This window comes from Copadichromis virginalis, linkage group LG13 (assembly GCF_057382275.1).
Source record: "Copadichromis virginalis isolate Kocher_CV1m ecotype Utaka linkage group LG13, C_Virginalis_male_GT1.1, whole genome shotgun sequence".
NCBI classification, from domain to species: Eukaryota; Metazoa; Chordata; class Actinopteri; order Cichliformes; family Cichlidae; genus Copadichromis; species Copadichromis virginalis.
Window position 1 is genome coordinate 4,010,977 of NC_140630.1, and position 72,089 is coordinate 4,083,065.

The 72,089-nt window shown below is 40.4% G+C and overlaps 2 protein-coding genes, 1 long non-coding RNA gene and 1 pseudogene across 4 annotated transcripts; 1 reads left to right on the plus strand and 3 right to left on the minus strand.

The window, feature by feature from the left end:
• Window positions 1–18,393: 18,393 nt before the first annotated feature.
• LOC146695063 (uncharacterized) lies at window positions 18,394–33,662 on the minus strand. Of its 2 annotated transcripts, XR_014923507.1 has the most exons (3): window positions 33,489–33,662; window positions 18,523–18,786; window positions 18,394–18,437 (listed from the first exon to the last, which is right to left on the minus strand). It is a non-coding gene; the product is annotated as an uncharacterized LOC146695063 (long non-coding RNA). The 2 variants fall into 2 exon arrangements; XR_014923506.1 differs by lacking the exon at window positions 33,489–33,662 and having other exon boundaries at window positions 18,523–19,080.
• LOC146695064 (uncharacterized) lies at window positions 27,746–30,667 on the minus strand (annotated as a pseudogene).
• A 21,871-nt stretch (window positions 33,663–55,533) lies between the features above and the next one.
• LOC146695065 (uncharacterized) lies at window positions 55,534–56,305 on the plus strand. The gene is made up of 2 exons (XM_085478512.1): window positions 55,534–55,616; window positions 55,708–56,305. The coding sequence occupies exons 1-2, from the start codon at window positions 55,534–55,536 to the stop codon at window positions 56,303–56,305; spliced, it is 681 nt and encodes a 226-aa protein (XP_085334638.1).
• Window positions 56,306–63,960: 7,655 nt separating this feature from the next.
• Window positions 63,961–65,393, minus strand: LOC146695066 (uncharacterized). Its single transcript, XM_085478513.1, has 2 exons — window positions 65,185–65,393; window positions 63,961–65,066 (listed from the first exon to the last, which is right to left on the minus strand). Exons 1-2 carry the CDS (start codon window positions 65,391–65,393, stop codon window positions 64,589–64,591), a joined length of 687 nt encoding a protein of 228 aa, XP_085334639.1. The 3' UTR covers window positions 63,961–64,588.
• Between the last annotated feature and the right edge of the window lie 6,696 nt (window positions 65,394–72,089).

Below are 72,089 nucleotides of genomic sequence, written 5' to 3' on the forward strand. Positions count from 1 at the left end.
ATCCATAGTAAAAAAGAAATTTAACCTCAGTCAAGTTGAATTACAAACACCACTAAGTGCGGCACATTTTCTTACTCTTAAATCCCCCAAATTATTATCTAAAATATACAGAACATTTTCTAAATTAGATGAATCAATATCCCTTCCTACTGCAAAGTGGGAAGCAGATTTATCAGTCAACCTAGACCAAAACTTCTGGTCTCAGATTTGCTTAAAAACTTTTAAATTAATTAAAAATCCCAGTCTGCAATTAATACAATACAAAATTCTTCATAGAGTGCACTATACAGGTCATCGGATGTTCAAGATGGGCTTTACATCTTCCAACAACTGCTCACACTGTCAAGGCAATACACCAGACAATTACATCCACGCTCTTTGGTTCTGTCCACCAGTGCAAAAGTTTTGGCGCGAGATATGTGAAGACTTATCAAAATGTCTGAAATGTAACATTCCAACCTCCCCCTTAGTGTGTTTGTTGGGCAGCTTAGATAATGTCACTTCAGAAAAGAATATAGCCCATATGATCTTCACTGCCCTATGCATAGCCAAGAAAACAGTCCTCATGAACTGGAAAAATAAAAATAATCTTAATTCTAACCAATATAGAAATTATCTATTAGATTACATTAGTCTTGACACAGCCTCTGCCACCACATTAGATCAATTGCTCTGGGCCCCTTTTATCAGCTCCATCACCTAGTGGGGGTGGGGGGTCATAGTTTGGTCCCGCCTTCACTGTTGTGATTGGTGAGGGGGTAGGGACAGGCTTAGGGCGTCGGGGGGTTCCCCGGAGGCATCTTCCTTGGGGGGCTCAACCCGGGGTAGCGGTCACGTCCGGTTGAGGGCTCTGTTGGCTCTCAGGTGACTGTTTCCTCGCGGCTGCGTGCAGCGGGGCTAGGGGAGGGTCTGTGCTGACGGACGTGGGTTACTGACCTGGCAACCTGGCTGCCCCTGGGTGGGTCCGGGATGGACGTGAGGTTCTGGGGGCGCTCCGTCTCTGGGCTGGGGCCCGGGCCGGGCCTCGGGGGCTCGGGTCCTGGTTGGTGTGTTGCCGGGGTTGTGGGCGGGTGGGTGCATGGGGGCCCGGCCCTGGAGCAGGGTGCCGCCGGTGCATCGAGCCGCCTGGGGGGCTCTTCAACTGGTGGGGGGGATGGTCACATCTTGCAGGAGCTTTCTTCTCTCAGGAACTCTCTGCAGGAGGGGGAGATACAGGAGAGGTGGAGGAAGATCTCAGCCTGGGCGTTTACCGTCTTATGTAGTCTGGAAGATGTGTGGTTGGTGGGGTGGGTGCAGTTTTCTCTGTGGTGGGGTTGGGTGGACTGTCCAGGGCTCTGTGGAGCCGGGGGGCGCTACTGCACTGGGCCCCGGTCTGATGGGCCTGGGCCCCCCTTCCCTGGCGGGTCGCGGAGGGTGGGAGTGCCTACTGGGGTCAGCGGGGGAGCTGGCCCCAGGGAGGGGTTACCTGCCCCTCCCTTCCGTCCCTCCCCATCTCCAGCTGCCTCCCTCTTCCCGCTCCTCCACAACCACCCACACATGCAGGGCCTTGGAGTGGGGGTATGTCACCAGGGTGCATCTGTCCCCTTCTGGCTGCCTCTGCCTCAATTTTATCCCACAACTTAGACATTCACATTATTCACACTCTCATTACACATACATATAGGATCTTGGGGGTGGGCACAATCACGGAGTCCAAATCACCATCAGGGTGTATACCTCACCCCTGACGTCGTTGCCCACCTCTCAATTTTAAATACACTTAGTCATTGAGGGTTAGCAGGAGGGACTATGCGCTTACCTGCTGCTCCTTGGCAGGTAGCTCCATGCCCTCCTGGGTTTTAATTGCACCTTAGAACACATATGCATCAACACTACAATGAGCGGGTGGAGGGAGGTTTGGAGTCTTCTCCCACCCCCATTCTCTGCGGCCTGCTGGAGCGGGAGGGCTAGTAGGAGGAGTTGGCCGTCCGACTGCGGTCTGGGGTGTGGGGCCTCCCTGCTGCTGCGGAGTCGGGGCGGTCTGCCTCTCCCCACCGCAGGGAAAAGGGTAACACCACCTGGGTCTGGGTGCAATTCCCCCCTCCAGGGGCAAGGGTACCTAGACCCGGTTTGTAGAGTACGCTTGGGGAGTGTGATTGTGTGTACAGCGTCTCTTTATGTCTGTCTCCACGTTGGTTGAGTGTGGAGTGAGTGCATATGAGAGCATGAGGGTGGGAATGGATGTTTGTGTCTGTGTGTGCCTGTATGTCTGTGTCTATATGTCAGGTTGGGTATCAGACGCCACCTCTCTGGGGACACCTCAGGCCCTCCAAGGTTTGGAGGCCTATCTCCACCCACCACCACTTCCCCTGCCGGTGGCGGACTCCCTCAGGTGTCGGTGTGTTGGTGGTTCTTTGTGTCTGGGGGTGGGCGTCCGGGTACACACCGGCTCACTCCTTGGCGGCCGCTTGTCGGGGCCTGGGGCTCGCTCGGGCCCCTTTGGAGGTGGGGTGCCCCCGGCCTCTCGGCCTAGGGCTCGGTCACTCAGGCGCAGCTGGGGGCCGGCGGAGCTCACGGGCGCGTCACTGCAACTCCCCCTGACTTCTGCTCCGCGGCTGCTGGGCGAGCCCTCATCTGGGACTCTCCTCAGCTCTTACTGGGACAGTGGCGCGGCTGCCCCTCTGTTGGTCTTCCATGGTCTCTTGTGTTCTGGGGGCCTCTGGATGTCTGGAGTTTTGATCTCCTCCATACCCGCTTCACACCCTGGAGGACGGGGCTGTGGCCCCCCCACACTCCCTAGCAGATCATTACATGGAGAAACCTTTGGAATGCAAGCATGCTGATCCACACAGGTATGCACACATGGGTATTCACAGACGCGGACTAAAGCTTTCTTGGCTGCTGCCTCAAAGCACACTGTGCGCTGTCTATCTTGCGTGCTGCACAATATCATTTATTACTTAGTAAATATCTATGACTAGCTAGTTTATTGTGATGGTGCTTTGTTTTCTCTATTATTATGTTGCTCTTTGTTGTTTGCTGTCTCCTCTGTTTGTTTTTGTTTGTTTGTTTGTTTGTTTTTTTTCTCCATACAGGTGACCCAGGAGTTTTTTTTTTTTCTCTCTCTTCCCCCCCCTTCTCACCGTCTCTTCTCCCCTTTGGTTTTCTTTCTTTCTCTCCCCCTCTCTCTCTCATTCATTCCCCCTGTCCTATTTATTAAAAAAAAAAAAAAAAAAAAAAAAAAATGACAAAGGATGAACTGAAGCTCTGCCATCACGTAATGTCGCATACTGCTGTTTCTGATGTCATTTAGAAAAAAAAAAAAAAAAAAAAACAAGCTAACCTTTACATGCTGTGCTTTAGAAAATAGGATACTCTGTACAAAACCATACTCCGCAGATATTGGTAGATAGACGAACGCTGCAAATATAATGTTGGAAACGAGAACGGCATTTAGTGAAGGGGTAAAATACACCATGAATAAAGCTATAGAATGAATGGCTGCCATGGTTGCAGAACGGCCTGATTTAATGACAAGACTGGGGAAGAGTGAGGTGAAGTGAACCAAAGCCACACAACACGGTCAGTAGTGATGGGATGTCCGGCTCTTTCGGTTCGGCTCACTAAAAAGAGCCGGCTCTTTCGGCTCCCAACCGGCTCTTCAGGTTGTTTTGTTGCTTTAATTAATTTATTATTAACAATAATATAAAATTATGCACAAAAGGAATTACTAACGTAAAAAAAAGTGGTTTTATTTATATATGTTTATATATAGATATATGCGGTGGCCCCTAGAGACAAAACACGTACAAACTCCAAAACACATTTCTAGCATGAACTGAACTTCCAAAGCAGAGCTACTAGATCACTTAAATTACACAATTGAAAGCATGTGTGTATTGTTTGTGTATTTATACACAGGCACTCATATATATTCAAGTAATTTAAAAAAAAAAGTTCATTTACCTGTTATTACCACACACCAAATCCAGTCGTTGGTACTTGCTGGCTTGTGTAGCCACAAGATAACAAAGGCTCAACACTGTGCCCAGCATCCTGGAGCACTTCTGTTGTCTTTTGTACGTGTTTTGAGTTTTTATGTGCTTCTGAGTTTTTATATGCTTCTGAGTTTTTACGTGCTTCGGAGTTTGTACGTGTTTTTACGTGCTTTGGAGTTTTTACGTGTTTTGGAGTTTTTACGTGCTTCGGAGTTTGTACGTGTTTTTACGTGTTTTGGAGTTTGTACACGCTTCACAGTTCGTACGTGATTTGAAGTTTGTATGTGCTTTGTCTCTAGGGGCCACCGTAAATATACTTTTATTTATTCACTCCACATAAAATGTAATAAATAAATCACATAATACAAAAATCAGCTATTCACATTTCAAGTTTTAACTATTTAAATTTTCAGCTTTTTCCTTTTACAAATTTAAAGTGAAAAGAACACAAAACACTGCAAACCACAACACAATTAAATATAAATTATAATATGAAAACAAACAGAAGATGCACATTCTCTGTCATATGGACCTGCATGAATAAACTTTCTGAATCCTTTATCATCTGCAACCGAAAATAGTTGTGGATGATTACTATATCTTTCTAATGTTGTTGTCCTTGCCTCTCTTTCTCTCTCTCTGGCTCTGTTCCTGTGCTACTGAGTGTAACTACCGCCCCTCCCCCCCTCTGCCCAGCATAAAGCACAAGGCTGGCGTGCAGAGTGAAGCGGAAAAAAAAAAAACCCACGTGACGGCTCGCGATAAGGAGCCGGCTCGCGTCGTTCACGTCAAAGAGCCGGCTCTAAGAGCCATTTCGTTCGCGAACGACCCATCACTAACGGTCAGACAAGGCGGGAATAGGGCAGTGATCTGTTCGTCAGTATGAAGTTGGTGTGTGTTTTGGTGAACAAAAACTCGAGACCGCTAGCAGGAAGATGGGAGACTCGTGTTTCACTGGAATAGTGGTGAATTAAAACATCCTTTGTTGGGGAAATTTAGGTGTAAATGCATCCACACAGGCAAGATTATATCCACACTTTCAGAAAAGGATATGGTCTATATCTTTACAAATACTATCTAAACTTAAACAGATAGCATAAGTTAAACGGGATATTCCCTCTGCTTCTTCTGCTTCTCGTATACACCCTCAAGTTATGTTGAGCAAGACATTATTTGGTTTCACAATGTGCAGCAGTATTTTTGGGGTATATTTTATGAATGTTCTGTTACAGGTCCTTCTTCAGCAGATTATGTGGCCTGAAGATGAAGATGATGACTGTCCTCTTCAAACTAAATGCAGAATCACAGGCTACATGAGGCATTTTATTCTAAATGGTAGGTTTGCTATTTTGCAGGAGGGGAATGCCAATATGAGCTGATCAGAGCCAATATTATTGCAATGTTAAAAATATATTTTGTTTGGATTTCTTCAAGGTTGTTAAACCTCATATTTATTTCAAAGCTCAATGCTTAACTATACACTTTCTTTTTCTTCACAGCAACACCAAGTGAGCTGACAAATCTCCTAAAATTCTGGACTGGATGGGAGATTGTGCCAAAAAAAGTCTCACAGTGGAGTTAGTAGATGGCAGACTCTGGAATGGCAGATTAATCATCAGTATGCCCGTCCAGGAGCAAAGTGGCAGAAAGACTTGGAACCTCTTCAGTCCAGTCTGGTAAGCCACATTTCTGTGCAGTCATGTTAAATCTTTGTAAGTCAAAGTCGTTGATGGTTTTAGAATTGCTGAAGCATGAGAGTAATTCCAGCCTTATTTGGTATTTTTCCCTTTCATTCGTTTTCTTTATTATTTTCTATAATATTTTGAAGCAAATTCACATGATGTGCTCTTTTCATTTAGCTCGAATATGTTTTGGACCAAAACCTACCTCCAGGAGAACTCCTAGGGAAGGATGACAATATCTGCCTGACTCGGGAAGACTTCTGGAGCCTGGGTTTGGAACACTCCATGGAATCTACTGTAAGTATATCTTGTTACTTTAGCTAATGTACCGCAAAGAAAATATCATGTAATGCAAGATTATTGGGTTTCAGAAGTCACGTGAACCTCTGATCTTGTCCAAAATCACGGACTTTGACAACATCATTCGTTGTTCTCTCCATGTGGCATGCAGTCTGACCCCAGAAGACCCAAACATGCAATTGCTTTGGTCCAGAGCGGGGTTACAGCACTTGGTTGTTTACCGCCATGTCCATGCATGAGTGTGCAAACATGCAGACGGAGTTGGACCAACACCAGTTGTACGTCGATCCACTTTTGACCCAAATTGCCACACCGCCCTTTGTCACCTTTTGGCAGTTCTACGTGGACAGTCCCCACACCCACTACAAGTCCACGTTTCGCCACCCTATCAGTGGGTTGATAGTCAATGGTGGGCTCAGCCACCCCAACTATGTGAAAGCTCTTGATACCCGTGCGGAGGACTACTATGTACACATGCAGGACCTTGCCCAGAAGTGCATATGCCCATTTTCCTTGCGCATGGAGATGGTCCAGGCGCTGGATCAACTTGAATTGGGAGTACTCCAGGAACCTATCCAGGGTCACTCTTTCTTCCACATTCTTCACATCCAGAAGCTATTGGATGAACTCCCCTTGGTGGTACCTTTCAAGTGGGAGGAAGAAGAGTCCAGTCTGCAGTTCATCCTGTCAAAATGTCTCACCCACATGGTCGAGGAGTTCTGGGATCTTATTTAAACAGTACAGGGGCAAGGGCGGTTTCCTTCCAGTCTGGAGAGCCTTTCAGCTGGAGATAGCGCTTGAAGAGGCATTTCATGGAAACCCCTTAGACAATATCAAGGTTGGACATTGTCTATTCTTCAGCCCTGGGCACAAGTTTTCGCCACGAATTCAGTGCCACGCATATCCGGGGCTTCATGGCGCTTGGTCCTGCCACAGGGGCAGCAATTGACAACACACCTCCACCTTTATCACACTGGACCAAGGACAACCTACAGGTTCTGCAAGTCCAACGGCTCTTCTCCCTCACATGCAACATGGAATGTGAGCCGCCAGTACTTGGCCCTTCACTCGTTCTCCTCTTGCTGCAAAATATTTTCCGTAGGAATGAAAAGATCCCTCTTGCTGAGCTCCAAGCAACTAAATGCCCTGAGACTTTGAAGGGACACATCAACCTATCATCATTAGTTGAGAACCTCGCTACAAGGGAGTCCTTTACAAATCCATTCACCTTTTCCAGGGCCAGGAAGCTCATCGAAGAATCCGGCAAAGATGTTTCAGAGTGCCTGAAGGCTGGCTTCCTGGAAATGAAGCTGAGGTGGTTTCCTGAACTTAAATTTCGGGATCTCAGAGGAACGCGCCAGGCAACTTGGAACTTTGTAGAAGTCCACAATGACGACAAAGAGCCTTCAATTGAGGCACGTTCGTCAGCCTTGGTAGGAGACATAGCCATGGAAATGGAGCGCCGCTCGATTTGTTATGCTCGCAATCTGGAAAAGTACCGCGAACATGGCATGCCATGGTTGATCGACGTCCTGAAACGGGTTCCAGGAACAATTGATGCCTCTACTCATAAGAAGATCCTTGTCCTCGTCAGTTCAGTAGGTCTCCTCATGAACCGTGATTTTGTATGCTACGACAAGATCAAGGATCTGCTAATGGAGCTCAAGGTCAGCCAAGCTGACCTTCAGAAGTGGAAGATCATGTTGACATCTGTTTGTGACAGGACCTTTGGATTCACTTTGTACAAGCTGCACTATGACATTCCATACCGGATGGTGCACCATCCAGTAACTTCAAAGAAGAAGCCTCCAACACCCCTACCGGAACAGGATCCCGTGGAAGTTCCCGTCGAGCTAGAGGATGAAGAACCTGACACTGTGATTACAAGAGCTGTGTTCATGCCAGCCAATGTCAGTAGGCAGTGGTCAGAAGAGGAGCTGTCGTTTGTGAAGACGGACCCTTCAGTCAGGGTCAAAGATATATACCGTCAGTATGTGCAAGGCTGCAGGCATGGGCGCCCGGTCATACCAGGCATTTGTCCATAAAAGAAGGGAGTTGGTGTCCAAAAAGAAGAAGTAAATGAACGGTGTTACTTAATCCACCAATCAAGTGCATGTTGAAGTCATGTTCTGATGAAAATGTGTAAAAGATGTGTGATTTGTAGTATGTTCTTTTTTTTCATTTTACACAAAAGTGATGTTTTGTTACTGTTGTAAACATGTTTGAAAATTGTTATTTTACATCATGTTCTGTGAAGAATCCATTATTAGGGTTAGGGGTTATGGGGCAAAAGCCAGGAGAGGATGGGAAAAAAAGTGGAATAACTGGAAAACTAATTGGTGTAGAGGGCTGGTGTTGGTGTCTAGGCGGGGGTTTTGGTGGCTGGCGGACGCTGTGGTGAAGTGCGCGCGGCGATGGCCTTTTCGGTTCTGGAGATATGGCGAATCGGACCAAAAAGGATGGGACAGATAAGGGAAAAACAACAGAAATGAGGAGAGATTTCAGTGTCGGGAGAGAGCCTGTGATGCTGGGAGATTTTGTGACAGTGCATGGTTTACCTGCGTGTACTGAGTGCTCCCTAAAGGTCCCAGGAGGAGGAGGAGATGAGGAGGCAGCGGTTGGCTGGCTTTGGGCTGGGTTTTTGTGTGTGTGTTTCCTTTAGGGAAAAGATGTTTACATTGCTGATCTCTACATCATGGCCACCGGGAAAGATCCACAAGTCAACCTGCTTCGTTGCTTGCCAGTACGTTTTTTGTTGATTTTTCTCCTCTGTGTGTATTTTTACTCATTTGTACCAATACCTGTAGGAAAACTTTAGGTCATCCTGCTTTTTCCAGCTTGAAGCAGGCAGGCAGGTGAAGCTGACCATTATCTGCTCTGTGTGAGTGCCCTTTGTCTTTCTTGCTCTGTGTTTTTTCCTCTCATAGAAAATAATGGAGGTTGTCATGTCGTCTTTTCATGGATGATGATAATATGTCCATTTCAGGCTATATTGGCAACAGAGAGACAGATAGTGTTTCTGGACTTACTTTGCCCTGACGGTTATGGAGATGATCTCTACCAAGGCATATTTAGGTTGACACTAAAGAAATGACAAGTTTTTCTGGCCTTGTTCAATGGCCAAGTGCGTTCTTTGGCAAGATCATCTAAAAGCAGCCTCGTTCTTAGGCTACTTCATGATAGGGATGCACCGATACTGGTTCCAGGCCCATACGGTTCAAATGGAATCTTATCCATAGCTTTAGTTATGGATATAGGCTCAGCTTGGACTCTATTCAGTCTGAAACAAAGACTCTAAACAAACGGCTGAAAAACTCAGAGAGGAGCGTTTCCTCCTCATCTGACGACATGAAGGAGCAGTACCTGTCCACCATACAGGTGAGTCACTCAGGATGAGGCTGTCACCTTTACGGGCAGATAAATCCAGTCTGTACACTCACTGACACCGTTTTAGTGGGACAGACCTGCTGTTCCAGGTGAACTTACCTGTTGTTCTTATGTGGTGTTACCAGGAGAGCCTGCAGGCTGTTGAGCAGCTGCAACTCCTGCTGTCATCTGTGGAGGAGCAGAGGAAGCACCTGTCCGCCTACCTCTGTGAGGACAGCAGCAGCTTCTCCCTCGAAGAGCTCTTCAGCACCATCAAGGCATTCAGAGACCTCTTCCTTCGAACCCTCAAGGTCAGCGCCAATCGCAGTGCGGCTCAGTCTGCAGGACTCATACCCTGCCGCACGTTTGCATGTGTCATTTAAACTATGTCTCAGCCAGCCAATCGGCTCTGACTTGAACCGTGACAAAGTGTGGTAGCTGCCACACATTAGTCCTGTTTCCCTGTAAATGTTAAGCTCCGCCCTCTCTGGGGGGCCGGTTAGCCTGCTGAAGTTTGAACTGTGTGTTCCTTTTATTCTTCGATCAGGAGAACGAAGGTCACAGGGAGCAGGAGAAGAGGAGGAAGAGGTTGGAGGAAGGGAGGAAACTGAGAGAAGAAGCCCCCACCAGAAAGATCAGCAAGTCAGACACCATTATTTCACCTTAAATCCTCCCTCCTTAAATGGAGAGACAGGTGTCCCTCACCTGTCTCTCCAGGTGTGGCAGGTGAAGGACAGGTCAAGTGCAAGTGGAGAACAGGTGAGACATGTGAAGGGCCGGTGACGGACAGGTCGAGAATCAATAGCTGACATCAGCAACATTTTTCTGCAACAGTTTATCAGCAGCTGAATATTTAAAGGAAATGATGTGACAGCATCAGGACGAGAAGAAAGTTTGTAAAGATTAAATGCTGCTGTACCTGTGAGGCTGTCAGGTGATGCAGTGACAGCTTTCACCTGTTGTTTGTGACACGTGCGCTAAGCTCACAGGGGAACGTGTGTCTGTGCTGCAGTTAGGACAGACATGGCCAATTGGGACGAAGGATGCACCGTCGACAACCTGCTGGCCGAGATCAGGAAGGGCTGCAGGCTGAGGAAGACAAGCCCACGGGCAGAGCCGGACGGTGGGGTCGAAGGTGAGAGCCCGGCAGGACTTCTGCAGACTTTCTTGTCACTACTGCTCGTTTGACAAAGCCTGTACATTGACAGTGAGCTGTGGAGTCCCTTTGATAAGGAACTAGAGGAGGCAATAGTCAAAGTTAATGTTAAAATAAAGGGGAAGCAAATTGTGCAGATTCAAAAAAGTCAGTGTGAATAATTTGAATAAAATGTACAGTTCCTTTGTTCAAAAATGTGACCGATTGTATTTTATAAATGTCACGGTTTGCCGGGGCAAGCCGTGTGGAATTATTTAGGACAAGGACGCGGCAGCTCTGGTGCAGGTGAGTATTTATTAACGAAGGAAATACAAACAACAAAGGCACTGGGAACATGAAACTGGAACCTAAACTGGGTAAAACTAACAAAACAAACCAGAAACGAAGATGCAGGGAGGTCCGGGGAAATACACATGAAGAGATGCAGGGAGACCGAGGGGAAACAACACAGACGAACCAGCAACTACTATGACAGAAGACGCAACTTAAATACACTCAGAGAACACAGGGAGATTACACACAGGTGAGGAACACAGCTGGGAGTGATTAACGTGACGAGACTAGGGAGTCAAACTGAAAACACTCACATAAGACGCAGACCTTCACAATAAAACATGAACTTACACATGAAAGGACACAAACTAAGAAACGCAGACTAGATACAGGGCACACGGGCAGAACAGAGTAAACACCAAACAGAGGAAGAACAGAACCAAAATCGCAATAAGAGAAAACACAAAACGCTGGGTTAAAAGGACCCAGAATCATGACAATAAATTAAAAAGAATGACTTTTTTTGTTATCAGTATTTATAATTTTTAATGACATTTTGTTAAGTTCTGTACCATAGTTAACAGTTATAGTATTTTCCAATGTTAAGCATTTATATTTTAAAAATTCTAATAATCTTATATTTGCGTTTGTTTTTAATTTTTTTAGAACACTGGAAGGCTAGAAATGTTTTTCTTTTGAAAAGAAGAATAACAGAACAGATCAAGGCTTAATGTTTTATTTTGTAGCTAATAAAGGGGGCAGGTCTATCAACAATATTTTATTTGTACCTTTTGAAAAAGCCAACAAATTCCTTTTATTATTAATTTTAACACTCCTGCTCTTTTAATTTTTAATTCAAATGATTGTGGAAGGGCAAAAAACAGTGCAGGATACTGAAAAATGTTTAAATAGTTAGGAATATTTAGAATAATTAGCAAAATGCAGACTTTGTATCGTACCTGTGCATTAAAAAGTAGACATGTAGTAGACTGTTTCTTCTAACTTTTTGCCTGTTTTCTTTCTTTTTTATTTTCATATGTTGTCTTTTCATTGTGTGATGGGATTTCCGGCTCTTTTTAGAAAACCGGCTCTTTCGGTTCGGCTCACTAAAAAGAGCCGGCTCTTTCGGCTCCGAACCAGCTTTAACGGTTGTTTTGTTGCTTTAATTGATTTATTATTAACAATAATATAAAATTATGCACAAAAGGAATTACTAATGTACAAAAAAAAGTGGTTTTATTTATATATGTTTATATATAAATATATGCGGTGGCCCCTAGAGACAAAACGCGTACAAACTCCAAGAAGCACATACAAACTCCAAAACACATTTCTAGCATGAACTGAACTTCCAAAACAGAGCTACCTAGATCACGTAAATTACACAATTGAAAGCATGAAAGCATATGTGTATTGTTTAAGTATTTATACACAAGCACTATATTCATATATAGTCAAATAATTAAAAATTTAAAAAAAAAAAAGAAAGAAAGTTCATTTACCTGTTATTACCACACACCAAATCCGGCCGTTGGTACTTGCTAGCTTGTGTAGCCACTAGGTAACAAAAGCTCAACACTGCCACTAGCATCCTGGAGCACTTCTGTTGTCTTTTGTACGTGTTTTGAGTTTTTATGTGCTTCGGAGTTTTTACGTGTTTTGGAGTTTGTACGTGCTTCAGAGTTCGTACGTGATTTGAAGCTTGTACATGCTTTGTCTCTAGGGGCCACCGTAAATATACTTTTATTTATTCACTCCACATAAAATGTAATAAATAAATCATATAATACAAAAATCAACTATTCACATTTCAACTTTTAACTATTTAAATTTTCAGCTTTTTCCTTTTACAAATTTAAAGTGAAACAACACAAAACACTGCAAACCACAACACAATTAAATATAAATTATAATATGAAAACAAAAAGAACATGCATATTCTCTGTCATATGGACCTGCATGAATAAACTTTCTGAATCCTTTATCATCTGCAACTGAAAATAGTTGTGGATGATTATATACCTTTCTAATGTGACGTTGTTGTCCCTGGCTCTTTCTCTGTCTCTCCCTCCTGCTCTGTTCCTGTGCTACTGCGAGTGTAACTACCGCCCCTCCCCCCTCTTCCCAGTGTAAAGCACAAGGCTTGCATGCTGAGTGAAGCGGGAAAAAAGTGCGAGAGAGAGCGGATGAGAGAAAGAATGTTTATATGTTCTCTCTCTTGCTCTCTCTCTATATATATATGTGTGTGTGTGTGTGTGTGTGTATATCATATATATTGTATATCTTTTGTATATAAACTATAAACTTTCATCTTCAGACAAAAATTATATGACTTAAATTACTTAAAAATTCTGCCTGGTCTTGTGTCTCTTTGTTTCTGTAACATAAATAACAAGCCAACATTTTCCTCACGACACCACTGATCAGCTCTATGGACCCTCAGTTTACCTGTACACATCCATCTCACCTGTCAGCTGTTTAACACCTGCTGATGAGTCAGGAAGCACGTCCACGTGTCCTGGTGTTAGTCTCCTGTTTATTGCAGCTGCTGTTCAATATAATGTAATGTCGACACAAAATTGTGCACAAAATAAGTAAATGCAGTTTGTTTCCTGAGTGCAGACCTGCTGTTTCCCTCAGAGTGACTGTTCTGGGTTAAAAATGACAGACTTTAAAAGGAGGCGAGATGGACACAGAAAATTACACAGCACTTTATCAGTGGCTGATATCCAGTCACCAGCTTTAGCAAACACCAGACTGTCAGGTGACGTTTACATCACTGTTTTATTTGTTTCTTGGAAAATCATTTTGGCTCAGATATAAGTCAAGTTTTATAACTGTACAGTTTTACTTAAGCTCAATGTCATACTGCAGAATACGTGTTAGACTGAACCATTCGCTTTTCTTTATTATCTGCTGTTCGTATGTACAGGATTTTTTTTAACCATGAATTTTGAAATAAAACTAACATGAAAAATCGTTTTTATTCAAGGAGAAGAGAGAAAGCGCTATCCACCAGGAGAAGCGTCTGAACCAGCATGCTGTTTGTGAATACTGAAAGACTCCAGCCTGTCTAGAAATACTTACATTATCTGTTTTTTAATATTTATTCAACTAAGCACAATTATCTGTTAGAAGTTTTGGGGTTTACTAAATTAAGAAAAAAAATCAGATTACTGTATTTTCCGCACTACAAAGAGCACTTAAAATCCTTTAATTTTCTCAAACAAAAATGCATGAATTCTGGTTGAATTCTCACTGACTACAAACCTATTTTATGTGATTTTATGTTTCAAAAAAAACTGCCCAAAACTGTTTTAGTACGACTTTGGTAAGCTACAAAGCTGAGCATTACCGCTACCGTAGTCACGAGCTTCCCAGAGTAATCTGGGTCCAAAACGCCGTCCTTTAAGGTCCCAAAGTCATACAAACGCTGCGGCATCACTGAGAGTTAAAAACTGTCTAATTTATTTCATCTGTAATGATCAGCATTGCTGCTTTACGGTGTAACAATTAAGTTTAACATCCAGGCATCCATAAAAACATTCATACATTCTTATATAGTTATATAGTTCTATACTGTGTATTGTGTATTTTGTTGTACAGTTATTTTATTTTCAACTTTAATTTATATATTTTATCTTATTCTTTCCCAGTTAAATTTACCCTTTATTCTAATTTGTGTTGTACAGTTATTTCATTTTTAACCTTAATTATTTTATATTTTATTCCTTCCTAGTTAAATTTACCCTTTTTCATTTTTTCATATTTATTTCCTATCTTATTCATAGCCTTGTCCTTTTTTTTTCTTTAGGTCACAAGCAGTTGTCTAAGCATTTCACTGCATATCGTACTGTGTATGACTGTGTACGTGACAAATAAAATTTGAAAACAGAATTTATTCAATTTAATTGAGTTAGAAGTTAGCAGGAAGTTAGCTCGCTAGTTTCCACCTAAACATGATACAGCATGTTCTGAATGAGAGATTTCTAATAAGAAAAATAAAATAATACATCTCTTTTATCACTTCCAAAATGATTGAAGACAGAAAACTAATCAGCAGTGACATTTGTAGGGTTACAGAAGTTGGACTAGCTGGTATATAATGATTTGCTACGTGATCACTAGCGGCACAGCTATGTTAGCATAATATAAACACAGTGATGCTGGAGGATGAATGCTAACTTTTGTTCAGAAGAATTACGGAGATAATCCATCCACAATACATCCATATACTCCAACCACACCGGAATAGAGCAGTAGTGAGAGAATTCTAGTGATGTGTTGGTCACAAACGAAATGGCTCCTAGAGCCGGATCTTTGACGTGAACGACATGAGCCAAGGAGCCGTGGTTTTTCTCTCACCCTCTCTCTCTCGCACTTTTTTCCCGCTTCACTCAGCACGCGAGCCTTGTGCTTTGTGCTGGGAAGAGGGGGGAGGGGTGGTAGTTACACTCGCAGTAGCACAGGAACAGAGCAGGAGGGAGAGACAGAGAAAGAGGCAGGGACAACAACATCACAATAGAAAGGTATAGTAATCATCCACAACTATTTTCAGTTGCAGATGATAAAAGATTCAGAAAGTTTATTGTTTATTCATGCAGGCCCATATGACAGAGAATATCGTTAGCTTCATAGCATAAGTGCCTAAGTCATTGACTTAGTCAAATGACTTAGGCAATTATGCTATGAAGCTAACGATATGCATCCTGTAAACGACCACGGCAGACCCAGTGGCATTTTGATGCTTTTATTAATCCCTACACGGTTGCTGTACATTCGCACTCAGAGCTGCAGCTCTCTCGCTTCCAGCTCAACATAACACCAACAACCCAACCACAGGACCCAGTACAATATTTAATTCGGTGGGGCGTGATTGCGGATGCCGTGCAGGTGCGTCCGCCTCCTCTGCACGGCACCGCAGGCCACGCCCCACCACACATCTTTTTTTTTGTTTTCTTATTTTAATTTATATTTAATTGGGTTGTGGTTTGCAGTGTTTTGTGTTGTTTCACTTTAAATTTGTAAAAGGAAAAAGCTGAAAATTTAAGTAGTTAAAAGTTGAAATGTGAATAGTTGGTTTTTGTATTATATGATTTATTTATTACATTTTAGGTGGAGTGAATAAATAAAAGTATATTTACGGTGGCCCCTAGAGACAAAGCACGTCCAAACTTCAAAACATGTATTAACTCTGAAGCATGTACAAACCCTGAAGCACGTATAAACTCCAAAACACGTAAAAACTCCATAGGACGTACAAACTCCGAAGCACGTACAAACTCCAAAACACTAAAAACTCAGAAGCACATAAAAACTCAAAACACGTACAAAAGACAACAGAAGTGCTCCAGAATGCTACGCGCAGTGTTGAGCTTTTGTTACCTAGTGGCTACACAAGCCAGCAAGTACCAACGACCGGATTTGGTGTGTGGTAGTAACAAGTAAATGAACATTTTTTTTTAATTATTTGAATATATATGAGCGCTTGTGTGTAAATACACAAACAATACACATATGCTTTCAATTGTGTAATTTAAGTGATCTTAGGTAGCTCTGTTTTGGAAGTTCAGTTCATGCTAGAAATGTGTTTTGGAGTTTGTACTCGTTTTGTCTCTAAGGGCCACCGCATATATTTATATATAAACATATAGAAATAAAAACACTTTTTTTGTACATTAGTAATTCCTTTTGTGCATAATTTTATATTATTGTTAATAATAAATTAATTAAAGCAACAAAACAACCTGAAGAGCCGGTTGGGAGCCGAAAGAGCCGGCTCTTTTTAGTGATCCGAGCCGAAAGAGCCAGTTCTCTAAAATGAGTCGGAAATCCCATCAGTACTCCATACTTTGCTCGGACATAAGCGCTCTTTCAGACTCATTGAGTCTACCTGCGAGAACAAAAAGAGAACAAAAATCACTCAAGAAATCTCATCCTTGTCACCAAGATTATTGTGGAAAAATACACTGAGCATCGACCCAAACTGACTTTCTCAGGTTTATCGAAAGAAGCTTCAAACCTTTGCAAAGGGATCAACACAGCACGGACGGGGTTCATACCAGCACTGACAAACAGGCAAAATAATAACAGCTCCTCTATAGCCATACAGATACAGTGAAAATGAAAGTGTTTTTGAATTTTATTTTCTGTAAATCATTTGATTTATTTAATAGATTAAATATTATATTTTAGAGGCCGTTCTAATCTGATATTCCATTCTAGGCAAATTGACAGCAAATAAAACTAAGTACACTTTTAAAACTTTTTTTTAAATTAATTTTTATTTGAATTCAATTCCATTTTATTTATATAGTGCCTAATCACAACAACAGTTGCCTCAAGGCGCGTTCTATTGTAAGGTAGACCCTACAATAATACAGAACCCAACAATCATATGACCCCCTATGAGCAAGCACTTTGGCGACAGTGGGAAGGAAAAACTCCCTTTTAACAGGAAGAAACCTCCGGCAGAACCAGGCTCAGGGAGGGGCGGCCATCTGCTGCGACTGGTTGGGGTGGGAGAAGGAAGACGGGATAAAGGACAGAAAAACGTTATAATGTAATGTGGTGAAATTATTATCAACCAGGTGGTTCATGAGACAATTACTTTAAAGTAGTTTGGTTTTAACATTTACAATGAAGAATTGTAATAAAAAATGTAATGCATTTAGGCTACGTCCACATGTATACCCAGGTGTTTTTGAAAACGCTGCTTTTTTGATGCAGGTGTCAGGTAAACTTTAACGTGCTCGTAAGAAAACCCTAGAGAAGAAATTAGGTCTCTTCAGTGGGGCATTTCTTTTGAAACTTTTGACAATCACATTGTCAATATTGTCTTGGCCATTAAACATTAACTCCAGCACAGTGTTTGGATTTTTCCACTTTTCCCGGAGTTCATTGAATACTTTCACACTGACTTCTTCAGTGTTCTCGAAGGACATTTTAAGGTTTTGGGACAAAATTTTAGCCCAAATCCTGTTGGTAAACCTGTTCATAATGGCTTTATCAACCCTTGGAGGCAATTCCCTTGTCTCATTTGCATTGCTTATAGCGTGCAGAACCAAATCTTTAGTGAAGCTTTCAACAACTTTTATGTACTCTTCTCGGTTTTCAGATATAGTGAGTACTCTTTTTGGTAAAGCCAACAGGGGTTCTGTAAACGTTGGGACAGTAATATCATCAAGCCGTTCGCTCAGATATAAAATCAAATATTTCTCCTTGCAGTTATGTGCTTTACAAAGATTGGTGAAAATGTCCCTGTTGATATTGGTCAGCCTTTTTGGAGATAGATCCAAATTTTTCTCGTCAATTTGAGGCCAGAGTTTTTCACGCAGGCGATCGCTGATAGAGTCGGGATTGTGCCGCTGTGTGAAGTCCTTGTATTTAGACGAGGCTTTGGCCTCTGAAACTACCAACTGAATAACTTTGTAAACACACATCTTTTCTTCAGACAGATAATCAGATGCCAGAGTGATGTCATAAGAACCAAAATCTGAATCAGACTTACGGACTGACCTATGTAGTTTTTTCTTCACAGGCTTTTCCAGGGGGCAAGCTTCTATGTTGTCCAAGTCTTTTGTATCAGCTGAGTAGTTTTTCTTCGGTTCTACTGTGGCTGTGGTTTGGGTTTGAGGAGGAAACATCTGGGATGACACAGACGCTTCTTCCTCAGATGAATCACTAAAACCAATAAAAACATTTAGATATATGTTGGGTGGTGTAGGTGCACGATGCAGTGTTACAATTTCGCTATTTTCACTGTCACCTGTGCATGTTTTATCAAGACTGCTCTCCTCTGCAGTCAAATGCAGCTTGAGGTTTTTTGAGTCGGAAGAATCCTCCAGTCCTGGAGTTTCTGTTTCTTCTTTATCACCGTGGTCATCTACAGAACTTTCTTTCAGGATGCTGTCCTTTGCTCGGGTTTCTTCTGTTTTCTCAGGGGACTCTGTGTCCACTGAGTGAAGACAGGCCTCATCAGTCTGCGTGGACACTGGATCTCCCTTCTCCACAGTTGTGTCCATTGCGTCCACTAACATGGAACAAAGTTTCAACATGTCTTTCATCAAAGTGGAAGGCATCTCAGTGTTGCAGTACTCTGGGTTGAACTGCAGAGATTTCCACTGTGGTACAATTGTACCAAAAAAGTGGTCACTTAAGGACTTCCATGTTTCCACTGAGGTGTAACTGTGTGCAGTTGTCATGTTTAAGTTTGTATTAATATTTCTTTGAGTCTGAAATGTAGAAGTGGAAATAAATTGTTGGGTGGTTGGAGTTGTGGTTGGCATGTGTGCTCTTTGTAAACTAAATGCTTGGGATTCTGGACGGTCCCTGTATAAGGGTTTAAGCCCCGCCCACGTTTGGCTGCAGCCACTGTGATGTCATCCACTTTTCTCTGAAGTTGAACCTTCAATGGCTTGGGGGCGAGGTTTAAGATAATCTCTGACACAGCTGCATGACATTTAAATGGCATAAACTATTAATTTAAATTACGCACTGTAAATTTTGTTCTTAAACCAGACTAGTTAATAATAATTTCACCACATAATATTGTCAAATTATTTTTTGTTTTCTTAAATAAATACATAATTCAAAGACAAGTTAGGTGATTTTTCATTGTATATCTGTTAGAATGCCTGGGTTGTTGACCCAGGGTTTTGAGTTTATATATTATTTATCATTTCTATTCTTTGGTTTCTTTGTTAGAGTTCTGTTTTATGGTTTATGTCTCTGTGCATCCTTAGTTGCTGTCTCCCCTGTCTGCGATATCCAGTCCAGTCCAGTCAGTGTCTGTGTCTGTCCTGGTCCCACGTCTCTGTTCTCTCTGTTGCAGTGCCTGCGTGTGAGTCTGTGTCTTTAGTTCAGTATGTGTTATGTTTCCTGTTTTATTTTGAAGGTCCATGTCTGATGTTAATGTATCTGGTTTCGCTTCCCCTTGTCTCGTTAGGCCTGATTTGCCCCAGCTGTGTTTCCCTCCTGTTACCCATTCCCTGATTGCTCCCTCTGTGTATTTAAGCCCTGTGTTTCTCTGTGTCTGTGTTGTGAGCTACCCTCATTTATGCTGTGTGGTCTGGCCACCTGCTTATGTAAGTTTATTTGGATTTTTGCTACGTTTTGCAATCCAGCAATAAAACTGAGTTTTGAAGTACACTTTTGCCTCTGAGCGTCTGCACTTTGGGTCCTCCTTACCACCACTCCTGCCTGCACACAACCTGCACCTGACAATATCAAGTTACAGTTGGACATTTTAGGTGTTCCCTACATTTTAATGTAGGCATCAGGAAATAGATATCTTTTATTTTTCTTCTTTTTATTCAGATTCAAGCTGAGTATGATTAAAAGTTGTTGTTGTTTTTTTCTTTTTAACTTAGACTGAAGTTTGTATTCCTATCTACTGATATTAATTCATTGTTATCTTAATATAGCTCAAGGTGGGGTGCATGCATACCCATATGGAAACGATATATATATATAAATCTTATAACGTTTGTATCTGTCTTGTGTGAAACTTGTATGAAAAGCATACAAGAGTGAAAGCAGATATAAGATCCCTTGAAAAATGATATACATGAAACTTGTATATTTTGGATACTTACTAAAACACTATATGAAAGTAATGAGAAAGTGGCCACCTTCATGAGTGAATCATATAAGCCTTATACGATGCGTCGGTCGGCTCAGATATTTGAAGTTTACACAGCTACATTCTCACCTGAAAATATGTATAAAGTTTTTTTGCGACCCAAAAAGAGAAATAAGAGTAATATTAAAACTAAGTTGCTGCCGACATTGTTGGAAACTGGAATTGGCTGGACCAGTCTGGGATATGGTTTTTCAATTTTGTTGTCCGGGTGGAAAATCGGGAGAAATTTGGGAGAATGGTGGCTCCGGGAGATTTTCTGGAGGGGCACTGAAATTTGGGATTCTCCCGGAAAAATCTAGAGGGTTGGCATGTATGGTTGTGGCAACATCACTAACCTTGTCAAACACCTCAGAGCAAATCATATCACAGAATATGACGAGTGTATGTTGAGGTGAACTGAAGAGGAGGACAGGGACAGGTGCTGCTAAGGCGAGACACGGAGTCCTTTAGTGCTGCAGGCAGGCAACGTGTTCACATAGCGCACAACTTCATTTTTTTTATTTCTATGTGATGAACTCTGCATTATTAAGTGATAAGAACAAGTAATCTGATGTCCTGTAATCATTATGACGCTATAATTTGAGATACAATAAATAAAATAAGTATTGGTATTGGATCAGTATCGTCGATACCACCCTGAATATTAATTGGTATCGGATCGGAAAGAAAATCAGTGGTATCGCACATCACTATCTAAAACTAAATTCAAACTTCTGCACCCAATTCTTCCCTTTTAAAGGCATTAAAATGTATACTGTAAAGTTAGAGAAATCATTAAAAGCCCCAAATTACAATATAATATTCATATTCATTATAAGAGCCTCTAAACTTCTCACCACATCTGTATGAAACTCCTGGCACCATTTTTGGTGATCCCAGCATCTGTTGACAAATTTGGGGCGGACGTCATAGTAATTTAACCTTAGTTATGGTTCATACTAGGTTTTGCAATATTATTTGACTATTTTACACATTTGACTTTCTTATATATTTCATTATTTTACTATCACTTACCACAATTTATAATTTTATCAAAACATTTCTTTCTTATAGCATTTTGTGAGGTGATTTTGGTCCAACTGTAATTATTACAAAAGGACATCTTAACTGTATAAACAACACACTGAACAACCGACAATGAAAAGAATAAAACTTCTGAACCTCTCAAGGCGCACCCTTGAAGGTTGATCAGGGTCTCGTCAGTTTACAGAACTTTTCTCTGAATGGCTGACACCCTTACCAAACACAGAGTAAGTTTACATTTCTTAAATCATACTTGCCCCTTTAAAAACCCTCTCATCCGCTCTCCACTCTGGATTCTTTAATAATTGAGATTTCAGTGGTGACTCTGTCTGATCTCAGTTGCCACGCACTCGCCTTCTCCATACTAGTGATGTGTTGATCGTGAACGAAACGGCTCTGGGTCTGCAGCCTTAAAGGCCGCATTTTAAGGCCGATTACATCACAGCGATGCGACGAAGGCTGTCCCAATTCAAAGGCTGCTCGAAATGCGGCCCTCAAATGCGTCCTTCATTTCCCTGAATTTTAAAGATGTGGTGGTGTAGACTTCATGGCCCAACATATCTCAGACTTCATAGCGCGGCGGTGGGTGTGGATAATTTTGCCGAAAAAAACGGTGAAAGCGGAGCGGCCAAAGAGTAAACTTTTAAAAGTAAGTACTGAATATTATGTCACTTATTTATGTGCAAATGTTTAATAATGAAGAACATTAAAACATTACTGTTGGCCACATGTCCGTAAAGTCATGTGACATTAGCGGTGTTTGCACTTTCAGCGTTAACTTGGTTTTAAAGACTTTACTTTAAAATATAAGACGTTCAATAGTTGACCTTAATCTTACAGAGAATGTGATGATTTAATGGATAATTAAAGTCAGTCACATATCCACAAACGCAACAAGCTCAGTGAATGCTGCTCTGTTTGCAGTCCTGAATATCACGTGATTTATCAAAACGTGATTTTACTTCAGCAGCACAGAAAGCGTCTGAAGGTGAGCTTAAAAAATGACTGCAGGCTTAGGCTACATTGTGGAACAGATGCTACCGCTGCGTACTGTAGAGTGTCTGTCTTTTAAAAAATGTATCTATTATTTAAAGCAGCGGTCCCCAACCTTTTTCGCGCCACGGACCGGTTCATGCCCGACAATATTTTCACAGACCGGCCTTTAAGGTGTTGCGGATAAATACAACAAAATAAAACTAGTACCGGTACCGTAAAAAAGAAGATTTATTCATAACACACATGAAAAGACCCAGGAAAACCGAGTTAACGATAAAAACGATAACAAAATCACGCTCAGAACCGATAAAAACCCTGAAAACTATACATTTCATACCTGAGCCTCAACTCTCACGGCCCGGTACCAAACGACTACATAAGTAAATACTTATGTAGTAATTAAGTTACTTTTTTGACACAGTAATTAGTATTTTAAATACAATATTGACTAAGTAATTAGTAATTAATTACTTTTTTAAAGCAACTTACCCAACACTGGTTATGTGTTTGTATACTTTGTGCCCAATTTGACCCAAATAGTAGAAGTCAGCCTGTTTAAGGCTCTGATATCTATTCTGTATGACTTAACTTGGAGCGCCTTAGAAAACGACTCCCTTTCGACGCCCTAGAGCCAAATATCGACCACGCCATAAAAAGTGCTATAAAAATGTCATATATTAATAATTTTTTCCACTTTAAATTAGCCAATCTTTTAGACCTACTTCTCCTTGAAATATTCATATAAAGTTTTAATTACATTTCGCGGATTTTAATCCTTTATATCCCGGTTTTGTCACATGAGCGCATGGCTTTTTTTGGCGAAAAAAACAAAAAACTTGAATATTTTCCATAAAATACATTTGAAGTAATATTTTATTGTAATTATAATTAGGCCTTTGGATGGTCCAAAGATTACCACTGACATTCATTTTGATCGGCCGTTAGTTTTTCTGCAGGAGAACGGTTTTTCACTCTTGCCCTGTTAAATGCATATTACCTTGTTGCCTTCTAATAAAATAAAAAGCATTATGTAAATAAAAATTCAAGATCAGTTTGAACCAAATAAACATTTATTTTTTCAACGATGAACAAGAACATGTATATTGTTGTTGGGAATGGGGAAATGTATGAGAGAGAAAGAGAGAGCTAGTGAGAGGGTGGGGGGGGCTGTGTGTGGCCGGGGGGGTAAATGTCTTGCTCAGGTAGAGCAGTTGCTGCAGACAAATTTGCTGTGGGCTCGGCAGGTGAACTTTCCACATTTGCTGCAGGTGTTTCCGACTCGCCTCCTTTTCTCAAAACAGACCTCACAGGACTTCCTGCCCTTGGGATCTGTCACTCCAGAGGGGCCTGCAGCAGCACCATCCTGCGCATCTCTGACTAATTCAGCAGCGGCTAATGAGCGGGGAAGGCGCTCTCTTTTTGACAAATGAGGCTTGATCAGGCTTTCTCCCACCTCTTCTATGAACAGCCTCCTCCTGTGTGACTTCTGCTGATGCCAGGCCTGATCTACGGAGGTCCACAGCACGAAGGCGTTGTAGAGGGAGACGTCTATGACGTTATGAAAGAGGGCCATTGGCCATCGATTGGTCCGTCTCCTGCAGGAGTAGGTGCCGACAACCTAACAAAACAACAACAACATAAAACCTCTGTATATTTTACACAAGAATATATGAGCAAAAATGAATAAAGGTGTGCGTAACTGATGCGTAATGACACCCACCTTATCAAGGTTGTCGACACCTCCTTTGCATCGATTGTAGTCGTCAATGATCACCGGCTTTTTTCTTTGTCCATTGCTGACCTCCGGCCTGCGATGTTTGGTGCTCAACAAAAGCACATTTCTGCCCCGTCGAGGAATGTAGGACACTAGGGTGTGTTTCAATGAAAAGGCAAAGGTGGAGGCATAGACAGCTCTCCCTCTCGTCTGGCGCAAAACGGGTGGAATTTCTGTTTTGTTCCGGCGAATTGTGCCGACCAGAGCCATTTTATTCTTGAGGAGTTCCTCTGCCAGTTCAAATGAGGTAAAAAAGTTGTCGCATGTCACGACGTGTCCCTGGAGCCCGTCCGTCATCTGCAGGACGACCCTCATCCCCTGATTTACTTCGGCTGGTTCGCCCGCTGCTCTCCCGGTGTAAACCTGCAGCCGCCAGGCGTAAGATGTCTTGACGTCGCAGGCTGCCCAGATCTTTATGCCGTACTTAGCAGGCTTTTTGGGGATGTACTGGCGGAAACCGCACCTTAAGGTCCCGGTCTGGACTAAACAACATCGGCAGGCGGTGTGCCCACATGTCCCATACCTGCCGAAAGGGAGCCAATTTGTCGGTACGGCGTCCAGGTCGGGAGAGCTTGTCGTCAAATCTGAGGGCCCTGCAAATGTGCGAAAATCTTTTCTGGGACATCGCGTCCCGGAACATCCCGTTTTCTCACTCCAAAGGCTTTTGATTGACTTGTGTTTTGACCGGTATACATCGGCCAAAATGAGCAGCCCCACATAAGCCAGCATTTCGTCGCTGTCCAAATCGCTCCATTCTGAGATTGCCCGTCTGCCATGAAGGTTTGTCATTGAAACGATATGCTGTATAATCTCATCGGTTAGGAGCAACCTGAAGCTGGAGAGTGGGTCTGAAATTCGGGCGACGGCTTAGTGGGTTGGTCCCGGAATAAGCCCCGTGGGTGCTGCGACGTAGCGCAGCGTCTCGGTGTTTGTCGGGGACCATTTCTCTCCATTTTTGGCAGTCCACGCCACTGCTTCCTCGTGCGTCTCCCCCTCGTTCTCATCTCCAGTAGAAAAATCAGAAGATGACTCCTGCTGATCGGTGTGGAGAGACGACGACTCCGTGTCATCCCCGGAATCAGAGTCACTCTGGGCGGGTGAAGAGGAAAGATCCTCGCTGTCGGAGCGCATCAGGATGTCCACTACTTCCTCGGTCCTGTAATACCGTGCCATCGTGAAAATGCCTACTCCCGCGCTACGGCTTATTCTTATAACCTCTGCTGCAGTGCACCTGCATAAACAAGCTAAGCTTGAAGACAAAATAAAGTCTAATTTGTTTTTTGTTCTTGTTTTCATGTTAGATTTGTTTGCATTGCGGGGTGGACTTCAAAGAGGGAAGGCTTCTGATTTTAGACATAAACATACTTTTATCTAAAGTTAGAAGCAGACACAGACAGATCTTTTTCTCTTCTTTTAGGCAAAAGGACCTTTATTTTTTTGTAAATATAAAGGTCATTGATAGTGACACAGAACACCATTCTTTTTTCACTTTCTAAAGCAGAAAGAGACGCTCAAAATCTGACTTTTTTTGGCTGGAGTTTGTTCAATGGTGAAATATGAAACAAGAGCGCCACCTGGTGGACAAATAAAAAAATTTACAATTCTAAGGCCCCTACTTCAAAGACTGAGTGAAAGTGGAAAGATGACATTTAATTTGATGGTAATGATTGGGCAGTGAAAAATAGCGTTTATAATGGGTTTCAATGGGGCGTTTTTTGGCTCTAGCATCTCAAGTGGATGGAAGTTTGTAGCTTAGCCACTTTAAGCTAATCTAATGAACTCAGACTGGAATTCTAAAGTTAAAAAAAAATGTGTGGAAAGTTTGGCTATATTCTATTCAACACAGTGAAAATGGCTTGAAATTAAAAAACACTGTGGATGAAAAATGGCTCCAGGTAGCCCAGAGGGGTTTAACCCTTGTGCTCCCCTTCGGGCCAGCTCCAGACCCCGGGGGTCCCAGAGTACTCCTGGGTCGCATTTCACAGGCCGCGCATCAGGGTTGGCTCCCGCACCCCGTACACCCACGTTTCCCTCCCTGAATGCCACTCCCGTTTCAATTTTTTTCCTAGTTTCAGGCAGGCTCTATCACGTTCGTCCATGGGAGGCCGCTCTTAATTTGTTGGCATTCTTACATTTGGCTCAATGCTTACATATATGTGTAAAAAGAAAATGTACGAGCTGTGATAACTGTTTCTGATAGAATGAAGAGTAGACTGATATATTAAATATTCCTTTATTGGGTGAGAAAATCATACTGCTACAGGTAGCAGCACTTCCAGATTTGTATCATAGTTTTAATACAGCACGTGCATTTCAGTAAGAGCTCATATATTTCCGTATCGCAATTTACAGTTCTTATCAGTTTGTCCTTGTAAAGTCCACAACAAGCATGACACAGGAAATAAACACCCGATAGATATTATCTCAGTAAATGAAGTTGGTGTTCAGCCTCTGAGAGGGGACAGTCAGCGGGGGTTATGCAAGTTGTGTGTGTTAGCTGAACAAGAGCTTGACCTCTTGCAAGGCAAGCGGGTCTGTCACACCCTTTATTGAGATACTGGGCTGGGCAGACATCTCCGAAATCATCAAAGATTTTGGCAAATAGGCTCTATCTTGGCAAACTGACCGGATATCTAACATGAAACCACAAATATCCAAAGTGTATTTGGTGACACACAAACGGGGCTTTTCATAATGTATAGTTTAGTTTAGTTAGTTTCCACATGTCCGTTGTTGTGTTGGGAAAATGCTCACCGAAAGCATAGCCACATGAAAATGTTAATTAAGTATTCAATAGCGCATTTAAGTAATTTGTTTAATTTTAGCACGCCTGGCCCTCCATACTCACTGAGACTCACACTAAGACATGTAAATTTCCAACTGCAACTCGGGATAAACAGACATTGAGACATGACAGAAAGGGTAGAAAAAGGGACGAAACACAGAGAGACACTAACAAAAACTGAGTTCAAGATTAACTCATGTGGAAAATACACAACTAGAACACAAGTTATCTCAAATTTCCAAAGAAAAAGAACAAATAACGCGTCCATAACAAACTCAAAAACTGTTTTGAAGATACAGGACCATGACAAAAAGCCACGATGTTCAACTTCAAATTCAAATTCAATAGAAGCTTCAGTTCTCACGATTACATATATAAAATGTTTAGTATTATAAAGCAGTAAGAAAACAATGGATGTCTTTCAGCACCTGGCTTTACTAAGCACATGTGGGCATAACCCTTTGTAAAATACCACATGGACCTTATCCCGCAAGCTCACAGCAATGATATCTGTGATGGTGTCTGTGCAAGAAAAAACCCCACTTAATTTTGTATGAAACACAATCTAACTACAGGGGACGTCTGATCTTTATTTCTAATGTTACTTGTGTCTTTGGGAATTCTAATCCTCAACTCTCTCTTGATTTTAACCACATAACAGAGTCAACAAAGAAACTTTAAGAGTTATTGGGACTGGGGCCCACTGCATTAACATTGTTATTTTTTCAATACCTAATTTATGGAAATATGCCTACTTTTTCCCCTAATACAATAGGTACCAAAGACAGCATGTCTAACAGGAAGCATTTTGAAATGGAAAACTAAAAACACATTTACAAGAGACAGTTTGTTCATTGATTATTGATTTTGGTTTTTATTAGTTAACCCTATGTATTTGGATTAATTGGATCAAACCGGCAATATTAATAAAAGGCAAAAAACAAAACATAAAAGAAAAAAAAGAAACAAAGACAAATAAAACAAAAAACTGAAACAAAGACAAACAAAACAAAACTGAAACAAAGACAAACGAAACAAAAAAACAGAAACAAAGACAAATAAAACTAAAAACAGAAAAAAATTGAAACAAAAAAGAGAAACAAAGACAAAACAAAAAAGAAAAAACAAAACCCAACAATCAAATGATCCCCTGTGAGCAAGCACTTGGCAACAGTGGGGAGGAAAAACTCCCCTTTAGCAGGAAGAAACCTCCGGCAGAACCAGGCTCCTCTTGGGGCAGCCATCCGCCAGGACTGGTTGGGTTTTGTTTAACTGTAATTTGGATAAAGTGCCAGTTTAATATTATTTTTGAGATTAGAGCTGAAATAAGGCCCCTGGAGTAAAGCCAGTTCAACACCATAAAGTCAGACTTCACACAGTGGTGGACTCACATTCTAACCTTCTTGTATGAAGTTTAAAATTTAAACTATCTTCTCCTAACTGACAATCTGGTGCTTTCTGTGACTGAGCTTTCAAAGTCTGACCTTGTTGAATCTGTGAAATCACTGAGTTCTGTTTTTAGAGCGTCTCGTTGTCTGCATACATTCTCTTTTTTCGCTCTCATTGCTGCGACTTTCTCTTGCAGAGCCTTTTCCTTTCTCATTTTCTGCTCTAAGTTCACTATTCTGCTGACGCAAAGCCTGTTCCTTAACCAGCTTTGGCCGCAGCCCCTCAAGCTCTTTCTGCAGAGTGGTACCTTGGCTGGTAAGAGACTTTTTCTCTGCTTCCAGAGCCTTATAATTTGCCTTAATAGCCTTTCGACTGTCTATTTCTCCATTCAGTCTTTCAATTTCTGTAGTTATCTCGTTATTTTCTTTCTTCAAGACTTCTACCTGTTCCTTTAGTATGCTATATTTTTTACTCCAGTCTTCTTCAGTAAACACCTGTTTGGAGACATCAGCACGCCTTTTAAAAATACTTTTTTTGTGCCCCTGGAGGGCTTTTTCTTCCTTTTCTAGTTTTTTTTAAAGCTTTTCTCATTTCTACACGATCATTTAGCTCACTTATTTGAGCTTTTAATTTCTTGTTTTCTTTTTTCATTTTGCTCATTTGTGCCAGTTTTTCTCCATTTTCAGAGAACAGTTTCCTGAGATCATGGTTATTTTTGTAAGTTTCTTTGAGGGATGATCTGGCCTGTAGAACGTCTGTAAGTATCTTCTCGATGTCTTTCATCAACTTCTGATTTTCCCTTTTAACAGCGACATGTTGTTGTTTTTCAGACTCGTAGACCTGAACCAAATTGCTTATGTGCTCGCGTTCCTTTTTCAATCTCCGGATTTGCTGTTGCAGTGCACTGTTTTGCGCCTTCATCTCTTCTGTACATTTTTTAGCGCCTCACAGTTCTTCTCTAAGGCTGCTTTATTTATAACTGATGCCTGCAGATCTTGAAGTTCCTTCTTGAGGGCCACATGCTCTTGTGTGACACTTTCATTCTCTTCTTTAATGGTCACATTAACTTCTGGCCCGCTGTTGTCTTTGACCGTTTTCTGAGACGCTTCAACAGCTTTTCTTTTCTTCCTTCTTATTTCAGCGTTAGATTTATGATTTTGGGCTACGTCCAAGAGTTTGTTTAATTCCTTTTGAAGAGAAACACATTTTGCTCTTGCATTCACTTCCTCTGCCCTCATTACGAAATATTTGTCCTCCATATAATCAGGGCTGTGGAGCTCAGTGCTGACCTCGTAAATTTGGAGTTGCGCAGCATATTACTGTTCTTTAATGGCTTTGATCCTGTGATACATGTTCTTGTATTGGGTTTGTTTTTCGGTAGCCATTCTTCTTTTTCTTTTTTTGAACAAATCACTAAAATATTCAAAGTTGCTTTAAACGAGAAAATACACTGTGACATCACACTCATGATCACATGACATAAACCAATGTTTCCTGGCTTTTGGAGCCAGGGCACATATTTCACATTCAAAAGATCACACGGCACACCACCACACAAAAATGTTACAAATAGCATATTGATAGTTTTGCTCTATGCACCAGGCTTAGCAGAATTGGCTCAGTTTGTCCCCAGTATACCTTTTTTGCTTTCTTTTGACCACTACTCATGCTAGAGCCCTTATCTGGGTCGCAATTTTCTCCAGGACCCAGGTCAGATTGATGACTTTTCAAATATTTACCTATTGCTATTTGTGGTATTTAAAAGCTCAAGGCAAAACACAGGATGACTGACCTGAAACAATAAGAGGAATAATTCCAAAACAGTCACAGGTACAAAGTAAGGAGAGACATCCTAATGCAGAGCACTAAGTGAGTATTTGTTTGCAATACTCTCAGAATAAGAAAGTGGTTTAAAGAAATGGACTGCTATTATTAAAGTGTGTGGACACTTCTTCTTCTTGGCAGATTTGCTGCATGTTTGAAATTCTTTATTAATATATCATCATAAAATGCCAGTTAGCCATACTCTGCCTACTTAAAACTTTTCAGTCTCCCGTTTCCTTCTAAGGAACTTTACTTTGTGACAGCTACTCTGTCAAGAAGGGAGATGAACACACTGTAACAGTGATATTTGTCTCTCTCTACAGGATAAAAGTATTTATAACGTTCTGCATGTTAATAACACCTTAAGGACAAGGAATAAGAAACCATTCACAAGCTTAAATAGGAAAATACAATAAAGAATAAGAAATACTTTATCTCAAAAGTTTGGGAATTAAAGCTTTATTGTTGGCGCAATACTAAATTCCTTTCTGATCTGATACCAAATAAAACTCAAGCTGATATGGACGATGCTGACCCGACACAGATTGTTTGTACAAAAACTGGATGTGTTTTGGAAATTTAAACTAAGCAGTAGTGTATTTCAAATGATATCTTTCATGTTTCATTATGAAGAATTATTATACAAGAAATAAAAAACCTGCATTTGTGACAACAGCTGTGTGCAGATCAACAATGGATCATATATCGAGTACTGGAGAGAGTATGAGCGTGCAGCGTTTAAAGCATGGAAGTACTGACCTTACTTTGAGTTTGATTCCATAAAAAGTGACAAAAACATTAGTGTCCGTTGTGCGTGGGAAGAAAACTTCTTTTTACAGCGAAAAAAACCCTAAACTTCCAAGCAAGCACCGAGTGCGCAACCACGTAATGGGAAATTCACAGAGAAACTGCCATATCCTTCCACTGACCGCTGCGGCACACCTGCACCAGGGTAAACCTCCGCCTACCCTGCTCCTGCTTTACAGGTGAAAATAGAGCAAAAGGACCGCTCAGTCTTTGACTTTATTTATTTTCTGCTGTGTTTTACTTGCATCTATTTAAAGACTGAGTGTAAACACACAAAAAAAATAAATTTATGTGCTGGAATGTGCAGAAAAAAGGTTTAAATATTAAACAAATTTCTTCCAGTCAGAGAATGTTGCATATAATTACATTTTTGCTTGATGCATAAAGTTAAAAGATTAAAACTAATAAAACAAGTTTTAAAAAGGGAATTTTCCATTTGATTACATTTTGTATGATGGATTATGTAGAAAAAGTAGAATTGGGCTGAAAGATCTATCACTTTATCACCTCTTCAGGTTGTAAATCGTGTTTTTAAAAAGTAACTAAGTAATTAATTACTTTTGAAAATAAGTAATCAGTAAAGTAACGGGATTACTTTTTTGGGGAAGTAATCAGTAATTAGTTACTGATTACTTTTTTCAAGTAACTTGACCAACACTGCTTACAATCAGCCATTATTGTCAAATAACTGAGTGAGCACACGTGAGTCAAACACAAGAGTAGATCTTCTGCCCTCGTGGATCCCAGCCAAGTTTTGAATTCTTTTGTGTGTGTTTTGGTTAATAAAGTTTGTAGGAAAAAAACTGAAGTGTCTGTGAATTCAGTTTTCTCACAACCTTTACTGTTATATCAGTGAAAGAAAAGATTTTGTAAAAAAAAACAAAACCCCCTCACACCACAACATCCTACAGTTACAAGTGTTAAGTTTAAAATGATTGTGAATGAACACATTTCAGAGGAGGTGTTGGACCAAGAGCTTAAATTGGACATGAAATACTACATGTTTAAAGGCTAATTTACGCTATGGAGCAAGGGTGTAGATTTGTTGTGTGGGGCATGTAGTCCATGTCTGTTGCTGTAACAGTAGTCCATGTTTAGAATAAAAAATCCCAGCTCACTGAGTTGATCGGGGCAATAGTGCCTAAAATGTTGCATAATTTTGCTGAGAGATCTTTTACTTTGTGGTCATCTTACATCAGTAGTTTTATGGACAAAAACCAGCAGGTCATTCAGTGTTCCCTTAGTGCTAATGTGTCAGAGATGTTGGTGTACTATAACTGAAGTAATGTTGTTAAGTCCTTAAAGTCATATTCTTTTATTGTCATGACTGTATTTGAAGCTATTTTTATTTTTGTATGATACCTGATTTTTATGGAATATGGCTGAAGTAAACTAAAGCCTAAAATACTTAGTCAGTCATTTGTTTAATAGTAATTTAACATTATATAATTCACATATAGAACTATGAATTGTGATTTTAAATGGTTTAAAAGCACGTAGAATAGCATATGTAGGCAAGTATGTTTCTCCTCTTTTTATCAAGAAGCAAAAACAAAAAGGAAAAAAAAAAGAAACAGGGCAGGCTTCGGTCCCCACCAACACCGAAACCAAATCTACACCCTTGCTATGGAGCACTGCTCTCACATGGATTTAACACTTTCTCTCTTCCACACAGTCCTCATTTCTCGTGTGCTTTACAATCCTGAATATTACAGCAGGAAGGCAGTACAGCCAGGGAACACCCTGTGACGTCACACTCTGGACTGGCACACGATGGCAGAAAAGTTCTTAAAGTAGTAAACACTTATTTATTAAACAACACAGTAATATGTCAGATTTTGACAGCAAGGTATAAATGATTTTCATGTCCACTTTAAAAGGAGACCTGCCAAAGCAGTAATCAGACTCATATGATCAGCGGCTTATGCAACGCAGCTCCGTCGGTGCTCTGACCTGGTATGAGCGCGAGTGTCCGTCACGCGTGGCTGGGTTAAAATACTGCGTCCGCTGAGACATCAGTGGCTTCGTTAAATAGCACTATTTTATTTGCTCCTAAGAAAATCAGTTTGGCTCAGATTAAAGTTTCAGCACATAGTTGTACAGTAGGTGGATATTGAAAGCCTCCAGCCTGTCCAGAGATGATTATTCTATTCTGAGCTCAGCTGTCTATTAGAATTTTTGGAGTTAATTAAAATTAGAAAAAAAAAATCAAATTCACATCTGATTTGTGTTCTTTTGTTTTTGTTCAATAAGCAGATGTCGGTGTTTCGATCATGTTACGTTGAGATGTAAAATGCTTGTTAGAAACTATGAAACACATTGTGCTGACTTCTGGGTGTTAGAAGACAATTAATAATGCTCATGAATAAGACTAAAGGCAAGAAGGTGTCCTTTATAACTAAACATGTTAATAGTACCACTAGAGTTTATAACATAGCGTGTGTATTTCAGTAATAGCCTGTATATTTCAGTGTAGTGATGTGCAGTTCTTACCAGTTTGTCGTTCGAACGTCAACACGAGTCGAGATTTCCGAGGAAACAGCTCACGTTGACGTTAGTTCTGATACTCCCTAACTTAAGTTATCCAAGTTAACTTAAGTCAAGTCAGATAATTCTTTTGTAATGAAAACGTAAACACTCGCCGGGAGTTACCGCAGTGTCAGCTGTTTAATTCACACAGCGTGTGCAGTAACCATGGTAACAACGGACACTGAGTGGAGGATCGATGCAGGTCAGATTTTGGGAAATATCCCTCATATCTCTGAAACTAAAAAACGGTCGTTCATCAGCTGTGCTGATAGTTTTCCAGCAGGACAGCTGAGAGAAGAAAAACTCAAACTGTCGGAGCAGGTTTGATCGTTCAGGTTTAAAATCAGCTGGAAGCTCCACGTTTTCACAGCAAGCGGCTCTGTTCAGGAGAAATATGTTTTATATGTGCACCATGTGAAGCCTGCTGTACTAAAATCACTGAATGAAGAACAAACAGTGCGTCGCTGTTAAGGAAAATGTTCTAAAACACTTCTTCAGTAAAGACTCAGAGAGGAGAAACACACAGAACTTCTTGCTAGCAAGGGCAGCCTCCAGACTGAGACTCGCGCTAAGAAACTGCCCCGGTCTTTATTTATACTTCAGTGAGCGTTTGTTCTTTACATTGGAATGTGGAGGTGTACGTGTGTGTGTGTGTTGCTGATCAAAGGGTCATATAACATGAAAGCACAAAAGGTACATCCTTGGTCAGGAAGAGGGTAATCTCCCCCTCACCCTAGATGGTTCACCCTAGATAACACTGTGAGGAAGTCCAGCAGTTAAAACACTTAGACTAGAACAGACGTAGCTACGTTAAAACAATAAAACAATAAAACAAGGTACGAACTCTCATGCTCCCAGGACGTGGGGGTGCATTCCTGGAGTGCACACCAAGCCTGCAGCCTGTTAGAGATCACACACAATTGATTATATGCCTCTAAGTATACATGGCTGAATATTTCCTAATACAAATAACTACATGCAGTATTCTATCATATGCAAACTTATATCACTAAAAGATTATACTGACTACTAAATACAATTTTCCATTGACAGTTGCATTGTCGCAAGAACATGCATGTATTTATTAAATGTATAAATGTTATGATATTTGATTCTAATCTGCTGCTGAGTCTCTGACGCTGATGGAAACGCAACAAACAGAACACAGAGCAAGAACACCTGTCTAACCAATCACATTCATTCCACTTTGTGACAAACTGATGTCACGGCGGGGTGCGCCGGTGTGTAAAGAAAACAGGACCCAAAAGCAGATGAGGACGAGGAGTTGAAGTTTGAACAGAAAAAGTGATCCTTTATTAGATGACGGCAGAAGTAAACCAGGAAACCAAAGTAAACTGACAAGACACTAAGAAACAAAATACTAAACGGTACTGCGACCAAAAACTATAACTATGACTAACGTGGAAATAACAGCCGACAACTAGACCTACGACTGAGGTGAGGTAAACAGACGACCCGACAATGGCATGCAGAAAACAAAGGACTTAAATACACACATGAGGTGATCAGGGGAAGTGGAGACACATGCGGAAACAGCTGACTAACATGAACCTAATGACAGGAGCAGTGAAGCTAAATACAAAGAACCAAGAACACACGACTCCTTCCAAAATAAAACAGGAAGCATAATGAAACGCAGACATGACAACCAGAACTTGACAACGTAAGACACAGACATGAAACACATGAAGAGCAGGGGAGACTTAACATGGGTTGGAAACATGAGGGGGAATTAATAAGAACTAAAATCACCTAGACATGGTAACAAATGAACTTAGAAAACCTGAAGGGCTTAACATAAACTATAAACATCAAAATGAACTCATACTCAAAACACTGGGTCATAAGACCCAGGACCGTGACAACTGAAGCACTCACCTCTCATCATCGGGTTTCTTCCTTCAGTTTAACCTCCTAAGACCCAAACTCTTTCATGGCAGCATTTTTAAATTCTCTTTGCTATTTGAGCTGTTTGGGACCTGATGAATATAAAAACAAAGAATTTACAGATTTTGGTTTTTTTTTACCTGATTTTATCTCTGACAAAAATAAGATCAACATATGAGGACATTTGTTTTAAACTTCAATGGAACATTTGCAGTATATTGTCCTTATAAGTGGTTATCAGGCCCTTGTAGAGTAAAATTTTGTATTTTGGTCTAGACATCCCAAAATGTGATGTCCACATATGTGGACAGCAGGTCCTAAGAGGTTAAGTGCCCATGTGAAGAAATATTTAGGTCTAAAAACTAAGGTCAGTAATGTGTTTGGAAATTACGTTCTATAAATCATTAATACTGCTCTTTGTAAAATGTGTAATTCTTTAACTATTGACAAAAAGTCACAGCATCACTTCAAGGAAATATCACAGTTCTTCATAATTTTCTGAGCCAAAATACAAAATGATTGTGTATGAAATGTGTATGAAACGTCTCATATATTTTAACAATAGGAACTAGAGTACCTGTTTTTTTAATGTTTTGCATAATTTGATTTCTGCTTTGTATCACTTTTTTCTACTGCTGGTGAGAAGCAGTCGTCTGCTTAGACGTGAGAAAACTGGTGTAATTTTTAGGCTTTCATATCCTATCTCTGTTTCACATTTCAGAGGCCACACTTTCCTACTGAAGATAACAATCTTTAAAAAAAACTATGTCATCAATCAGGCATTTGCTGCCACTTCAGCTACTGCTGTGTCTGTGGGTTTTAATGTGGTGTAAACAGGAAGAATAGGTTTGTAAGGAGCTCATGAAGTTAAAAACATGACTTCAAAAAGTTAGGCTAAATCTGTATATGCTCCATTTGTTTCAGATTATTTCCATTTGTGGATCGATTCAATTCACAACTGCTGTTCTAGTGAGTATTTCTATGTAACGGAGAGAAAAAAGGACACTCTGTCCCATGTTTTCTTCCTCCAACCCTGGCAGCAAACTCTGTTCAGTATACAAGGAAATATGAGATGTGGAAGATAAAAATGTTTTAGTGCTAATAATTACATCTATGAAACTACCAGTATTTCAAGTTTTGTTAGCAGATTCTGTACTTGTCTGAATCAGCCGTCTGGTCTGGTGCTGTAAGCACAAGTGAAAGGTAAGAAAATGTGCTGTCACTAATTATCACCTATACTGTACAAAGATGGATAGTTTCTGCAATAAATATAAAAAATTAAATAACAATCATTGACTATTTCACGAAATCACATTTGCTTTCATATAACCAAATAGTTTTAGTTTGTGTTCACTAAAAATCAAATAAATAGACTCCATGTGTGGGTATTGCAGCAGACTTAATGAGTAACCTAATTCTTATTGTGTAGAAGATTTATCTAATGATACTAGAATACCTGCTTATATGCTTGTTTTGATTTTCTACACAAGTCTGTGGTTGTGACTTCTTGAATAAGCCATCAGCTGGACCTTCACACCACTGAAGATTATGATAATTAACTGTATAAGAAGGATGGAGTAGCTCCTTGTCATGAAAAAGATCTGTCATGTCCTTAAGAAACAGGAAAAATACACCAAAGGCCTGACACAGAGCTTTTACACATGCATCTGTCTCAATCCATCTCCTGTTCACTGATCCCTCATCAGAAATGGTCTCAGTGGGAGGATGGATGTGAAGAAGCCGTTCTTTATTAGGGATACAGGCTAGGCTTCTGCAGTTAAACAAGAACTGTTATGAATATCAGTGGCAACAGCTCTGAATCTGAATTAAAATTTGGGGGATTGAACTGTCATCAGTGGGTTTGTTTGTTTGTTTTTTTGCATGACAATGATCCCAAACACACTGCCAATGAGATGAAAGTATGAACAGAAAATCACACAGAGTCATGGACGGACCTCTGCAGACTCCAGACCTCAATATTATTGAAGCAGTGTGACAAAGAAATAGGAAAAAAACACAGCAACCAAGAAAGGGCTTTGATATGTAATCCAAGATCTCTGGAGTAAAACTTCTGAAGATTACTTAAAGAAACAGCAAAAGATTTTGCCCAAAAGAGTTCCAACAGTCCTAAGAATAAAGGTGGTGACACCAAATGTTGCCTTTCCAGCTCATTAGAAACTCTGTTTGCCCTATGAACTGCATTGTACATAGCATTGTGCTGCCCCTTTAAGGCAGGTATGATAATTTGGCTGTGTTTTTTGTACCAGCAGACTTGCCGTAGTTCTTTTCCACTAAAAACAGCCTTAAAGCTAAACTGTTGTTTTTTCTACTCTTTGTTTATTTGTTCCTGCTGAGCCTGAGAGAGCAAACGCCTGTAAGGAGTTGTTTCTATCTTTTCCGCGACAGGTTTGTGTAACAGTTTCGAGTTTTGCGTGAGAAGTCTCAGTGGGAGAATGACTGTGAAGAAGCCTTTCTTAAAGAAGGCAAACAGGGATAAACGGCTGGGCTATTCCAAATTACACAAGAACTAGACTGAAAATCAGTGGTCAGATGGAGTGATGAGTCCAAATTGAAAATTTTTGGTACAGAAATATTCTGAATAAAGGTGATGACATTAAATAGAGCCTTTCAAAATTATTAGAATTGTGCAGACTCTGTTTTTGCCTTATGTACTCTCATGGATCTCCAGTACTCCTCTGCGTTTCTGCCAGTACTCTCTGTCTCGCTCCATCCTTGGGCTCTTTCTCTTCCTCTCATTCGCTCATGGTGTGTGTCTCTGGATAACCACCTTTCAGTGGTGGGGTCTTCCTGGATATCCGCCCACCTCCTGGCACACCTGGGATAATCAAGCTCACTGGTGGTCATCACCCAGTCTGCTGGCAGCCTACTTAAGCTGGAAGCAAACCTTCATTCTTTGCCTGAGTGGTGCACTGCCAGTGTTAGTGCACCTCTCTGTCTGGTCAGTCTGTTGCATCTCAGAAAATTGTTAATCTCACTGTGCAAAAGCCTGGATGCTTCCCTGCAGTGGTGTTCATGTGTGAGAGAGATTAGTGAGCAAATTTCTGTGTCTGTGTGGATTAAATCCCAGAGACTTGCATTCACCAACAGACCCACTACCTGAAGACAGTTTTAGTTAAACAGCTACGTCCACTGTAAATAAACTCACTGCTTTCCTGTGCTTGCTGTTTTTGTATGTAGCTAATGTATGTTTTCTACATGTTTGTAATAAATCACTCCAGCTTTTTCTATTTGCCAATAAAAATATCAAGAAATGAAGGATGACTCAAAATCCTGTGAAAACATGCCAAATAATCAACATCAGAGATAAAAACCTTTTATGTAACAAAGGTTATTTTTCCTTTATGTTATTTTCGGTTCCTAATGGCTGTGTTACTTTTAGCAACAGCAGTACTGGAGAATGTTCACAACAAAATCATGATTTGTGTTTATTAGTTTGGCTGACTGCTGCTGGCTTCATGTTCATGGGCTGCTGTGAGTACGAGGTTTGTAAAGTAGGTCACCACAGCTTCCTTGTTTAAGACAAACTCATCACATTACAGATTTTACCCACTGGTTCAGCTGGAAGCAGCCCTGAGACAAGTAAGGCCAAAGTTTACACTTATTCATATTTTCTCTACATGAAAACGAGGATAGTTATGAAGAAACTGACTCATAACTAGAACAGCTGAATAACTACTGAAGTTGTGGTACTAACTTCTTTTCCTTTGTTCTTGTCGTGCACTTCTGTTTCAGTGTAGCTAATGTAAATGTGTGTGCTGGTAATGTCTTAAGTTTATTTTATATTATTTGATGGAGACCTGATGACAGATCAGTCATTTGTGTTCACATCTTTATATAAAATAGCAGTAAATACAACAGGTGATCCTGGTGAACACAAAATAACAAAAGAGTTACCCATAGAATGCATCCAGTTCATTCAGTACACATACATATTAGACTCCAATGAATGTTCAAAGTTAAGCCTTTAAGGAGTTTACAAAATTTTTTTAAAAAAACCTGCAAAGTTGGATTTTTGGGGGGTTTTTACTGTTTTTGGTGTGTTGGAACATTTTTTGAGGAATTTCTGAATAAATTTTATTCACAATCATAGATTTAATAACATAACAACATGTTTAAATTTTAATTTGTGCAAATAAAATTTTTATAGACAGTTCTGTACATCTAACAAAATCTGACCAAAATCAGTTAAGTTTCAATCAAGTGCTATCAAACTGGTTTTAAGCCGGTTTTTCTTCATCTCAGCTTTATTTTACAGACGTGTCCCTGTCGGCACAAGTTGAGGCTCTTTCATGTTTTTACTTTCAGCTAAGCAGAAGTTGCTTCTTCTTAACTAATGTCATTAATAATTTCATGTCTAAATAATTACACTAATACTCTGCTGTGTTTTCCTTTACTTGCTATGCCATAAAGTGTTTTACAGAGGAAGAGGTCCCCTTAGATTCATATACAACAACCCCATCATAGAAAATGATCAAGAAGAGCGTTATGTCCTTGAAGTGATGATGTGGATCAACATGTGTCTCTGCCTTCCTTTGACCATACTGATCATCTACTGTGTGTTTTATGCAGTAAGTAAATAATAATTTATATTTATATATTTTTTTATGAGTCTGTGAGTATTTGAATGATTTTAAGATTTAGAAGAAACTTTTAAAAAAATGTTAGGGTCTGTAATGATTTGAATTCATGATCATTAAAATAAAATCATTAGTTCCATGCTCACATAAATTAAAATGCACTATTATGGATTAATATGGATTCCTCTTACTTCAAAAGTGGCCCGTTAAGAGAATGTGTGTGTGTGTGTGTGTGTGTGTGTGTGTGTGTGTGTGTGTGTGTGTGTGTGTGTGTGTGTTTGTCACATGTCTCAGCCCTGTGTTGAAGGCCATTTGTCAATGGTAGAATCATTATACATGTTCCTGTCCCCCTCCCAGATGGGCATGGTGATCACCACTGACCCCCTGTGACAACCACAGCACCTTCATTATGTCACCACGGCCACCCTGTCACTACAGCAACTCTTTAACCGTCTGTGTGACACCCCTGGGTGAGACTCCAATCTCTCATCCGGAGGCCTGCCTGTCTCCGAGCTTGTCACTCTGTGCGCACACTGAGTCTGGATGTCTCTGTTGCCTGTGTGTTTACACCTTACTCCATCTGCCTTTTTTTAATCGTTTTATTGTATTAAACGTTAACAAATCAGCCCTGTAACTAACAGTAATATTAGTTACTGGTTCCCTAAACAGCTACAAACAACATCTTTCTATCATCTATTAGACAACTGAACCTTCAATTAATAAAATAATTTCCTAGTGGGCACTATAGATATACATTTTGTCCTTCCCAGTGGGATTATTATAGATAACACACTGGACACTACACTATTACCTCTCCCCCTATTTTCTAATCAGCAATTATTCAATTATGTCCCAACAGTTGGAGGGTATTGCCAATGTCGGGTGGGGGGGACCCCAGGGCCCCGCAGAACGCCTGTGATTAGTGTTGCATCTGCAGAGAGGTGACAGAATCCCTCTTCAAATATTTTGTCTTCATTTTACGGTTCTGAGATGCAATTATGGAGCAGCAGTTCATTACAGCAGCACGCAGCGCTTCATGTTTTATGCATGTCGCCTCATTTAGGGCCTTTATTAATGAGCCAGGCCTGACCAGGCTGCTTGAGACTGTACTGCAGACTGTGCGATGGCCACCAATGGCTTGTGTTTGTGTAGGTGTTTGCGTGCTGGTGGTATGAGTAAGGAGGAGTAGGGAAGCGGGGGGGAGGAAGGAGAGTGAACCAGAATGAAGGCTAGATGGAAAAACACAATAAAAAATGTCACTGAGAGAAAACTGAATGAAACAGAAAACGCGTGTGGTCAGTGCGGTGGTCACTTCGCCGCTGTGCCCTCTTTATACCCAGCAGCCGGCCTCATAATGCGGCTCTAGTGTTGAGACTGGTGCAGACTGGTTTGGCTTTAAGTCAGTACATTGAAGGGGTGGGGGCAGCAGGGGTGACTAACCGCACCTCCCTCTGCAGAAGAAACTCCATCTGCATCCAACATTGAGACAGATGAGGCCAATTTGGGTCCTTAAATTTCTGGGCTGTGATGGATGTGGGGTGGCTGTGCACGCTGAGAGGTTTGCGAAGGGAATGGACGAGAGAGAGGGGAGACAGGTGAGGAAAGTGAGAAAGAGGGGGACATTCAGTGTGACACAGAATGTGAGAACAGGGAAGGAAAGAAGGGTGAAGGAGACTCACCTCTGAGCATGAGTGGTTTGAATTTATTGCTTAAATTGGTGTATTTATTGGATTTTTATTTTACTCTTTAATGTACGGCGCAGACATAGAAAGTTCGGAGACATGGGGTCAAATTGTTCTTAAAGTTTAGAATTCTTCTGAGTGCACAGGACACACACACACACACAGTGGAGTTATGGAGGTGATATAATGGCATACTCGATCCAGACCCTTGACCTGACAAATTAAGCTATGAGGCTAACAGCAAACATCAGTATGTCTTTATGCTTGATGCCTGCACACAGTATGTTTTGGCACTTTCTTTGCAGGTTTCAGCTGAAGCAAATCTGAAGCTAATGTGCCGGAAATGCGAGTAACCAAAAATGTCTTTGTTGGATTTTTTTGTTTGTTTTTTTCACCGCCAAGCTTCTCTTTTCTAAAGCAATCAGTGTTTGTATGGAAGGCAGAAATTCAAGGACAACATTACTGATTAACTGATACTCACTAATCTCATTTATTTGCATCTAATTACTGATATCTGACACTTAGATATTTTACATATCTTCATGAGTTACAAACTACCTTCTTTAACATTGCAGATTTTGAGTAGGTACAGGCTGTATTTGCCCACAAATGTGCCCAGCTTTAACTGACTAATGGCCTTCTTACTGCAGACCAGGGCTCCCATCTGGACTGCAGATCAGCCCCCTTTGATAAGAACTACCATCCTCAGGCCTACATAAATATTTTATCAAGTATAATGGAAATTGTCAAATCAATCTAATTGTGTAATGCATTACGAAGACATCAAACTCAAACAAAGCACATATGCTATCATTTCTTTTAACGACCAGGCCAGACCGGGCCAGGCTGGGCCTGGTTGAGCTGGCGGTTTTGTACCCAGGGGGCCTTCCGCAAGGCTTGGGTGGCTGGCAGCAACCACTCTGGATATACATCTCTCGCAGACTGGCCTCACTCACATTTCATCAAAGGAATCAATTTCTCAAATGTGCACAACTGTGAGCCATAATTATATTAGGGCCCAATGGCAGTTAGCCATGACATGAAAGAGAAAGAAAGAGAGAGAGGAGGTAGAAAGAGAATGCTCATCTATGCAGGTTTGAACTGGAATCGTTGTTATTGTTAAAAATGGGCAATTTTTTAGGTCAAACATATTTTTTTAGCTTTGGTGAACGTAACTCTTCCACACATTTTTTTTTCTAGATTTTATAGGTTTGCTTTCATTTTTCTATAGCTTAGTGGAAGATTGCTGATGCTGCTGTCTAAAAGGAAGATAGAAGGATGAGGACACAGAAGCAGGAAGATGGATGAAAGGAATGGCGCAGGTGACCAGAGCAAACAAATCAAAAGCTTAGGGTGTGTGACATGCTGCAGGGCGCTGAGCTGGGGGTAATTTCAGAGGAAAACACGTAGGAGTTTAGGGGATTAATGACCTTTGTCAACATGTTCTTTACACATGTCACTTCAGAGGCAGGCACTTTTTAAAATCTTGTTTATTTGCACTTCTACTTCTAACTCAAGCAAGCAATCAGCAGGCACTCATTAGGAAATTAAGATCCGCGTCTCAACACAGGCGTGCTCATGAGTTGTTGTTGATTACTTCTTTACTTCTGTCTGTGGCTTTACAATGGATCAGGCAGATTCCATAAACTTTGTATGGCCACAGTCTTAGCGTGAAGTATGCTATCCACTATTCCCCACCATAATCCCCTTTCACCTTATAGCTTTCCCCTTCTCTTTACATTTACTCCTGCTCGTTCTTCTCATCTCCTCTATCCCAGGGTCATTGTATAATGCAGAGGGCCCTCTCTCTGTGCACCAGCTGATGTATGGCTTGTGGAAACAATGTGAGTACTGGGCTGTTATTCTGTTTGCTTTACATTTGACAGGCTTGAGTTAGCGTCCGACTGGGATCCTATCTCATTAGGCCAAATGCTAGGCTAAAACAATCATAAAAATCATTTGGCAACTGGCATCCCACTTAGGAACACCTGTCAACATACAGACGGAAGATAAACTCGTGAAATTGGAGTCAGGGCCCGGATTGAATCGGGATGCGGGATAGAGATGTTGTTAGCGACTTAATGGTATGAAGTGGCTGGGCTGATGCAGAGACTTCCTTGTTGATGATATTGATTGTGGTTTTAGGATGTAAAGTGTGTGTGTGTGTGTGTGTGTGTGTGTGGGGGGGGGGTCAGAGTGTGGCTTCCCTTAACCTGCTGGTCTGGAAAATCCAACAGTTCATCTTTATGTAAAGAAGGCACTTAAACTAAAACTGACATAGCTACGTTAATCCTACCGTAAAACAATAAGACAAGGTACGACCTCTCTCATGCTCCTAGGATGTGGGGGTGAACACCCTAGAATGTTACAGACCTCCTAGGATGAGACGTTCTTTCAATATGCCACCAACTATATACTTCTACACACAAATGATTACATGCAGCATTCTACCATATGCAAACTTATATCATTAAAAGATTATATTGACTACTAAGTACAATTTTCCTATTAACACCTATCAATCCTATCCATTTCCTATGGTCCTTTCGACCGGGAACACCACAGATGATTAAACCACAAAATTCAAAATTCAACAAAAGTGGTGCTCATCACTTTTATATGTCCAAGTGCATAGTGTGGAGGATGTCATAAGGCCTCGAGGCAATCGGATGTAAAACACAATATTTATGAGTTTTTTAATTTGCCAATCGGTCAGATTTGACCCAAACACAACAGGAAGGAAAAACACATAAACTAGTATTTCTCACACCAGTCAAGGTGTCTGCTAAAAACCCTGCTGCAAAGAGTTTTTATGATTGCAATATTGTGTCGATGAACTACTGAAGTGAAACAATCAGCTGTAGTGTGCTATATTCAATATATTCACAAACAATCTGGTCATATAATGTACCTGAATGTTTTCTCTGAGGTCAAATTCATGGTCCCAACTCTAACTATGTGTGTTTTCAACTTTTAAAAATTTAAATTTTTTTTATCATTACCAGGTCAAAACAGTCCAAGACTTATTTCTGTAACGTAAAATGGTACAAATGAATGCACTCGGTTGGAAGCTTTATGGTAGTACCTTATAGAATCCTATCCCAGTGACAATCTCTTCCCCCATAGGTACAGTAATGTCAGTTAATATTTCAGTTGCTTATTTTATCGCGTCACATGCTACATCTTTAAAAACAGCATGGGGAAAAAAATGAATATCAAATAGGAAATAACTGTTTAAACCCTTTGACATGACTGATATTTAACAAGAAAGAGCACAAAAAAGCTCAAAACTGAAATAAATATAATTGCACTTTATAGTAGTCTCACATATTTCCACATAAACCAGGAAGCTGTGGGTCACTTTATATACCCTGAAGTCACATTGTATATCAGATTTTATATAAAAACCTCTGACCTCATTTTTCAAAAAATCAGCTACAACATTTTATTTACCCTCGAAAATATATTATAATATTCCAAACAAAATTTAAAGAAATGTCTGGACCTCAAACTACTCGTTAGCAGACTGTTTTAAAATTGTACCAAATCAGTTTACCACATGTGTACTGGTAGTTGTGTTGAATTAGCATTCCTGCTTTAAAGATTTATTTATTTAAATTAAGTGATTTGTTTAAAATATTCATTCTGACTTCATACCACCTCTTTACACGAACACATGTAGTGCTATAACATCAGGAGCATACACAGGTAGTGTGATAATTATTTAGGAAAGAAAAAAGAGGAAGGGATTTAATCATCTTGTGTGGTTCATCCATGCTGAGCTATCAAGGCTTGTTTCCAACCACCTAGGCAATACAAAGTTGGTATACAGCGTTCAGTAAATAGTTGAGGAAGGCTCTGTGTAGTAGGGACGAGTATCATGAGGACTGAGAACGTACAACTTTTAGTGCTGAGGGAAATGGGCAAGATGGTGTTTGTTATACCCTCTGGACAGAAGAGAGGAGAAACAGACTTAGTGATGTAATAAGGAAGTATAGGAAAGAGAGGAAAAAGTGATTAGCAAAGTAAAGTATGGGTCATATTAGGAGAGGTTTCGAGTGAAACCATTGTGAGACCTTGATTCTCCCTGTCATTTGACCCACTGAAATCACTTGAAAAAATATGTGAGTGGACATTACGATGCCTTCTGAGGATCTCAAAACTACATTGTAGGTCGCAGACAGTTGGCGTTGTAAGCCACGCCCTCTTCTGTGTTGTGCCGTGTGTTTACTACCCATCAGTTATGCTGCATAGGCCTAACACTGCATAGTAGAGTGTTTTTTCTTCTCTCACCCTTTTCACTCACATTGTGTTTACACACCATTCTGCATGTAATTATTAATTATTCATCTCTGGCTCTCTTCCACACTGTCTTTTTTGTTTTTTTGTCTTCCTCCCATCAGCCCCAACCAGTTGCAGCAGGTGGCAACACTGTATCAGATGTAGCAGTTGATCATTACTGTGACTGATGGTAACACGAAGGACAGTTGATACAGTGAAATGGAGAGAGAAAATGGAAAGAAATTCAGAGAAAATAATCAAACAGCATCATTTACAAATATTATTTAGTGTTGCCATCAAACTGCAGATAAAGACCATCACTTCCAGTACTTTTTGTTCTTCTTTACACTGACGATAGTTCTTAATGGCTTTGCCTGTGTGTTTGGGGTCGTTGTCCTGCTTCTGAAAGGTGGGGGGTCCTTGAGTGTCCTGCTCAGTATCTTAGCTGTTCCCAGGACTGCACTCTTCTGGACAGAGATCTCCGATGTTGTTCCTGGGATCTGCTGGAGCCAGTCGCCTTGCTTGGGAGTCACTGCATCTAGTGCTCTGATTACCACTGGGACCACTGATGGGTTTAGATTTTATTATTGTCATTTGTATTAAGAAATATTTAACCATATATGCTTAGAGGTGTATAATCATTTGTAGATTGAAAGAATGTCTCATCCTAGGAGGTCTGTAACAACTCTGTGTGAAGAGGGGAGTGCGTTCACTCCTCTACAGAGTGTTCTGGCATAGATCACACACCTCCTAGGAGAGGTCGTATTTTCTCTTTGTTGATATATGTCATAGCAAACATATGTATATCTCTTTAAGTATAAGAGCCTTTTGTTCAGATGGACCCGCTAGACTCCTGGCACCAGCGTTTGGAGAGTCTTCACAGGGTCACATCTTGACCTCACACAAATCACACACACACACACACACACACACACACACACACACACACACAGTATTCTTTGTTCACATGTATACCTATGTAAGATGTTATATGTTAATGACCCTATGCATATTCATGTAACCACAATAAAAGGAGTGCTATGGGGAACCTGGCTGAGAGTCTGATGGAGGTCAAGTGGTGGAACGACACTTGGCTCCAGCAGGTCTCCCTCATGCATGAGTGAACCAGAGAACTTTGGTGCCTTGTGTCTTGCTTTTTGCTGCGTAGCAGATTGTCCTTAACGTTCCAGCGAATAGGTTTATGCTACAAACCTATCAACCACCTTACACATTTTCTCCAGTTCTTCTCTGAGCCCTTGGTACTTCTCCAGCTTCGTATTCCCTCTTCCTGATCTTGCTGTTATGCAGTATCGCTACATTGATCACTACGGCCATCCAGGAACTCCCATAGGATCTTAGCACAATCATTCTCCACCCCCCTGAGGGGTGTCTCTCATTTTGAGCTTGGGACTTCCAGGCCATACTCGGCACAGATGTTCCTGTACACTATGCCGGCCACTTGGTTATGGCGTTCCATGTATGCCTTGCTTGCTAGCATCTTGCACCCTGTTGTTATGTGCTGGATTGTCTCAGGGGCATCTTTACACAGCCTGCACTTGAGATTTTGCCTGGTGTGATAGACTCCAGTCTCTATAGATCTTGTGCTCAGAGCTTGTTCCTGTGCTGCCATGATTAGTGCCTCTGTGCTGTCTTTCAGTCCGGCTTTGTCCAGCCACTGGTAGGATTTCTGGATGTCAGCCACCTTCTCTATCTGCTGGTGGTACATGCCGTGCAGGGGCCTGTCTTTGCATGAATAAATAAATAACAACATCACAACCCCAGAGAGAGTGAACAAAAACTGTTTCAACTGATCTTTCAGCTCAATCATCCAGGTAAATAAATACCCAAAAGTTGATTCTGTTCATCTGGACGTAAAGTTTTCAGTGGGAGAAACGTTTCGTCATTCACCTAAGTGACTTCTTCAGTCTCAGCTGACTGCAGGTTTCCCCAGTGGTATAAACAGTACATATTGCATGTACTGTTCCATAGCAACATGTGGGATGCATATAAACTACTGAGTACCATTTTGAATTTCTGCAATGAAATTTCTGCAACATAGACAAGCCTGCTGCATCATTTTTTCCCTTGATTTTCAAGGTGTCTTTGAATTCAGTCCTCTTTAGGTTGACAGTTTTTATGTGGCATCCTTTGGTTTCTAACACGATACTCAGTCATTACAGGCATCCAGCATGAGTTTTACATGAGTTTTACATGTTTTACATTTTACAGTTTTTACATGTACTTCACATGTCTGTTAAGGTTCTCAGTCATCCAGGTCATTGTAGTGAAAGGAGCTTGCAAAGCAAAGCGTCTGGACTTCTTTAAGTTGCTTGAAGACAAGAAGTAGCATAGCTAATCCTATTTACTACTTCTGTGTGATGGCCAGTCTTCACTTCAAGTTGTGCATTGCTCTGGAAAGGTACCTGTCAATTTTTTAGTGTGTGTGTGTGTGTGTGTGTGTGTATGTACTTATATGTCTCTGAACATGTTATACTGTATAGCAGTTATAAACATGTTATTCTATACAATGATAAATAGAATTTGTCTTTCTTGTGTTGCAGGTATTTTTCCATCAGGTACCCACTGTTAGACTTCCTCAAAGGAACAAGTTTGTTCTGTGCTGGTCTGTGTTCTGGTCTGGGCTTTTTCAGAATCAGAATCAGAATACTTTATTGATCCCTGGGGGAAATTATTTTTTTGTTACAGTGCTCCATTATAAACCAACATTAACAAGACATACATTAACATTTGTATTGTTAGTGTCCCTCTTGCCTTCGTCTTACATGAATTTGTACGTTTAATTATTTATGCCGTCCTCAATGGTTCATGTTCATGTTCATGTTCTGCTCAGCTCGGACCTTCACCTGGCTGATGCCACTTTACTGCCCACTGAGGAAAAATGTAGAAGTCTAGGAATTTTGATTCTGTTGTTCTTTAACTACTTACTAATCATCCTCCTCACAATCATTTGCTTAATTCTTGGTTTACCATCCATTGGTCTTTTCTTGATTCTGCTCAGTCCTTTCGTCGACTTGATGCTGTTTCTTTTCATGCAGAAACAGCATATTTGCAAACTGCTGGAGTGTCAGTCTAAATAATTTAAATTTTATTTCATAAACAGCTTTGACACTTCATAGATCCCAGAATTATGTCTTGCTTGTAATTATTTTTGCCGCGTCATCTTTCTTTGTTTCTAAAGTTTGTCTGTTTTTTCTGTGGAAATTTTTAGAAATAACATTGTACAATTCATTATGTTTATCATATATGTCTATGTGGATTGCAGCTGATGACAGTGACTTCAGTAATGAAGCTGCTTCACCACAGGTTCAAATATTGCAGCAGGAGGCAGCAACTTAATCTCCTCGTTTCTCCTTTGTTGTTAATAAATGGACTGAACAAACATTTAAAAAAACTTGTGATGTGTGACATGGATAAGAGTTTTGTACAAATGTTCAAACACAATAAAGAAGTCTTTGTATGTTCAATGTTCTTAAAGTTTTTACAAAATATGTAATAAAAACTTTAAATCTTTTCATATAAAATTATTTAGTTCAGTTTACTGCACTGGTGATATGAGACACTGCAGTATGTTTAAATACAAGACTGTTTTTTCTGTCTTAGTTACATTTTTCTTTGATAATCAGTCTGAACTGGGTCATGGAGAAAATTCCAACCCAGATGACTCAGGTCCTAGAAAGCAAAAAAGGTAAACTGGGACAAACCGAGCCAAATTCGTTATGCCTGGTGTGCAAGGGGGAATTATCAATAAGCTTTTTCTGACGTTTTTGTTTGGTAATGTGCCTGTGATTTTTCTAATGTGAAATGTTGAGGAGATAGTTCAGCAGGAAGAGCGTTTGCCCCTTGATTGAAAGATCGGGGGTTCCAATCCACCGAACGGCTATCCTGAGGTACCCCAGAGCAAGGTACCATCCCTACACACTTCTGCCTGGGCACTGGATTGGTGGCTGCTCACTGTGTCACTGAGTGAATGGTTTAATTTCCATACTGGGATTAATACACTTTAAAATATATCAACATATATATGTGCCTTAGCTCCAAAAGGTTGGGAAACACTGACCTAGGTAATGTCTAAGGCACAGAAGTCTTAATCAGGTATAATATTTTGTTTTCCTCAGTCTCTCAGTAAGATTTAGACATTTTACAGATTCAGGCATTCATACTCTATGAGCATGACAGGGGAGAAGAGGCCTTGTCCCTGGGGGGGTCGAGTAAATTAAATAGTATATAAATAAGATCAGAATATCTTTCCTTTTATGATTGAGCTCTGTAGTTAGAGCAGTTAAGTTCTTAAATTCCCAGACAGCGTCTGTGTCGTTAAACTGCATTTTTATTAGTTCACTTCTCTTTGACAGAGTTTCAAACTTCAACATAAAGACTGTTAAACTCTGATGTTATCAACCATCTGAAGCAAGTGCTGAATTCACTGGTATAAATGGGAACATAAATTATAAGAAAAATGGATTAACAATGAATGCTTTACGGGTTTAAAATATCAGATATGAACTACTAACTTGGTCGTTAACAATTTAAAGTATAAAAAAAGCTAAATCATAAGTATCATAGATAAATTGTTTACTTTTCCTATTAGTTTCATGTGGCCACTTTATTGGTTTTAAGAAACACACAGTTGGAAAGACGAGTTATTGTAAATTAAAGTTAAAGGTGGGCCACATCCTGAAAAAGAAAAACTCTATGTTAAAAATCAACCATCTACTCTGTGCTGTGAGTGTGACCTCATGTCAGTGGGGGTGGGTGCAGCTACCACAACTTCCCCGTTCAAGACAAACTCATCATATTACAGATTTTACACTCCGGTTCAACTGAAAGCAGTTCTCAGGTGAGTGAAGGCAATGTTTACAATATTATTATTGTTTGTACTTGAAGAGGAGCATAAGTATGATGAAACAGCCTCATGAGTAGGACAGTCAGTGTTATGCGATTGTACTCATTTCTTTTGTGTTTGCAGTTTGTGCTTCTGGATAAATACAGTGAATGGAAATGTGTGTATTGATAATGCGCTAACTATACCTGATTCTGTCAGTCAGTTCAGTTTTATTTATATAATGGCAATTCACACTGGCTGCCTTAAAGTGCTTCATATAGTCAGAGAAAATCTACACTATTAGAAAGAAACCCCAACAGTCACATATTACTTGACAGAGACATGCTGACACACCAGAAATGAGTTTTTATATATTTGCTACAAAGAAGCTTCCTTAAATAAGTTAGTTGTTTGATCCTGGAGACAGGAGGAGCCTGCTGCATAATTGTTTTTCTTTTCTTTTCATTTTCAGGGTGTCTTTGAATTCTGCCCTCTGTGGGTTTATCATTTTCATTTCAATCAAAGATGCTATTTTGTTTCCATTGGTGTCCGGTGTGTTATCCAAGTGCTTCTTAAATCTTTTGCACAGTGTCAGTGAGTTTCACAACAATAAAAGAAAACCATTTTCACCACCTGCTATTTCATGGGGTTTTTTTGTTTGTTTTTCTGTTTTTTTATTCAAAGTCAGTCGAAGATTCTTTCAGAACTCCAGCACACAAAAATGAGAGCGATGTGGAACGTGCTGATATGGATCTTGATCTGCATTTTCCTTTCCATGACCGTACTGTTCTTCTTGTGTGTGTGCCGTGAGGTAAGTAAATATGTCACATCTCTTTATTGAACAGAATAGGATAGAATAGAATGCCTTTATTGTCACTATACAGATGTACAATGAAATACACAGCATCTCCTACTCAGTGCAAATATGTAGGTAGGTGTGTGTGTGTGTGTGTGTGTGTGTGTGTGTGTGTGTGTGTGTGTGTGTGTGTGTGTGTGTGTGTGTGTGTGTTTGGCGGGGGAGATGGGGGTGTACAGTTTCTGCAGCACTATGTACATGTAGACAGTATTTACAGGAAATATATATAAAATCTGCAAATATACAGTCGGTTAAAAAAAGGAAATGAAATGTTTAGTATATACAGTTTGGGTTAATTTACAGTGGTGGTTTATAGAGGGAGTACTTGGAATGGGGCGTGGAACTGTGTTTATTGGTGCATGTGTGAGTTCAGGGTGGTTATGGCTTTTGGGAAGAAACTGTTCTTGAGTTTGTGGGTCTTTGTGCTGATGCACCTGTAGCACTTCCAGGTTGAAAAAGTTAAAACCAGGGTGGGAGCCGTCCTTTGATTTGATATACCTTTATTAGTCCCAGAAGGGGAAATTTCATAAGGCTGCCGACCTATTGCACGCAATGGCCTCCGACCATACATACATTACACAAAACATCACATGGGGAAGACAGGTCAGAGAGGTATAACAATGTATACAATCAGCATCGGAAGGGAATAAGTGTCGAAGGCGTTTGGAAAGGGAGGGGGGATGAGTGTGTGCATATCAGTGTATATGTCTGTGTGTGCGTGTCCAGAGTTCAGCTGAGACAGTGTCCTTCACCCTGCTAGGCTAAGTAAACAGTCTTCCAGCCAACCCAGGTGGCCTTGCATGGAATGGGAAGGAACAGACTAAACACAGTCGTTATCAGGGTGTTTTTGTTCGGCTCCAGCCTTGACCGCAGCTGGCACCGAGAGGGTATCCGCATGAAGTGATGGTGCTTTTTACTTCAGTGCGAACAACTCATATGAATTTGTAAGCTGCTCTAACAGTCCAACACTGGTCTCTCAATCTCCCGTTGGAGAGCCGTGAGCTTTCTATGATGTTATCCAAGCTTACGTTCCGTGATGTTGTCATTCTTTTTGCTCAAAGAGCAGGTTCTGAGAACTCACGACCGCAGTGCACTTCCCCAAGATGTGATCGAATTTGCGCTCAAAGGTGTCATTCGAGCTAGCCCCTCCAGATGTAATCCAGTTTTTCACTCAGAGGTCTTGTTCTGAGTATTCACAGCAGCCATAGCCTCTCCAAGATCTTCTCCGTGCTGCACTCAATGAGCCCATTTTGAGAAACTCACGCCTCGTCCCATCATTTCAATCCCAGCAGGCAGCCTTGTGGGGGTTTTAGCAGCCGGTTCCGCTTCCTTAATTCTTCGATAAGCCAGGGCCAAGCCAGCTCCAATCAGCCAGAACCCTGTTATCATGGTTCCGAATAGGTAGATATCTTCAGCAGTCAGGCTCACCCGAACCCAGACTTCTCGTTGAGAAGGGGTGTCAATTGCATTCAGAGACCAGTTCATCAAATCCATAATTCTCTTTTCGGTTTTAGAGAACAGACTGTGAGAGACTGTTCAGGGAAAAGTAATACAAAAAACACGAGACTAGACAAGGACATAAGAGCCTAAGCAGGGAAGCTAAGGGAGAGGAGAGGAGAAAAGTGCGACCGCCTTCGTCAAGAGCAGCTTGATGATGCTTGATGATGTTTGTCTCTCTATTGAGGCAGCGGGAGGAATAAATGTCCATCAGGGAGGGGAGAGGTCAGCCGACACTCTGCCTCCTGAAGTCGACTGTGACCTCTTTGGTTTTCTTGGTGTTCACTGCCAGGTTGTTCTCTGAACAGCATGCTGCCAACTTCAGGACTTCCTCTCTGTAGACTGGGCGGTAATCGTTCAGGCTAGTGATGGGAGACTTCTTTGGCACAGGGATGATTGTGGCTGATTTTAGACAGGATGGGATGGCTGCCTGATCTAGTGAGAGGTTGAAGATTCTGGTGAGGATGAGGGTGAGCTGGTAGGCACATGCTCTGAGCACCTTGCCAGGTACTGCATCTGGATCCTTCATGGGGTTCACTTTAGATTTGACACAAGATAAATGTGATCACTCTCGTAACAACTATGTGCGTCTCTTCAGCATGACAGAGTCAACATGTCTGTATTCTATATACAGGGTTTTTTGGTCATAAAAGGTTTTTGTTTTTTTCTGTAATTTTTCACTCATCTGTGTTGCTCCTGCAGAAAAAGTAAAACACTGACACCTGCTGTTCACTGTTTGTAACTGCTTCTGGTAATCTTCCAGTCTATTCTGCCTCTGACCTTCTAAACACTGGAGATCGAATTTTACTTACTTATTGTAGTTGAAATAAAAGTATTAACTCTCTCCCAGTGATGACAGTTTAGCGCTGTCACTTCACAGCAAGAAGGTGCTGGGTAACCCATATCAGCCTGGTTCAAATCTCCCTTCGTTCTCCCTGTTTCTGTTGGACATTCATGTGAGATTAATTTGATATTTTAAATTAGCCATAGTTGAAAATTCATCTTTAAATTATGGTGTGTGTGTGTATATATATATATATATATATATATATATATATATATATATACATACATATACATAGCAGCTGGATAGCGTAGTGGTTAGACTACACGCCTTTGGAACATAGCAAAGGTGTACTCTCAGTGGCAAGGGAACAATAAGAGAACAGCACCACCAAGGCTGGAGACGGAGCAATACTGGAAGAGCATATGGGAGAAGGATGCAACCCATAACGGCAATGCTCAGTGGCTAGAGGATCTGAGGGCAGACCACAGCGACCTCCCTGAACAGGGTCCAGTAACCATCACAGTGGCAGATATCCAAGAAAGGGTCTCCAGTATGAAGAGTTGGACAGCACCAGGGCCCGACATGGTTCACGCCTACTGGCTGAAGAAGCTGACTGCACTCCACGAGCGTCTGGCAGCACAAATGAACCAGCTGCTAGTAAACGAGAGACACCCGGAATGGCTAACTGAAGGCCGGATGGTCCTGATCCCCAAGGACCCCAAGAAGGGACCGGTCCCCTCCAACTACCGACCAATAACCTGCCTCAGTACTACATGGAAGCTCCTGTCAGGCATCATATCGGCTAAGATGAACAGGCACATGGGTCAATACATGAGCGGGACACAGAAAGGAATTGGCAAGAATACCAGAGGCGCAAAACACCAGCTACTGGAGGTCAAAAAGGGAGATGCCCCCAAGGGTGGTGGAGAATGACCGAGCTAAGATCCTGTGGGACTTCCAGATACAGACGCACAAAATGGTGGTGGCTAACCAACCGGACATAGTGGTGGTAGACAAACAGAAGAAGACGGCCGTAGTGATCGATGTAGCGGTTCCGAATGACAGCAATATCAGGAAGAAGGAACACGAGAAGCTGGAGAAATACCAAGGGCTCAGAGAAGAGCTCGAGAGGATGTGGAGGGTGAAGGTAACGGTGGTCCCCGTGGTAATCGGAGCACTAGGTGCGGTGACTCCCAAGCTAGGCGAGTGGCTCCAGCAGATCCCGGGAACAACATCGGAGATCTCTGTCCAGAAGAGCGCAGTCCTGGGAACAGCTAAGATACTGCGCAGGACCCTCAAGCTCCCAGGCCTCTGGTAGAGGACCCGAGCTTGAAGGATAAACCGCCCGCAGGGGCGTGCTGGGTGTTTTTTTAAATTTTTTTATTAATCTACACCTGCAATATGTGCAATATGTCAAATTTCTTATTGTATTAATATGGTTTCAATTATTAATATTTCCTGCAGGGTCACAGATATCAGGTTCCTGTCATCTATCACACAAACCTCATCATCTCCGTTCTGATCCATCACAGCATGACATTCTTTTGGAGGATAATAATGCATGATGTCATTGCATGTTTTTTTTACTATTTCGCTATGACGGCCAATCTTTACTTCAAATCCTGCATTGCTCTGGAAAGGTACCTCTCTGTCTTTCAGTGTGTTCACTTTCATGTCTCTGAACATTATCTTTTACTCTGAAGCATCATTTGTTTCTCTTTTGTGTTGCAGGTATTGTTTCATCGCCTGCCCACTGTTGGACTGCCTCAGACAAACTGAGGGTTCTGTGCTGGTCTGTGTTCTGGTCTGGGTCCTTTGTAGTGTTAGTGTTGTTCTTGCTGTATTTTCATATGAATTTGTACGTTTAATTATTTATGCCGCCCTCCCTGCCCCCCTGTTCATCTTCTGTCTCGCTGGGACACTTAAAGCTCTGCCTGCTGCCACCTCAGTGCCCACTGAAGAAAAACGAAGAACTGTAGGAACCTTGGTTCTGTTGCTACTTAATTACTTTCTCATAAACCTTCCTGCAGTCACTCTGTTAACTTTGAACTTTGAGAGACGCTTCCCTGTAAAAACTATTGATTTTATCATTATGATCTTGTTTCTTTTTAGTTCATTGTTGGACTTCATTCTGTGTATTTTCATGCGTAAAGGACCCATTGACAGGCTGCTGGCACGTCTGTGCTGCTGCAGTATGGAGAGAAACAACACAGGAGATGTGACTGATGTTAGCACAGACAGGTCAGATCATGTAGTCAGAGATGAGGGGAAAGAGGAAACAGGGTCACACGACAGGAGAGATGATGAGGAGTTAGCAAGAGTGAGATAAGTAAACACCATCCTTTCCAAATATTTTTAGCTGTCCCCTCAGACTGTCAATCACCTAAAATCCTGTTCTTTGCACCAACTGGGAGTAACAGGAAATATTGTTTGCTCGAGTAGTTGAATGTTGTAAACGAAAATGTACAAATTATTTTGTAATTTCTTCTAAATAGCATGAAGGTGGTGCAGTGATTATGTCACCTCACAACAGGAAGTATGGGGCCATTTATTACATTCTTTCCCTGTCCTGTCCGACAGTGTAGCAGTCAGAATTGTCTGCAGGAGAAAAAGAACTAAACTGTCATGAACCGGGCCGCACGGCCATGACAAAAAACCCAGACATGGATAGGAATGTCTTCCAAGAGATATTTTTTAAATAAATAAAGCAGAAAAGAAAACGCACTGTCTAAAAAGAAAACCTGTGGTGTGTGTAGTCAGTACCATCAGTAGTGTAAGCGAGTGGATGGGTGGAGCGTGTGCATGTAATTCTGTTAAAAGCAAAGTTCAAAGCCCCCCCCCCAAAAAAAAAAAACTGCCCTAAAGGATTTTTATATAGAGTCCTGGCACACTGGCCCAGGTCTTGCCAGTGACACTGATCCTAACTCCACCTCCGCCTCTCCAACGCCTGCAATTGAGACACACTTTGCTATAATGGTTCACTTGATAGTCAAATTAAAACTGTATTAGGAATTTTTATTTTAGGTTATTATAACCAAAAGAGACAAGGGCCTGGGACAGAAAAGAAAAAAGAAAGAAAGTAATGATTGGGAGAAAGTTAACAGCAGGGGAGAGAGAGAAAGAGAGGAGAAGAAGAGGAACAGAGGGAGAAAAACAGTGATGACTAAAAGAAGAAGAAAAAAGCAGAAAGACCACAGCATGATCTCCATGAACGGTTCTCCTCTTTGACTTCCTCCTGCAGACCAAAACATGCAGTTCGATATATTTGTGATGCTAAACTGCCTGTAGGTGTGAAGACTGTCCAGGATGTCATATGACAGCTGGGATCAACTCCAGTCACCACCAAGAAAAGATTGATGGAGTTTCATCTGAAGACATCTTAAACTCAAATATTAATCATCTAAAGAGCTCTTGAAACATTTTTATTTTGTATCATTACAGTCATTAATTTATATAAATATCATATTTAGTTTTTATTTTATCCTTTACATTTTTTTTGAAAGGACACTTTAAGTGTTGCACAAATTGAATTTTCAGTTACAGTAGAATTTGAATTTCCTCTGATTCAGTTATGACAGTGTGTAATGTATTATTAATAATATTGTTGTTAAATGTTGACGTGGTTGTGTTTAGGTTGTGTGTGTTTTTTAAGTTCAAAAAAGTCTTTGGTGTTTTGCAAGCTGGTTAAATTTCTTTGAAGCCGCATTGGTGAAACTAAAAAAATATCTTGAAAAGAAAACAATTTGTTTTTTTAACTTTTTGCAATTACAAGAATTTAATCTAAAGACCAACAGGCCATCATTTCACTGGTTTCATAAAGATGTCAGACAGCATAAAAATCAATAAGAAGACGACTAATCTGTTGGTGTGATCAGTGACTGCAGGAAAACCTACATTGATGCATTTATGACTGTATCCTAAGACTTTAAACTATCAACCCGTTACAGAACCATATAGTAGTGTCTTGTGTCTGTTTAGGATCCTAGTCAGTGTTTTATGTAATTAATAAAACTTCTAATTTCTAAATTTAACTTGAAGCCAATGAAGGGAAACAAGAAAACTCGTGTGAGCAGAGGGTAGTTTTTGTTAGTGGTTTAGCTGCTTAATAAGAGAACATTTATACTCCTGTGCTAAATCTACATCAGTATACCTTAACTGCAAATCCCTCTGAAATGCTGTGATGAAGCCTTTGGTTTTAACCTGACATGCACCTGTTTGTTTACCCTTCAAAACTATTAGCATAGAATAGAATAGAATAGAATAGAATAAACCTTTATTATCCCACTGATAAGAAATTTCAGTGTTACACAGCTCTTATAGCAAAGGGAATATAAAATATAAAAGGAAGACACAAGGTGGTCCTATATACATTCGCAACTGGAGCTCATATATACAGAAATATGCATAGAAAAAAATGGTATGGAAATATGTATAAGATATTCAGAGCTATGTATAAAATGTTATTGTAATTGGCCTTTTGAGTAATGGATTCCTCCTATACTTTAATGCTAGAGTTTTTCCTTTTAGACAGTAACAGTCATTGCATATGAGGAATAAAAAGCATAGTCTCAGTTAGGGCTGGGCCATATCATACGGCATATGTTATATTGTTACCACAAATTTTCAAATAATCGTGATAAATATTTTTGGTCATATTGCCCTGCCCTAGTCTCAGTATATTGACTCACAGATATCAGCAAAAATGTCAGTGGGAGAATGATGAAACTACTGCGATTCATCAGAACTGAGTAGTTTGAGGTTCTTTGTTTTTCTTTTTTTTTCTCAGAATCAGAATACTTTATTGATCCTTAAGGAAATTATGTGGGTTACAGCAAAATGTTTCACTGATATTGCTGTGTTTGTTGGGGAGAAAACTTACAAACATACAGTACAGCACTTCAGAGTCATACTGCTAGCGATTAAAGGTGCCTGAACACATTCTCTATTCCAGTCTTTCTCAAACGGTGGCATGCGTACCACTACTGGTATTTGGGCTCTCTCTGGTGATACGCAGGAAATCTCCAATCAACTAATATACCATTGGGGAGGTATGCAAAGACGATACAAGAGTTCCCGAGGCTTTTCTGGGAGCCGGAGTAAAACAAGAAAACATGTCCGAAGCGGAATCCACCATCATCTGTTCCTAGCAAGGACAGCGTGCTCTCCATGAGCTCGAGAGCGGTACCATCACCCAGGCCCAAAAGAGAGAGGAGTTTCACGAGACACTCTACTGCTGTAGCACTGTTCTATTGAGAGCAGTGTATTTCCCTTGGCTGGGGGGAAGGAGGGTCATCACATGGCTGGTGGACAGCGGATCCAGCAAGTTACTGTAGAGTTACTGTCTGAAGTTGGGCTAGCTGGTATATTTAATGATGTTCTGTGTGGTGGCTAGCTACACAGCTATAGTTAGCATAATATAAACACAGTGAAGCTGGAGGATGAACGCGAACTTTTTTTCCACTCGATAAAGGTTTATGTGAAAAAAAACAATTGCAAGTACAAGTGTTGAATTTTGAGGAGAAATTTATTTTGAGCAAAGAAAAGTTAAATTTGAGCGAACAAAATTAATTGCTGCGTGTAAAAAATTTATTTCAGTGTTTCCATATACACACACAGTCCGGTCTTTAAGTCTGACGTCATTAGCCATGTGTGGGCCCAAACTCCACTGCAGATCCCTAAGTCAAATGATTACTGCAGCATTACTGAGAGTTGAAAAACTGTATAAATTCTTTCATCTGTAATAAAATGATCACTGTGGCTGCTCTACTAGGTGTAACAGTTAAGTTTGACATCCAGGCATCCATGAAAACAGAATTTATTATATTTAATGGAGTTAGAAGTTAGCAGGGCGCTAGCTTCCATCTAAATATAATATACCATGGTCTGACTTAGGGATTTCTGAAAAAAATTAAAATGTACAGCTCTGCTATCTGCTACCTCCTATCACTTCCAACATAAATGAAGATAGGAAAGTAAATAGCAGTGACGTTCATAGGGTTACTGAAGTTGGCAGACAATGATCACTGACTGTTTTTAGGGGCTTGTTCAGATTAAATAGAACAAGATACACAGCATTAAAACATGTTAAAAACATAATTTTTGCACGCAGCAATGAATTTCCTTCATTCAAATCTAGATTTTCTTCATTTGAAATAAATTATACAGCTGATACAGCTCTGGGGAAGAAACTATGTTTCAGTCTGTTCTGAAGTACCTGTCTGATGGAAATAGCTTGAGCAGATGACTCAGTTTGTCTGGTCGTCTATACACAGCAAGTGTTGTAGAGAAGACCCAGAGATGCTCACTGTGCATCACTGGTGTTTTGTGCTGTTTCCACTACATGTTGGAGTGCCTTTTTGTCACCTTTGGTGCAGCTGACATGTTGATTGTGAGCATGCTTTCTATTGTGCATCTGTTGATGAGCAGTTTGAGGGGATTTAGGCTGTCTTTAGCTTCCTTAGGAAGTAAAGGTGTTGTTGTGCCTTAACAGCAGGTCTGTAGGTATTGTCATCTCTTTGAGTGGCTGAGCCAGAGCCCTGAATTAAACTTGATTGAATATCTCTGGAGAGATCTGAACATTGCTGTGCCCTCACACTAGTTTCGACATGGCGGAGCTTTCAATTAAATTTTCAGTTCAGTTTTATTTATATTGCACCAAATCACAACAGCAGTAGGCTCAAGGTGTTTAATATTGTAAAGCAAAGACTCTAGCAAGCACTTGGTGACAATGGGATGGAAAACCCTGTTATAAAATTCCTATATAACAGAAAAAACAAAATAGTAGCAGAACAGGCTCAGGAACGGGCAGTGGCTGTCTACATCTGCAGTCCTATTCCTCGTCATGTACATGTCTTTGTATTCTTTCTCTTATCCCCCAGTCTGTCACGTATCCATGTCTGCTATGTCCCAGTGTCCCTCTGTTCCTTGTTTCGTCATCTTCTGATGGCTGTGTTCTTCCTCAAGAGTGTTTCCCGTGTTCAGGATTATTTACTCTCGACCAGGATTCCTGGCATTTTGAGAGGGGCCAGCAATAAATCTGTTTGTTTTTTTTATTCAACCTTTGTGCTTTTGGAGTCCTGAGTTTGGTTCCCAAACTTGCTCCTCACTAAGGAATTAAGAACACACTAGGTAACGAGAGGATGGCAGTAGGTGGGAACTGTTGGTGGAACAAGCTGGAGACAGCCACAGTTACATAACTGAGGGAAATGAACAGAGGTGTGGACTCGAGTCACATGACTTGGACTCGAGTCAGACTCGAGTCATTAATTTTATGACTTTAGACTTGACTTGAAAAAATGTTCTAAGACTTGTGACTTGACTTGGACTTTTACACCAATGACTTGGGACTTGAATTGGACTTGAACCGGTTTACTTGAAAAGACTTGATATTTTACCCCAAATATAAAATTTAACATGCATATTATATAGAGATTGAAAATGTGACGTCATTCACGGGTAGAACCGCAAAGGATTCTGGGAACTCGTGGCAAGCGGTACTAGCGCACGCAGGCTTTCGATTGAAATCAGTCACACAGCGATAAAAAGAAACACAAAAATGTCAAGAAGCCGTTGTATTATTAACTGCAATAGCCGGTCGCGTGACAGCCACGGGAAGCCGACGGATAAAGAGATCGGTTGTTATCGGATTACGTCGTTGAAGAGAAATTGTTCGAGCCATGTTTCCGAATGGCCTGGATTGCAGCCATTCAAAGATCAAATATAACGTCCCAGAACACTCCAGCTCACAGGTTAGTCTGCTCCAAGCATTTACACAAAGGTCAGTGTTTTTTAGTAGTTAATACGTCATTTTCATAACATAATTGGTGATATAGGTTACAAGCAAGTCTGGCGCTGAACAGAAATTGTCGCGCTATGCTCCTTTATTTATTGTGCATAAATAGTGAATTGTCCTGACACAATATTGCGTTTCGCTTCTGTTATTATGGTACATTGACAAAAACATATACTTTTATTCACAGGATAAAACAGTTGTTTTGTATCACTAATTGCCCAGTACGATTACAGCATACAGTATTATTGTCACTGCTACATTTCTGTGATGCTACCAGAAATTATTTCCACTACTAATTAATTACCGTTGAGCTCAAAGGTCCTATTAATAAACGGTTAAGGAATGTGTATTTATGACGACAATTTGTGAGACTGGTAAACTTATGATACGTACGATGGTCTTTCGTTCTACACGGTGCATTTCAAGGTCCTGCACCCATCCGTCGGTAAACTGTACCTGGGCTTGTTGCAGTGACCTGAAGTTACTAAACTTCACGAGTGTATGCACTCACTCCAAGAACCGTATGCTTATAAATATGCATATAAATATGCTACGATGAGATAGCTGACTTCATCTAACTAGCAAATGTTGTCCAGGCTACGTTGGTGATGCAGTTTTTTTTAATATGTATGATATTTTTGTCATGCGATTTTAAAGCCGGTCCTACAACCGCATCCAAGAATAACATGCAGCTTATCTCAGAACTGTCGGTGAAAATTATTCTTGGAGCTAAGTTTAATTGAGCTGCATTTTAAAGAGGTGCAATTTCACAATTTGTGTATATTTTCTAAGTTCACTATTTTGTCATGTGTTGAGAAAAACACAGATTTTAAAATTACATGGTCTAATATTTACATTTAGCATATTAGCACATTATTTTTTCGTTTTTTTTTTTTTTTAAAGACTCGAAAGGACTTGAAATTCAAAATTTCAGACTTGTGACTTGACTCGGACTTTTACACCAGTGACTTGAGACTCGACTCTGACTTGCCTGACATTACTTGAGACTTGACTTGAGACTTGAGGATAAAGACTTGAGACTTACTTGAGACTTGCAAAACAATGACTTGGTCCTACCTCTGGAAATGAAAGAGCAAAACACAAAGATGAGACTTGGACAGAGTGGACATGAAGGGAACAAAGGGAACAATGACACAGAACTCTGGAATGTAAGCTTCAGTCCACCTTTTTAGTACACATAATGTTCAGAATTAAGAGTAATTTATTCACTCCAAACTGGGAAATTGTTTTGTTACAGACCCTGTTCTTTAATTCAAACTTTTTAAGTTTGATTCTAGTAGTAGCCTTACTATAGTAGCAATATTCTGGTTATGTTATGGTCCAGAGTCTGTGGACTTGGTGTTTATGCTTGAGTGTATTAATATTCTGTTGGGTTGTTTGTGATTATCCCTAGTGCTTTGTGTCCTCTGTGCTCTTCTGTTCCACGTTTCAAGTTCCTATGTTCTGTCTCCCCAGTCTGTGTTAAGTTTGCGTGTTTAGAGGTTTGGTGTTTTTTAAGGTTTGTTTCTCTTGTCAATGTTTCTAGTTTTGCTTCCCCTTTTCGTCCCATTAATCCCAGCCTTGTCTCCCTCCTGTCTTCCATTCCCTGATTGCCCTGTGTGTATTTAAGCCCTGTGTTTTTTCGTGTGCATTGCTGGTTTGTCTGTGTTATTTCCCTGCATCATCATCCCTGCGCCTCCATTTAAGGTTTCAGTTTTGTTTGGTTAATTTTTCACAGTTTAAGTTATCCTTTCATTTTGTTTTGTTTCATGCCCATTATGTTCCTGTTTGTATCACCTAACATATTAATAAAGCTCGCCCACATCAGAAGCTGCCTGCATCTTGGGTCCTACTTTCAATCTCCACTCGTCTGCCACTGCAGACATGACAATTTCAAAGATTAAATGATACTGGAAAGGTAGTTACTATCATACCATGACCCTCTGAACTCATCATTTATGAAAACCTGATTAAAATAAATGTTCAAATGTTTCAATATTTATATCCCAATTTAGAGTGAAATGAAATACAACCACTGTGTTGGGATGCATGGAAAAGCTCCATTACTGTTATTGTTATTATTAGGTGACTTATACAGCACTTAAAAAAACCTTGATATCCATGTACATCACAGCAGCAAATAGACAAACATAACTCATTTTTGTACCTTTTAATAAATATGTTTGTATGAATAAAAAGCATACATGAAGGTCATGTAAAAATGTATTGGACAAGGATCATGTTATAATGTGCCACATTGTCAGTACAGAAAACTAAGCCACATTTCTTTACAGGATTTTAGAACTCTTTATCTTCTCTTACCATGTGACCATGAATTTAGATAAAGTAGTAAAAGATGTATTCAAATTATTGTTTGTAGCTGACACAAATATTTACTTGCTGTTCAGGGGGGGGGATCTAAAGGAGCTACTGGATTTGGTCAAGTCACAAATGTGCAAAATGAAAAAAAAAAGGGTTTGACAGAAACAAACTATCATAAAAGTAAAACTAAAATTATGTAGAGATTGTAAAAGATTCTTGAATCAAATTCAGAAATTGTAAAAGAAATTGTGCAGATATGTATAGATGCTGTGGACATTTAAAGATTTAATGAAATAAGCCAAAAATATCATATAAAACATATACATGACATTTCCATCAACTGTTTACACACTCTGTGTTTGCATTCCTCTGTGTGTTTATGTGCACATAGTCCATCTTTATTTTTAAATTTCTCTGCATCTGTCCCATCACATGTTCCCCTCTTCATTCTCACTTTGTTTTTGCCAACACAAGCCCACCTGTTTCTGCTAAAATCAGTTAAACTGGTGATCTGCTGCTAACATCTGCTGCAGTGTTGTTCATACTGCAGCAGCACAGACATGACAGCAAACTGTCAACAGGTCCTTTCTGCATGAAACAAAATAGCATCAAGTCCACAAAAGGACTGAGCAGGATCATGGCCAAACTTACATTTCTGACAAAAGATAATAGAATTACTGCAGGCAAGACCAACACAAAGTAATTCAGGTGCAACAGAAACAAAGTTCCTATAATTCTTCGTTTTTCCTCAGCAGGAACTGAGGTGGCAGCAGGCAGAGCTTTGAGGGTCCCAGCTAAACAAAGAATGAACAGAGGGGCAGGGTAGAAGGTAAAAACAAAAATGCGTTCATGTTGGTGTAGTAATATTATAACAGAGATAGTGATAACACACACGGTCCAGATCAGAACAGAGACCAAAATAGAACCTTTAGTTTGTCTTATGAAGTTCAACATTGGACAGGTGACGAAAAAATACCTGCAACACAAAACAGTATTCTGATTGATGCGGTAGACAATAGTTTGACTGTAAGGATGCTTCAAGTCACAATAAAATGTAGTATACTTGCATTGAAAGATATATGAAAGATAAATACCTTTCCAGAACAATGCAGGTTTTGAAGTTGAGACTAGTTGTAACACCGAAGAAGACAAACACTGCAGAGACACCGGTGGGCTGATGATGGTCTTCCAGTTTAGCCAGCCAAAGAACTGGAGCACAGAGCTGGATTAGATTGGAAACCAGGATGTATATGTAATAGGGGGCAGGGCCTGGATCCCTTCGTCTCTGCAGAAAATATGACATTTACAATATTAAGCCATTTTTTATATAACTATATATTTTTGCCTTACTGTATTCAGTGTCTAGTGTCTCTGCAAAGGAAAGTGGACCAAGAGTCCTTTTTACCTTGATAAATAAAATTTTTTGTTCCAAAGGCTTTTTTATATTTCCCCCTTCCTACTCATTAATAAGGACATATAACTAAACACTATATAAGGTTTAAGGATTTAAAGGTTACTGTCCAGGGCTGTGTGCAGCAGGCAGGAATGGAGGACCCAAAATGCAGACTCCAGGAGGCAAACTGTAAACTAAAAAAACAGCTTTCTTGCTGAACACCTGAAAAACCAACACTATCTAAACTGGGAATACAAATAAAGTAAAATAGACAGGCAGGCTAGCAGACAGAACACAAGGTGGAACTAAATAATAGAAACCTTAAATCAAAGAATATCGATAACCAAATCATAACCACTGGCTCAACAGACCTTTAAAACTAAATCGAGAATGTGCTGGGTAGGTTCTTTTATTTTCAACAAAGCCAACTGAGTCTAATAATACAGCGGTCCCCAACCCCCGGGCCTCAGACCGGTACCGGGCCACGAGAGTTGAGGCTCAGGTGTGAAATGTATAGTTTTCAGGGTTTTTATCGGTTTTCAGCGTTATTTTGTTATCGTTTTTATCGTTAACTCGGTTTTCCTGGGTCTTTTCACGTGTGTTATGAATAAATCTTTTTTTCGGTACCGGTACTAGTTTTATTATGTTGTATTTATCCGCGACACCTTAAAGGCCGGTCCATGTAAATATTGTCGGGCATAAACCGGTCCGTGGCGCAAAAAAGGTTGGGGACCGCTGTAATAACAGATTAAATGCCATGTTGAGGCTGTCATTTTTAGCATCTACATCAGTGGTGGGCAGCTCCAAGCCTCAATAGCCAGTGTCCTGCATCAAGATGTGTTTTTGATCCAACACAGCTGATTTAAATAGATAAATTACCTCCTCAACATGTCCTGACGTTCTCCAGAGGCCTGGTAATGAACTAATCATTTGATTCAGGTGTGTTGACCCAAGGTGAGATCTAAAACGTGGAGGATACCGGCCCTTGAGGCTTGCAGTTGCCCAGCCCTGATCTACATAAATGTTAAAATCACCCACAATAAAATAATTATTGTGGGTCATTGACTGCAACTCTGGATAGAATCAGAGCTAATGAGGCTGCACCAAATATCTTACACAATGAGCAGGAAAGTGAGGGAAGGGCAGCTGAAGAGCACATGCTGCTAGTGAGTTGGCTACAAGCTAAGCTAAGCTAAAGACACAGTGAGTGAATACTGTGAATATAATTCATGAGTGAATCAACAGAGCATGCTTGGCTAAAGCACATAAAGACTGGACTATGAAATGAGACATTATCAAAGTTTTTAATTAAACAGACAAGATACACAAAAACACAACTGTGTGTTGGAACAGGAAGTCAGTGCCACCCCAAGGAAAAAGCCAGTGATGCAGATGCATCAGCTTTCTTTTCCCCCAGACAACCTTGTCTGATTTTATTGTCATTCTAGGTCTGCTAGACTTTGTAGTATTTGTAATGATTTCTAGTAATGATGGGTTACAGCCAAGGTAGGCAACATTAATTTATGTTTAAACTCATGATTCTGATTACATTCACTCACTATAGTGTCTAGGGGTTTGGGAATCCTTATGTGTGCAATAGCTCTTTATATCTTGCTAAATGCGGTTGGCTAAATCCAAAAAGCACAGTGAATACTTAACTAGCAGGACAGGTTAGTTGATTTGTTAAATCTTCAAATACTGATAGAGATGGACGTAATTGCATACATACATACCGCACAGCACATACAATAGATGATCAGTAAGGTCAAAGGAAGGCAGACACAGACGTCAATCCACATTATCACTTCAACAGGCTCCATCTGTGTTCACTCTTCAGTGATGGAGATGCTATAAATAAATTGTCCATTATTTATCTTATAAAATAAATAAGACTAAAAAAGGGACAAAGTTAGTACTGCTCTTGAGCAGAGGTGAAATTAGAGATACAAATGTCTTGATGCATGCGCAATCATCCAGGTAATGGAATCGCAAAAAGTTGATTCTGTTCATCTGGACGTAACGTTCTTAGTGGGAGAAGCATTTCATCACTCATCCAAGTGACTTCTCCATGAATAGATACAAATGTTTGGAGAATGGTTTATTAAACCAAAAGTTAGTCATTAGAGTTGAATGTTAGCCATCTGTACTTGCGTGTAACAGAGGATAAAATAAACCTTAATATCTTCGTAGATCAAACATTGCATCAAAACCATTTCTAGTGAGATGAAAATATCAGTTACTGATATTCCTCTGGCAGAGGCCGACTGTATGACAGACATGACAACATGAACTTGACAACATCAGACACACAGACATGAAACACATGAAGGGTAAGGGAGACTTCACAGGGGTTGAAAACAAAAGGGAAACTAATAAGTAAATGAACTTAGATAAGCTAACGAACTTAAACAACCATAACATGAAAATAAATGAAAACTCAAAACGCTGGGTCAAAAGACCCAGGATCGTGACAGTTCCTTAATTTCAGTAGGATATCTGATGACACAGACTTGTCCTGATTATGAAACACTTTCCTTATTAATGTTTTCCTCTTCAAATAGAAAAAATATGCATATGAAAGGAAAAAAAATCACATTTACTTGCCTCAGGACTGCTTATAGTTGAACCACTGTATACAATCTGCTGATTGTATACAGCAGATTGTATACAGCTTCCTTGTTCCTGTTTTGAACAAGGAAGCTGGCGCAACATAATTTACACTCCACCCTCCACTTAAATACATTCGCTTTCAGACTGGAGCGACGTTTATCTTTAAAGAATAGACAGTTTTTTATTTTCAGGGTCTAGTGCCCTTTATTCATGTTTAAAACTATTTCCAAGAGCCCTGGATCCAGCCTTGAGCTGGCCTCTGTGGCCTAACTATGATAATGTTTTTATAATATAATTATAATTTTGAAAACAAATTTTCAAAAAATGTTTCCTAATACTTTTTATAAAATACACATCATATTGTATTTAATAAGACGTGCAACTATCAACTGAGACAATAAATTCATTAGGAATGTGTTTACTGAGGCTAAACTGGGTCAAACTAGGTCATAAAGGAATTTATTCATGATCAGACTACTCTTTGAAACCAGGAAAGTCGTCCCCTGTTGACCCTTACATGGAATACAAGTTAATTTACTTTCATATTAGTTAGATAAACTCCTGTCTTTTATATACAGTCAATAATCACAGTCTTCAGTGCTGCAATCGGCCAGTTTGTTCTGAGCTAAGTGCTCTCAAAGCAAAATGGAATTTTTTAAAAAAGGAAACTTTTATTTAGGTGAAGTAGAAGAATTCTATGAAACTTCAGAAACAGGGAGCAAACAGCAGAATTTAAAAGTAGAAAGCCTTCCAGACACACAAGGCACCATAAACAAAACTGACAGAAGACAAATGACGAGTATGACTATTGCCGAGTTTCAGATACCTCAAAGTCTGAACACCGAACTTGGGAGTAATGTAATTCCTGAGTTTAAAGTTCTTTACATCCCAGTAGTTAAGTTGAAAAAAAGTAAGAGACAAGGTAGAGCTATTCAGGTATCACTAGAAATACAACATAGTACTTTTCTTTTTGCGCTTAAAAATGCAGCTGCAACACATCCATGAATGGAGCCTGCTGGTACTCTGTGTGGCTTATTTAACAAATCACAAATACACAAAAGGGCAGCATAGATTTAAAAAGAAAAATTACAGTTTTACTGTTATTTATATTGGATTGTTATTAGTTAGTATAAAATCCAAATAGAAGGGGCCTTCCAGATTCAAATTCAGATTGGGAACTCAGAAATTTGGACTTTTGACTCATGCAGGAACACACCATGAAGATGCAGAGAAAAGTCATTAGGGTAGAGGAGAGACATGCGGGCAATAAGACACAGCTGAGACAAATTATCTTCTTTGACAACTAGACAGGTGGAAGTGAGACTTAAGGCAGGGCACAAAAGACACATTAGTATCAATATAAGACATGAAGCAATAGAATAGTAAAGGTCCTAACATGGAAATGAAGATTTTGCAAGAAAATTACAAGAATATACTAAAATATGCAACAAAAACATGAAGATTTAAATCTAACTGTAATCACTAACCGAAAGGGGAGGCAAGTCGCCCCCCTCGTCCCCAGATTCTGGATTTTCAGAACATTGCTTGAAGCAGGAACTATCTGGATCACACAGGAAACACAGAGGCACTAAACGGGACTCTGTTTTCAATAACAAATATGATGGCATTAAAGTCTATAGAAAGGTATTGACCTTTCAGGTATAATTCTTTATTTAACTCCACAAAAAAGGCAAACCATAGTATAATTGACTCATGCATCATTCATATTCACACTTTCAAAATGAAAATAAATGTAAATAACGAGTTTTGAACTAGCAAAGGTGCTACAAGTGTAGTTAAACTTTTAGTTTAGATCACTACATCCTCCTACTTTTTCTCAGAAAAGGCTTACTCACTGGGGCTTTCGACTACTTCAACCACTAAAGACTAAATTTACTTGTGGTTTATTACTCACCACAAGTATTTCTATTTCTAACACACACAGCTGAGTGGAAATTTACTTCTCTCTAAAGGGTTGAGGGATAAAAGAAAAAACATCTCAATTGCTAAATATTCAAAAGCATAGACACCACTGCACAGAGGAACAGAGGGATAGATAAATATATCCTGCTGATGCTTAGTAATAGTCAGAGTTTAGTTGGGAATACGTCATGGCTTTGGTGTAAAACAAACAAACAAAAAATACATTAATTCATCCAGCCTTGTCCTGTAGCCTTGTATGCTTTGGGTTTTCAGTACGGGAAAGTACCACAAATGTGCAAACATGTCTGCATGGGCTAGCAACTAACCCTGGAATGAACATAAATTCTCCATGTTCCCCAACAGTCCAGGACACAGCACCTTCTTCCTGTATTTACTTTTGTTGCTCCTGCTGCAGACGCATCTGACCAATAAGTAGACTGAACCATCTCACATGGTTTGTTGTTAGCTTTTTGGTTAGCTTGGTGTCACTTAGAATTTTATCTTTGTGAAAACAAATCAAACCACTGAAAAAAAGCTACAAGTTTACGGGTGTCAACTGACTTGGACCAGAGTAAAAAAAAAAATGTCTGTAAAAAGGCCAATAAATCATGTCATTGTTACTACATCAATATGTTGTATACAATTGATAATAGGGGTTGGGTCTATCCAGTAGACATACGATTTTACAAAAGGAAAGGTAAAATTTAAATCTTAAACTTTATAACAAAATGCATTTGTAATTCTAATGTTTAACTATGCAAAAAATTACCACACGCATAATTTGATTCTTGTATATTTTATATTCATGTTTCATGACACGTACAATACTCTTTTAATGACAAAGTTGTATTTTTACTCAGTTGTATATAGCATTTGTATTCTATTTTTATCCTATTGTGTATATATTCTTTTATTCTATTGTATATAGTCCATCCATCTTCATCCGCTTTATCCGGGGCCGGGTCGCAGGGGCAGCAGCCTAAGCAGAGAAACCCAGAACCTCCCTCTCCCCAGCCACCTCCTCCAGCTTATCCGGGAAGGCCAAGGCCAAGAGATATAATCTCTCCAGTGTGTCCTGGGTCTGCCCTGGGGCCTCCTCCCGGTGGGACACCTCGCCCAGGAGGCATCCTTGTCAGAACCACCTCAACTGGCTCATTTCCATGTGGAGGAGCAGCGGCTCTACTCTGAGCCCCTCCCGGGTGGCTAAACTTCTCACCCTATCTCTAAGGGAGAGGCCAGCCACCCTTTGGAGGTTGCTCATTTCCGCCGCTTGTATCCGCGATCTTGGTCTTTCGGTCACTACCCACAGCTCGTGGCCATAGGTGAGGGTAGAGACGTAGATCCACCGGTGAATTGAGAGCTTGTGTATAGTAATGACAATAATAGTAATAGAAAGTCACAGGATGGTTATTTGCCATTAAGGAGATGGGATGCAGTGGGGATAAAAGAAACCTGGAGTCTTTTGATCTTCCTCAAAGGTTCTCTAAAACGGCGGCCAGAAGGCAACAACTCAAACTCACTGTGAGGTGGATGGTTCAAACAATTAAAAATAGAATGAGCCTTCCCAGGCCCATTTTTGTTGTAAATGGCCAAAAGTCCATCTTGCCAGCGCCCTGAAATTGTGCTACCAGCCAATTCTTATTCTTCACCTCTAGGTTACCGACCCAGGCAGCTATACAAAAAGCCATCACAGATTCAATAAAACTTCTATAAAACAAAGACAACATCTCAGATGAGATATTAAAAGATCTAATTTTCCTTAAAAAGAACAGTCTTTGTTTAACTTTTTTAGTAGTGGCATCAGCATGAGATTCAAAACACAGTTTATGGTCAAGTACCACACCTAGATATTTGTAACTCTCCACAATTCCAATATCAGCATCTTTATTGATAGTAGGTGATGAGCAAGAGGACTTCTTAAAATCAATAACCATATCTTTAGTTTTTGACACATTTAGTGAAAGGAAGGACTCATCATACCAATCCACAAAATCATCTACAACCAGCCCATGGCCTGACTCATCCCCCACATAAAGACTGACGATCAGTGTGTCATCAGCAAACTTCAGGATG

Excerpts from the sequence above, each read along its gene's own strand:
- LOC146695066 (XM_085478513.1), bottom strand. The coding sequence starts at position 65,393 with ATGTCATATTTTCTGCAGAGACGAAGGGATCCAGGCCCTGCCCCCTAT. Across the intron at positions 65,067-65,184 it reads ACCTGCATTGTTCTGGAAAG|GTATTTTTTCGTCACCTGTC; the intron begins GTATTTATCTTT and ends TTTGTGTTGCAG.
- LOC146695065 (XM_085478512.1), top strand. The coding sequence starts at position 55,534 with ATGCATGATGTCATTGCATGTTTTTTTTACTATTTCGCTATGACGGCC. Across the intron at positions 55,617-55,707 it reads TCCTGCATTGCTCTGGAAAG|GTATTGTTTCATCGCCTGCC; the intron begins GTACCTCTCTGT and ends TTTGTGTTGCAG.